This window comes from Triturus cristatus, chromosome 5_2 (assembly GCF_964204655.1).
Source record: "Triturus cristatus chromosome 5_2, aTriCri1.1, whole genome shotgun sequence".
Classification (NCBI taxonomy): Eukaryota; Metazoa; Chordata; class Amphibia; order Caudata; family Salamandridae; genus Triturus; species Triturus cristatus.
The window spans coordinates 944,396,514-944,468,602 of record NC_140588.1 but is presented as its reverse complement, the minus strand read 5'-3'; positions in this window follow the sequence as shown (position 1 = coordinate 944,468,602).

Sequence of the window (72,089 nt, the reverse complement as noted above, 5' to 3'; positions counted from 1 at the left end):
CACTCTGGTGGTCCTGGGTTCAAGGTATAGGTCCAGTCTTTCTATCTAAGGCAGCAGGGAAGTAGAGTAACAGGGCAGCAGTGCAGTCCTTCTGCAGCAGAGAAGCACAGCAGTCCCTCTTCTGGGTCTTCTACAGCTCCAGAAATGTACTGAAGAGGTCCAATATTTATACTCAGTGCAAGGGTTAAAGAGGGAGATTCTTCTTGAGATTTCCACCTCCAAGGGTGTCTGGAGTTTCCTTCCTTTCTGCCCTGGCATCAGCTTGTCTGTGGGCACAAAAGATTAGTCTGAAACCCTTTGTGAGTGTCCAAAGGCAGAGCCTTTGTGATGTGCAAGTGTGGTAAGTGAAAGTTCCTGCCCTCATCCTGACAGAGATGGCCCATCCTGCCAGCACCTACACCCCCTTTGTTACACTGTCTGGGAGCAATACGCATGTGACCGAGAAGACAGGCTGCAGACACCAAATTGTTAGGACAAGAAAATGCCAACTTTCTAAAAGTGACATTTTCAGAACTGTTCCTTAAAATCCCATGTTACCATTAAAGAGGGTCTTAAATTACAATCCTTTAGACACCAAACTCGACCTTCCTATCTGCTCTCAATTAAAATGCTAAAGATGTAATAAGGTAACCAAGCGTTATCCGAAGGGGGCGAGGCAGGTCTTCCAGTAGTGGAAAATGAATTTAAGAGTTTTTCACAACCAAGACATGTAAAACGTCAAAGTACATGTCCTACCTTTTAAATACATGGTGCCCTGTCCTCTAGGCTGTGTAGGGCCTATCAAAGGGGTAAATAACAGTTATGAACAAGTATATGCAATGCAATCGGTCTCGACTTTGGAACCTTTTAAGTATTTAACCAAGCAGCACAACTGTTATTATTTCACCTCAAACAAAAAAACAACAACCAAATACGTGATTAAAAACAACTTGATTTTAAAGTGCCTACAAATATTCCATGCTGCATGCTCTTCCAGGTACAATGCTTGATAATGGTCTTTATAGGTGACTCACAAGTGGTCATCATTTAAAACACAAAACCTGATATTAATCCCTCTATGTTCAAATGAATCACTAGCCACGTCTCACCCATGGACTTCATTGAAATGCTCATGATAAATATATGAAAACACACCAAAAATTGAACAACTGAATCCTAGTGCGTAAGTTTGAAGATAATGCACATACTAGTCATTCTCCTGTTTTCAATTCCTTAATCACGCGAAATCTGATCAATAGCAGCAGGCAGCATTTTGACTCCACCCAGAGGACACCATAATCTCTCAGCACAGGCAGCCCCACAGATTTCTCACTTTTAACAAGATCCTCTCAGAAAACAGCCACCCGAGTACAGATGCTCGGTGGACTTTATCAACCGCTTTTTTCCGCCAGCACCGGATTTATCCACTCAGCAGAGCCCCGTCTGTTCCTCAGGCCATTTACTTTGCCTACTCCCAGGACTCTAGTGCAATAGGTGATACAAGGAAACAGGAGACCAGGGACAAAGATTGTGACACAGAGGGATATAAGGACAGAATACACATGAACTAAGGGTGCAGAGAAGAATGGCAACAGAGCCAAGGTAAGGCAGATCTGTCCCAAGTATAGGGGGACAAGTCTTGGCACTATGGACCCCTAAGAGCATAGTGAAGGAACTAATATCAGCACACTCTAAGCACAAGACATCCTCTTAATTCAACTAGTACTGGTTACATGCGTTACTTTCTAGGTATCAAGGGAACACCCCAAGAGCAAGCAGGTCTGCAAGCTGTTCTACCAACGGATGCCAGAGGGACACCGCCTCAGCACAGATTCCAAACATTCATCAGTGAAAGAAACACACAGGCACACACACACACACATACACACAGGCACACATACACACACAGGAGCCCACACACACACAGAAGTGCACACACACACAGGCGCATGCACATACACACAGGACTACTCTCAAACAGGCACACACACAAAGGCACACATACAGGAACACAAACACAGGCACACATACCCCACTAAGTCCAGCAGGACAAGAAACTCATGAATCCAATACCACTTACTACAATGCCTTCAATAAATATCAATCTAAGATGCCTGGACGGGCGTGAGACCTTTTGACTGATGGACAACACAGCAGCAGACACCAGGGGTTAGCATGAGCTCCACCCCTAAAACGGATCACTCGGGGGTTACCTTATGATAACATTTTCTTTTACCCAAGTTGGGATGGAGTGTCACCTACTTCCCACCAACCCCGAACCTTTCATCAACTTCCAACATTGGACAAACTACTCAAGCCACGGGAATATCGAGTTCTCCGCCTCTTAACTGAAAAGGTCTGTCAGCTAAGTGCACCATTACAGACCATTTCTCCTGTCCTTAAAACCATCCTTTGCATCTCTCTAATCGCTCTGTGCCTTCTATATTTGAGCATTTGTGCATACTTGTTTTGTGTATTATTTTGAGGTTCCAAACAGAAATTGCTTACATGGGAGGCCCCCGATGTCCAATGATGACTTAGTACGGCTGAGTGCATCTGCCTCCTACCCATGCTGAATTCCTGCACGAAGGCCAGCGAGATAAGCAGGATTAGTAGCCCTACTGCCATAAAGCTGATGATCATGTCCAGGGCCAGCTCCTGCCGCAGCCCCTTGTATTTGTTTTCAGAGGCAGACTCCTTCAGCATCAAGTCCGAGAACACCTACTGGCTGTCAATGGTTGCGATGGCCATGGCTGCGCTGCCGGTCCCGGGTCGGAAGGGATACCTTTGAGCTGGATGGTTCAGGTTGTCTCCACCGGGGCACTGACAGAGCATGTCTGTCAAACACACGCTCCACGGCTCTTTAAAAGCTCGCCGCTTTCCACCCCTGCGCTTACACTTTAACCTCGTCCTGGCAAGCATTGCCGCTTCCCTGTGTCCCTCTCTTCTCTCGATCAGGTTCTGCCCTGGACTTCATTGCCAAGCCTGTTAACTAAGCACAAAGCGTGTCAATAATGCCAAAACTCCGCCAAAACACACCCCAAACAAGCTCCTCCCATCCGACGAGGTAGATGTTAGAGACAAGAAATCATTACCTCTACTTAACCGTATTCCAAACAGTAGCGAATTCGAAAGTTTGCATAATTTCCGTCCTCTTATCCCTAGTGCGTGGCACGTTCACATCAGGCCTTCTTGTATTTTTTTTTACGCCTATGGCTGCGTTCACCATCCCTCGGACGGGCGGTACACTCAGAACCAAGTAGTGCCACCAAACACCAAACAAGCATTTGCAATGCAATACGACTCGCATTTACGCGAGACCTATAGCATTGAAAACATTAGGGTGGGCGTGCAAGAAGGCACGAATGTGAGTGGGGGGTTGGGGGAAGCCCAGAAGTCATGGACTGCGGCAGAGGGGGGGAGACATGGAAGAAAATAGTGTTTGAGGTAAAGGGGCCAGTAGCCGTGGAAGGATACATGGCCCTCATGAGGCGGGACTAACAAGCCTAAAACCAATTGGGAGGCAGCATTTAGGACCTAAACCAATGGGCGGAGAGTGGGCGGTACTTCCACGAAGCTTCCACGCTATTGTTTATACTGCATGCCTCGCAAAGCGATGGTAGCGCATTTGCGCTGCATCTCTAGGCGAGACCTAAAAAGGAGGATTTAGGCCTGGCAAGATTTTTATTTTGCTAGGTGGAAATGGCACTTTAAAACTGCAAAAATGGCCTGCAATGGAAGGTCTGAGGTATGTTCAATTTTGCCCATCACATCAACCTGATTGTGTAGGACTTCCTCACAAGATACAGATCAACTTCTGCAGGATTTCCACACATTTTAGACATTACTTATAAACCTGGATCAGCTTGAGGATCATTCAGAGAGCGTATACAGTCCTGATAAAAGACTTTATATAGGAGCTGCCACCTCATTAGGACTCTGCTTTATAAATGAAGTAATCCCTTTTTGAAATAGAGTGCCTTATCAAACTACGTACTCCCTTTAGGATTTTGATATGTGAACTGAGCAAAGAAGATTGAGCCATGAGCTAAGCCTTCTCGTTATTGAGCTTGCTGCAGACCCAAATGTGCAAGGTGGAAGAAATATTTAGTAATGCTAATGATAAAGATGGTGATTTTGTCCTATGCTTAATCATTTGTCTAGAAACAAAAAACAGGATGCAATGGAAAATATTGTATCCATGCTACAAACATGTGCTGTCTATTTATGTTGCATTTACTACCTTGGATGTCTTAATTTCTAAGAGTTAGTTGTTGAAAAAATTGCTAAGCATATCACAATAGCAACACCTGCCATCTGTGAAAAAAAATCTCCTTTCCAAGTCACACAAACTGCTAAAAAATCAATCAACACCAGTACCATCGCTTTCAAGACTAACATCAAATTTACAGATGCCGGAAACTGGAGCAAAGATCAGTAATCACAATATAAAAAATGTTTCAAGAGTACTTGAATGACCAAACAAGACTCCCAATAGATCAAGAGCTGTTTATCTATTGACTTGGAAAAATGAAGTAGTGGTTGTAAGTCTGTAGATAATGTCTCTTCTGAGTCAGCTTTCAGTGCAGCTGACACATTTGTCATGGTCAGAAGGAGCAGTTACTCGCCTCAAAATATGAAGAAACTCCTAGTGATCAATATAAACAAGCATTTCATCCCAAAAGACACAACATTGGATGAGGATTTGTTATACTTTTCAAACAAAAAATATTAACACCTTCCAAGTCCAAGCATCATTTGATAAAACCTTACCAAAAAGGTAGTTTTTTTGTGACTGATGTTCTTTTTCAATCTTTTGATACTGAGAGGGTTGTGTGGTGTTTTTGTGCCCTGCATATTTATAATTTGAGCAGATGCCAGGAATTAGTCTCTCCTATTGAAATCTATTCCTCTCTCACACCTTGAACTTGCCCTACTTGCCTCCAGGGCACCCCCGCTCTGGAACTTACGGGCAGTATTTGTGCACATTAATTAAGTCAACATCTCTTAACCCCTTCCATGCTGCGCAGATTCCGCCGCTGTGCTGACGGAATCTTGCGCGGGCGGGGTCATGACGGAACGGTTCCGTCATGAGCACAGCTCAACCGTGGCTCATGACGGAACCGTTCCGTCATGAGCACCGAAGGGGTTAAATAGGCAATCTCAGCATCTTTTTGGTGTCCAGTGCAGCTCTCCTAATGATTTCTTATCCATTCTAGTTCATTATGGGCTTTTTCCTTACTCCACCTTTTACCTTGGAGCCATAGTTTTCTATCACTAGTATTCATTTTGAAATCATGAATAATACATAATCTATTCAAGTAATTATATTAGGATACTTGGGTCTTCCTATGGATACTTTCTTTTTTTGCCAAATTGACTTTAGTAACTACTCATTTCCTATTTTTGTGTCTCCTCACACTTCCAAGTTATCCTCTATCACTAACTAGATAAAGATTTGAGTCCAGGGCTTTTTTATGTTCTAACTCTCTGCTAGTCAATAAGTTGTGCACTCTAGATATTGCACTGCTTTACTTCTTCCAGCTCTTCTGTTTGAAACTCCTGCTGCTACTTGAACCTTTTTAAGATTTGTACTATCTGCATGTGACTTATTATTAGCTCCAAATTTGGTTCAAAATGGATTATCGTTGAATGGTGTCAGAAAACAAGGTGCTTCTAAAATAAATGGCCTCTAAGCATACAACTGTTAGCATTAAGATTTAATACAGAACTAAATGAATCTTTCAGACTGTAATTTAATCTTGTCTTTAAATGATCTGCACAATGTTGTATTTTTAATCTAAGAAAAGAAGGAGAGAACACTAACCTCGTGCTATATTCCAGGAACTGATCATACAACAAGATTTAAGGACAAATCAATGACTTTTCTTTTATAATAGATAGCTTCTCCTTTTATTATGTGATACCTGTTTGACAGACATGACAGTAGGTTTGGCCAATTGTAAATTGTTTTGTAATGCAAGCTATGTGAGGTACAAATTGAAGCTGAAATGTCTGAACTTGAAAAAAAGAGATCATATGTCAAATATCTTGAGGCATATGAAAGGTACTACAGGTTGCCTGCTTATCTGCTGATAAAACACCTATGATTTTAGACCAAAGTATTTGAACCTGAAGTTAAGCCTCACAAAAACATATATAAGGTAAAGCAGATGGTCCATACCTACTCTCACAGAATCTTTATGTCAAACATGTTCGAAACTCAAACACATGCTATGCTTTACTGTGAATACCGTAGTAAAATTCATAACATGAAATTGGAAATTCCACCTACACTGATAATAGGTCTACGATAGTATTAGTGTATAACATTTTGTAGAATTAAATTAACATTTAGCCACCATAATTCAATCGCTTGTTGTAAGAGTACTTTTTACTGAATTTTATTGCTGGTTTTTAGACTCTGCCCACTGTGGTGTTACAGTCTGGCTGTCCGGTTTCCAGTGTATGTACTCTAATCCTTTAAACTTGTGAAAAGTGGCTGAACCTTAATTCACTTTTTTACTATCCTCTAATACCATAGTATATGGTTTAGAAACTACACCGTGTGCATGGGAAGTTAAATATTTTTTGTGGACTGCAGCTATTGTGCCATCCACAAATGTTACCGGGCTTGGCTTCAGGCCTACCAATGTAGCTTGCCTGATGCTGTTTAACCCTGTAGTCTGACCTGTCAATACAGCCCTTTGACAGGTGATACACCTTCCTTTAAAATATTTTTAAGTAACCTCTAACTAAGCATTGTAGTCCACTAGACAGGGTGCCTAGTATTTAAAAGCGGGACATTTAGAAATGCTGGAATTTCCCAACAGTGACAAACCCCCAAAAGCTATTTCACTGTGGCTGTCCAATGAGAAACACTAGAGTGCAGATTAATCTATTTATAAGAATAATGCTCCTATCACAGGCTTGGGACAAGCCAGAGAAATGTTCCAAACACTGTTTTTTAGATTTACTAAAAAATCCAATTCAATAGTGAAGCTAGATTTTAAATAAATATTTAGGGAAATTAACTTTTAGAAAGATTCAATTTCCCTACTTGAACTTTCTAGAGTCTAATTTTATTTAGACTGCAAGCAGCTGCCTCTGCCATTGCTTGACCTTAATGATGATTGGACACTGCTTCTAAATCAGGATAAGGGTTTAGGCCTGTTTGGCAGGATGGGTTGAGTGTAACAGCCTAGGAAGAGCCCCTGGGAGTGTTTGGGACTTTAATTTGCTTCAAACGGGAGAGGAAGAGGCATTTATAAGGGGAGGCATGAGGGAGGAAGAACATTTGTTCTCTATGTCATCTCTAGCCAGTTGGGAACCAGCCAAGTAGAAGAGGGAACTGGTTTGGTGTAGCTGAGGAAGAAGGAACTGCTAATTCCCCAAAACACACCTCTGCTTGCCCATAGGCTCCCCATAGGCTCCCCTTAAGGCAGAAGGCTGTGCCTTCATTTAGATTTCCCATAGAATGGTGAAATGTGAGATAGTTTGCAGAAAGGCAAAAATAATATGCTGGAAAAGTGTGAAGGATTGCCCCTGATCATTTGCTTCTCATTGGCTAGGGTGTATCGAAGAGCCAACCCAACCCACTGGCTGGAAAATACTACAAAAATGGCACCTCACACACAACTCAACAGAATAATTTTTAGACCAGCAGAGATACAGGAGAGGACTGACCCTGCTGTCTGAAACCTGTGAGAAATTCTTACGGTCTGTATTTGCTCCCACTTATACTCAGGACAAAGAAGTAGACTCCAAGGTTCAGTTGGCTGACTGTCTTTGTGGCTACATGAACATAAAATGCTGCAAGAGTCCTGTTCTTAGAGTGATCAGTTGTGACTAGCAAAGGACTGGACCCAGTCTGGTGTGTCTGCTGGAATGAATCCTGACTCCTATGGGCTGTTGTGATGTCCTGGAAGTCTTAGTGATGTCCAGAAGTAGTCATTCTGAAATATTTGAAAAATATGGACTTTGAAACATTCTGGACATCCAGAACTTTGGAGGATAAGGAACAAAAACCCAGGTCAATCTGCACAAGGCGCAAACTCGATAGGCAAGAATTTCTGATTGGTCTTGGTCAGAGCTTTCTGCTATCTGAACATCCAGTTCAGAAGACCCACATGGCAAGCCTATCTGACTTTAGCGCAAGCTTCCCAGATACAGCCTGCTGCTGTGCCCCGCTGAAGGAATCTGAGCTCTGAAAAAGAGACAAAATCAAATGTAGAAATCTAGACTGGGTGACTGCACCAAAAGTATCTTGCAGACTTACCTGGGCATTAAGTTAGATTTTTTCCTGTCTGAGCTTTTGCCGCCAAAACCAATAGCTTCAGTGGGACCTCACCCAACGCCCATGAGACTGCAAAGGGACTTCGTTGGATATAGCCTGCTGCCTTGCTCCACTGTTGACTTCTATTCTATTCTATTTTGATGGTCTTGTAGAGCGTATGGCTACCAGATGGCCTCCTAGTGCTGGAACAGTCGTCATGTGGACATGATCATCAGAAGGTTATTTGCCAAAGAGTCAAGTTTTCAATGACTTGCAAAAATAAAGTGTGGATGATAGCTGGCAAAGGTCAAAGGGGAAAGGATTCCAAAGCCTATGCAAAATGCCAAAGGTTTTAAATTGGACCAGCTGATCAACTGGAAACCAATGGAGGTCCCTCAAGTATGCTTTAGCAGATTGATGTCAGAGATGATTCATCAGGAGCCAGGCAGTGGCATTCTGGATAGTCTGGAGCCTCTTAGTGAGGAGAGCCCAGATAAAGACTGTTGCCATAATCAAGCCGGGAAATGATGAGAGTCTGAACAATTAGTCTTCTGGCAAAGAAATGAAGGAGGTTTAGGACCTTTCTTAGCAGTTTCAAGACGCCAAAGCAGTTTGCTACAAGTGATTTGGCTTGGTGCTCCATCGTGAGACTAGAGTATATCTACATTCCAAGAGTCTTTGTCTAGGCAACTGATCTAAACAGTCGGGCACGGGGGAGTGGAACCTTTTGTTAAAGTTGTTACCCAGCAACATAATCTCATTCTTGTCCTCATTCAGCTTCAATTTGCAGAAAGCCATCCATCTGTCCACTTCCTGAAGACACTGGCCAAGACTGAGGTGAGTAGAGTAGGGATCAGGGGAGATAGAGATCACCAACTAGATGTCATCGGCATAAGACACCAATGACAACCCACATGAATGGATGATTTCAGCCAGTGGATTCATGTAAAGATTGAAAAGGGTGGGACTGAGGGAAGATCCCTGAGGCACCCCACAGCATAGGACTTCATTTCAGAGACTAAGTGCCTGATTTAAAGTTGTGTGATTGGCCCCTCATCTGCCAGGGTAATGGAGTAAATTGCACTGTTGCCTTGGCAGAGGTGCCAACTTTTGAAATGTACATTGGTCGGACAAACATTTCAAACATTTGACATGAACTGCTGTTGAGACAGTTCCTCTCGATGCATTGCAACTTTGCCGGGTGGCTCCATCAAACATGACGAAGCAGTACTGCAAAATTCAATTTTCTTTTTTCTTAAAAAAGAAAAAACAGTATTCTTTATAAAAATAAAACAAATGTCCCTCCCCCAGTGTTTCAGGGTTATCTCCATCTCGTGGCGTGCTGACTTTCAGGGGCTGTTCTCATTTGCCTGGCCTTTTGTAACAGGCTGAATTCATTGTGCCCAATCCTGGTCCATGAGCCCACTCAACAGTTATGCTTCTGCATGGCGTCAATGGGTCTGTTGGGATGATTCAAAAAGTATTGATCCAGTGGGTCGTACTTACAACATGTGATCTATTTTCTCTTCTTTTTGGTGGCTGATGGTCTAGTTTGTAGTTCTGTGAACAATTTGTGCTCAGCCATTTCTGCCATTCATATTTCTTTCAAAAGCAAACCTTTTGGCGTGCATCCCTTGGTCTGTAAGGTCATGAGAGATATTCACCTCTCTAGCCACCCTCTTTCTCGTTATTCCCAATTGTGGGATGTGAATCTGGTGCTTAGGACGAGCCAGAATTGACCTGATAATTTGTCCCTTTCTCGTTAACAATTGTTAATGAAATTGGCTCTGCTCCAGTGCCCCATTTCTTTTTGAAGAGTTTCGGATTTGAAAGCCCTAGACATTGCAGGTAGATCATTTACTTCAAATGGAGTGTCTTTTCAAATTACTAGATGAACAAAGACCTTTTCCAAATGCACTTCATACCTATGTTTTCCATATATTCATCAGTTGTGTGTGGTTCAATCCTTTAACATTTATGAGATGGTTACTCAGCAAAATAGACGTGATCCTGTAGGACAATTGTTGATAGCGTTACAAAAACCCTTTGGAACCATGGCATCTTCCCCCAAGGCCATTTGGATCGAACGATTGTGGACTGAGGCTAGTGTGGATGTAAATGTCTTTGGTGCCAACTCTCCCCGGGGTCTATAGCGTCAAAGTAATTTGCTTTGGGTTTGTGCTTAAAGGACATTATGAAGGCAGCAGACTGTACTTTCCATCCTACTTTGAACCATTTTTACCATTTTAGTCTTTTGCTAATGTAGCTTCTGTGGTGGGGGACATGTTTTTAACAAGCATAATCTGAGCCTCTGGTCCTGACATAGAACGAAAATTTTTCAAGCATTCACGTAAAAAATGTTCAATTCTTATAAGGACATGGAAGAGAGGATTAGCCCACCTTGATTGCTATTTCTGTATATGTGGACTTGCCAATATGTACTGTGTAGAAGATTGCTCTCTCCCTGTGTTTATTAATTGGTATTTTCTAGCAGAAGATACATTTATCTTAAATTATTATGCAATTCTAAACAGAAACCAGGATGAGCACCTTCCTGGCTGAGGTTTCATGGCCATGTAGTTGAAAAGTTGGCGTTGTCACCCAAGAGCTGTTCGACAGACTACACGTCATGTTTCCTGAAATTGTAAGACCAGTTTCTGGTTCCAGTGGAGCCATTGACCGGGTCAGGCCTGTTGCTCTGCTTCATGGACAATGCTACTCTAGGAACTTTGTTGCTGGTTCTTGCAAAGAAAAAGGAGGAGTCATTCTGGGCTGGCTCTAATATTAGAGTGTTGGGATCTGTATTGGATTGTTCCTTGGCTTATAAGAATGTTCTTGTGGCTGTGTTCCCTGCGTGGAACATGGAATGTAATGTTTTAGCAGTTGCTGCCTAGGAGTTGCCTTGACGGTACACAATAAATGAAGTACCTACTTGTAGCTGTTTCATACTTCTTTTCACTGATGACAGGTTGTCCTGCCTTCGGCCTCCCCATCCTGCCGTGAACCTGTTGCCTGTTGACCGATCCTGTGTGGCTCTGTTCCTGCTGTTTGCTGTGTGTCGCCACCGCGCCTTTGCTGTCGTGCTCCTGGTTGGCTGGTCATCATTGGAGATTCCTGTGTGGTCCAGCCGTGGTCCTGGTTCCGCCGACGGAAATCTCCCCAATTTCAAGGTACTTTTTGGCTGGTTTGGAAGTGCGTGCATTCGGTTGATGTGAGCCTCCCATTGCTCCTCGCTCCTCCCCTGTGATGTTGTCTCTGCCCGAGACATACTGCGCGTGACGCACATTCTCCTGAAGTTCTTGCCTGACTTGCCTGGCGCCGCACCACGCAACGTCGTCACATTGTGTGCGACCATTTTGGATTGCCGCATCTCTTGTTTACAGTGTGCTGTCATAGCAACACGTGTGTTGCTTTCACCGCTGACACGCACAGCTGTTGAACATCTTTCCTCATTCATTATTTAAGCGCACAATTTACAAAGCAACCGCTGATGCGCACAGCCCATTTCCTCATTGGTTCACTGCATGTTCCTTACTTCTTTGCTGACATGCACAGCCCAACATTTCATGACCTTGCTTACTTTAGATTTTGGATTTCCTCCTTCTGTGATACGCTCACAGTGCGCATCATAAGAACTTTAGCGTGTTCTATTTTTTTGTGTGAACGACGTGCTGGCAGATTTTTTTTTCTATGATACACTTACAGTGTGCATCATAAAATTCTTACAGTGTTCACGTGTATTTATTTCTGTACTTTGCAATTTATACACAGTCTAATTCATTTTAATTGTGTGGGCAACAACACACCCACGCGCAGCCTCATTATGGATTGAGTGTTAGCTCCGCCATCTTTTTTACAATCTTCTGGTTCTCCTCCGATTTTATGGCAACAATGGAAGGATACATTTGAGAGTTATTTGGAAGCCATCAATGGTGATACGTTCACTTCTAAGAAAAACAAAGCACTTCTTATTTATAATCTTGGTGCTGAGGGCAGAAACATTTTGAAAAGGTTACCTCTTGAAGTTGTCAGCACTCATGTAAGTGGCAGTGACAATGGTGATTCCCTAATTATTGATGATTATGCATCACTTATCAGAACTTCAGACAAAAGATTCAACCGCACAAAAAGTGTTGGCTTGAGCGCCTTAAGTTTCTACAATGTGCTCAAGTTCCTGGTGAATATATCGATGATTTTGTTGCTGCGCTTCCCATCATTTGCAATTACAGAGAATTTAGGGATGAAATCATAGGTGATCAACTCATCGAAAGCATGTGCAACAAAAAAATTCAAGAGAAACTCTTATCATCTGATGACACTGACCTTGAGACAGCTCTCACTCTTGCTAAAAGCATTGAGCATTCTCAGTTTGGCATGAAGGAGATGAGCAACTCTTCTCAACCTACTGAAGTCAAATCACTATCTGCAAAGCACAACTTTAAACCTATCAAAGTTCCCAATGAAAACACGACGCAAAACTCATCATCCTTACCGTCGCCCAAGTTTAAGTCTGAAAAGATACAACTCTTTTGTTTTCGTTGTGGGAGCAGATCTCATTTAGGAAATGCTAAATTCTGTTTTGCCTTGAATCAAACTTGTTTCAAATGCGGAAAAAAAGGTAATCTTGCACGGTTTTGTAAAGCTATTGGGTCCAACAAAGGAGGCACACAATTCGTCAGGTCTTTTGAAGAAGACTTTATTGACTCAAGTGATGAAAATGTTGTCTTCTTCATCCCTACAATCTGAGGGAAATTGCATCTATGGGTGGTTCACGCAAGAGGAAGTCTCCTGCATGTGATATATGTGTGAATGGAAAACATGTGAATTTCTTGGCTGATTCTGGTTCCCCATTTACCCGTATCAATTCTAATGATTTTGGTGTTGGTCAGATGACATTCAATTACACCAGTACAAAATAAGAATGTTTGCTTATGGGGGCAAAAGAGTGTAAGTTCTTGGTAAATTTGAAGCCAATATGGAATTCTGTGTGGATCTTACCTCAGGAACTGTGAACATTGTAGAGGATGGTGCAAATTTGTTGGGAGGGGAGGAGCAAGGAGAGCTGGGTATTATTCTCGATCCCAATCATCCTGACATGCTCTTATCTAGACGGGAGACACGCACATTTTACAATCCATCCTCATCTTCCAACCTGTCCGGTGCGGTGAAGGTGGGACACTTATCTGGTGAAGAGTGGATTCAGAAGTATCTTGAAGTTTTTTGCGACAAACTTGGAAAATGGAGTGGTTTTCAGCACCGCATCATCCTAAAAAATGTAGCAAAGTAAGTTGCACATAGGTGCGCAAGGTACCCGAGTTTGCGTGTTGAATTGAAGAATGAACTTGAACGTTTGTGTACTATGGATGTAATTGAGCCCATTGAAGGATCTGAATGGTTAGCCCCTATAGTTCTTGATTGCAAGGCTGATAAGTCCCTTAGGATGTGTGTGGACTTGCGCGATCTCAATGCCAACATTTGGGTTGATTGCCAGCCTTTGCCCAATATAAACGAAATGCTGGCGACATTAGATGGGGCCAAGTATTTTTCCTTGTTTGATATTTCCTCAGCTTATCATCAGGTTGAGCTAAGCAAAGACACCAGACATATTACCTCCTTCATGACACTGGAAGGAGCTTTCGGTTATAAACAAATGCCTTTTGATTTGGCATCCGCTTCCACAGGTGTTCAGCGTCTTATGGGCAATCTATTCAAAAACACAGCAGGAGTCATATTTTTCCAAGATGATATTCTGGTGTATGCACAAACTGAATTTGAGCATGATAGTAGAGTTAAGCATGTTCTTGATACTGTGAAACTACATGGCCTGACTTTAAGGAGGGCCAAGCGCAAATTTTTTCTGGAGGGTGTGGACTATTTGGGTCACCCTATTTCCTGTAATGGAGTTGAAACTAAAGTTAAAATTTTAGATGCCATTCAAAATGCTCCTGCACCCGCAAACAAAGATCAACTCTACTCTTTTCTAGGGCTAGTGGAGTACTATGCCAAGTTTGAGGGAAACTTTGCTGATAAGACCTCCTGACAAATACATTGTTTCCACCGATCCTAGCAACAGTGATGGTCGTGAAGAGATCATTGCATTTGCCTCCAGGACTCTTCGAGGTGCTGAGAACACTTACTCCACCATTGAGAAAGAGGTGTTAGCCTTATGGTGGGGTGTCTAATACTTTCGGAATTTTCTGTGGGGAATTGAGTTCATCCTTAGGACTGATCACAAACCTTTGGTCGACCTTTTCACCACCAAAGGTGGAGGTCGTGCCACACCACGGATTTCTAAATGGCAATATGGATTACAGGAATTTAATTATCGTTTGGCGTATGTGGCCGGTGCCGAAAGCAAGATTGCTGACAGTTTATCCCGCTTACCCCTTGTTGAAAGCATCAGCCAATTTCCTGTGGGGGATCACGACATCTTGTGTGCTGTTGGTGCTGTTGTTGACATTGTGAAGGGTGCACTTTCTGAGCGTGAGTGGTTGCAAGCTCTATCAGAGGACAATGAGATCAAGAGGGTTGTTGATTTGTTGGTTTATGGTTGGCCTATCGACAAGGATTTGTCTTCTGAATTAATTCCTTTCAAAAGGGTTTGCGATGAGTTGTCCATGATGGATGGAATCTTATGCAGGGGTGGTCTTTTGGTTGTTCCGGCATGCATGCGGAAAACAGTTTTAGATCGGGCTCAGGGGGGTCACCTTGGTCTTCGCGGTATGAAACACAGAGTCAGAAAGGACTTTTGGTGGCCCGGGTTAGACAGGTCCATCGAACATTATGTCAGGGATTGTTGTGCATGTGTTTTGAGCGACAAGACATGGGTAACTCGTCCCTCTCATATTCATCCTATTGCCGTGAAGAATTCACCCTGTTGCAAATTAGCTTTTGATGTTGCCGGTCCTTTTGGTATTGCGGGGAGTGCTCCTTTGTATGCACTGGTCTTGGTGGACTACATGTCCAAGTGGCCGGAGGTCAAGTTTGTGGAGTGTATTAATTCCTTGTCTGTCATTAACTTCCTCAAAGATGTGTTTCTCCATGAAGGGTTTCCTGAGGAAGTAGTGACTGATAATGGCACCCAGCTGGTGTCCTTGAAAGAACATGGCATTAAACATGTTTTAACTTCACTCTATCATCCCCGCAGCAATTGTCTTGTTGTACTCTTAAATCGTGTTATCAAAGATCAACTGCAATTGGCTTTGGTGAACGGTTTACACTGGAGAATGTCCATTGCTGACATATTGTGGGCAATCAGGACTACTCCTCATATCAGTACCGGGATGTCTCCCTTTACACTTCTCAGAGGTAGGGTTGCTGGTTCTAAGTTAAACAAAGATTGGATGTTTAGGAAAGAAGTCGATCTGGATAGACTCGGCAAGGTAGCGGATGTGAGAGCAGCTGTCCAATCAAAGTATGCCACTGTATCCAGGAGAGTTTCTCCTGTTTGTGTTGGTGATTGTGTGAGAATCATGAAGCCTGGCTTCATTCATAAGAGGACTTCTCAGTTTTCAGCTCCGGCTAAGGTGAGAGATGTGAAAGACCATGTGGTGGTGTTGGAGAATGAGAAGATCTGGAATAAATGTGCTATTTCTGTTGTTCCTCAATCCAAAATTGTGTACGTTGGAGGGAAAATGGGTGTTCATTTGGATCATTTTGCTCATTCTGGTCCCTATGATTATTCTGCTCACTCAAGTTCTTCTACCGCTGATGCAACTCGTGTTCATCCAGGTTGCTCTTCTGCTAATGTAATTCCTTCCAGTAAGGATGGGTGTCTGGACTGCACTTCTTTTAAAAGGATTTCTTGCAAGGCAAGATCTGCTCCTGTTAAGTTTCATTATTATGTTATGTATTGATGAATTGAGTTTCCTCTGTTGTTTAATCCATGTTTTATTTTATTTTATTAATTTGTTTTATTTTATTCTACTCATTTGTTTTTTCTTCCCTTTCTTTCCTCTTTCCCTTGTGAAGGAAGTGTGGTGTGTTGGGATCTATATTGGATTGTTCCTTGCCTTACAAGAATGTTCTTGTGGCTGTGTTTCCTACATGGAACATGGAATGTCCTGTTTTGGCAGTTGCTTCCCCGGAGCTGCCTTGACGGGACACAATAAATGAAGTAACTACTTGTACCTGTTTCGTACTTCTTTTCATAGTGGTTGTACCCTGATTGGTTGATGGGTTTATGGGAAATGTAGTTTATGTTGTTACTGTTTTGATTGGTTGCTGAAATTTGCAGTGAACATTGAGAAGCATAATACTCATCTCCGTGTCCGTGTGCCTCGGAGTGACCACACCAGTTGAGGGCGAAATATGCATCTCTAAATAAACACATGACAAGTTACACCACATGCTATGAATGTACTCCATATAGTTCTGAGCCACAGAGATTCTGCATGGTGATATTATTGGGCACGAAAAAATCAACAAAAAAAAAGATAAATGCATAAATACATAATGGCCTAAGCATTTCAAGCGTTGCAATATATATACTTTAGCTGAAAAATCAATTTTACTGGAAAAACAGCCTAGGTACCAGCAACCAGCGTGTCAGTGAAACCACTTCCTAATTAAGGAAAGTTTGCAAAGTTACGTTTTTAACCGCTGGATAAAATATCCTGCAAAAAATATTTTTAGCTCCTAGAAAAGTTAGGTATTTATCTTCCTGACATTGTGATTCGTTTAATATTTTAAGTCTACAGCAGAAGCTTAGCCTCAGTTTGCAGTTTAACCTTAATGACATTTGTGAAAACATGGTGCCTCAAGAGACACATTAGCTTAAACCTGCAGACATGCATCTGAGCTATTATATCGTTGAAGGAGGTAAGATTTCATTGGCTGAATTTAAAATAATCATTTATATAATCTATTCCGGCAATTTGAAATTTCCAGTAAATGCTTTTCCATTTAATAGTTTCAGAGGGCATTGGATATGGGACATGAAATACTGTAAGAGCTTCCCACAGATGCATATAATTGCCACAGAATTCATGTTGCTTATTCAATTTTAATGAATATTACAATTACACAACTAATGTTTAAATGATGATGTTTTCCGTTGCCATCTAGGCATCCTACAATGTGCGATTGTTTCATGATGAAGGGCAGCAAATAAAATATCAGTTTCACGAATTGCATTTGATTTCCAAGAGTCTCTAAAGGGAGTTAAAAATGATTGCAATAGATCTTTACCGGTAACTAAAACGTGAATTATAGAAACAGAAATGAGACAACATTTAATTTTTGTTACTTACTTTATCAAAATGGATTTACTTCAGCTGCTCTGATGTTCCTGTCAGCATGTTAGTAATAAACGATATGTATAATAAAAATGAGTTGCCAAATAGATTCCTTCCCACTTGCTGCAGGACACTTTGGGATTACATTCCACCTTCCTCTGGCTCCAGATCTCATCATGGGCTGTAATAGTTATGGTTTAGAGCCCCGGAGGTACTTGGCAGTGTTAACAGCTTTTACGCCCATGGCGAAAACCTTAAGCAGTGAGTTATACTTGCATTAATACAATGAGTTTAGAATGTGGATGCCTAACTACATTTACTCAAAAAGTGAGCTTACAGGATAACGGCGAATTCCATTTTAATTGCACTGCACCCGAAAGTATCTTGAAAGGTAATGACATTTACGCATGAGTGTTGTGACATTCAACAAGAGTGTCATCACTTTTTAACTTGTAGACTATTTCCAGAGTTAAGTGTTTTGTTCCCTTGTCATCGTGCTAACCAGTACAAAGTACTTCACAATTCATAACCTTACCATATAGTGATAGCAATATTTAGGGCTGCCTGCAACGCATTTACTTGCATTTCTATGTACTGAGGTGCAATAGCATGTATGCAATACACTCTACATACTAACAGATGGATGGTTACATGTAGCCATGAACCTGAAATTATGTTGGATGATGAGTGAGGACAATAAAGAGAATGGTACTATGTGTGTCTAGTACATACAACACTTGCAGGAGTCTGGCAAAGTGTGAGGGTGTACTAGCATAATATTGACATTTAAATATAGACCTTCCAAACTATTCTGCCCTTAATATCGATTACCAGAATATCAATACAGTAAGCAATATAGGTAATTGTATGTTTACTATACTTAACTCTATATAGTTCTACCTTGATGATGTATATCTCTTCAAGGTGCATAGCTGTGGAATTAAGAATGGCAATTCTATACTTGCCAATATATAAGTTTCTTCAAGATATTCTGAGAGTCAAAATTGTTATCATGATATTTTGGAATGTTGATATTTTTGTCTTAGATATTCTTACACATACCTGAACGGGTATGGTACAGTAGAGTCAGTACTTGAAATGTTCTGTCTCACAAACGAATGCCAAGTTTAAGGCTGGAGCAGGAACAGCCTTGAGATTCCACAAGAGGACATTCCAGTCAAGCAGTGTTAGATGTGAAGTAGCCCTGAAGAAGACCTATGCTGGGGTGTTGGAAACAGCATTGATAGCAGAGTGCAGAGGTCGGGTAGGTGTGAGGCAGGGTAGAATTTTGGTCAGGTAGAGGTAAAATATTCTGGATTAATTTACTAAATCAAGATCAGAGTTGTTTCTTGCAGAAAAGCAGCTTACTTGACATGGAATGGGACAGTTGAGCTACTGTCAAGAGTCCTGGATTGGCCCTTTCTGCAGGGTTATCCACAAACATTTTGTTTTCACCCTCCTGGTTTGTGAACCCGCTGTTGTTGGGTTTTAGGGCTCTGCTCACTTTACCAGTGCTAACCACTGCAAAAATGTTTGTGCTCTCTCTTTAAAGCATGGTAGAATTGACTTACATCCAATAGGCTTATAGGTCCCTAGTAAAGTAGCTTCCTGTGCCCAAGGCATGTAAATGAAATGATTTAAGTGAGTCTACAGCACTTATTGTGCCACCCACTTAAGTAGCCCCGTAAATATGTCTCAGTTTTGCAATTGGAGCCTGTGTGTACAGTTTTCAAACTACCATGTTGACCTAGCCAAGTAAAGCTTTTTCCCAGCCCTAAACCTTCCTTTGTAGGTCTCGCTGAGCCCAGCGCATGCGCTGGCTCGGAGAGACATTTTGGATGTGGCTTTTTTAAGTGCTGCTGGCTGGCCTAGCGCTTGCGTGCACGTGAGCATGCACGTGCGCTGCCGCCATGCGCTAGGCCAGCCAGCAGCACTCAGGAACGCCATTAGTGCGTCATCACGATCACTTTCACTTTCACAGCGATCGGGATGACTTTCGTAGCATTGGCCGCCCGCGCACACAACTCCCGCTTCTCCCCTTCCCCCACCACATATCGCGTCTCGCGGCCCCGCGCGTGGCCAATGCTTGTTTCTTTTCTTACATGTCTTAGCTTGTTTTATATTTCAATGCTACATAAGGTGAATAATTTTCTATTCATGACCATCTTACTCAAAGGCAATTTAACTGTTCCCAAAACTAATCAACTAAAAAACTTATACGGATCGGTCCCAAGCCACAGCACAGTAGTGACACCTCTCTTGATGGGAAAGTAATATGTCGAAATGTTTTGGAAGAAGACAACTCTGAAGAGTTCCATTTAAACAAAAGCCAAGATTGCCGAAGTAAAGGATTGGCTATGTCGGTCTGCTTCTAACAATGCCTGTATTTTTTTTAGTCGGAAAAAAAATGCAACAAAAAAAGCTCGGATTCCTAATTAATAAATGGAACGGAAAATAGCAGCTAGAATTTTTATTTCTATGATTTAAAATTTTAAACTGGTAAAGAAAACGCTAAAGACTGCGACAATCAACACTACTGCAATGTACACCTGTAGATCATTTGTAAAGACATATCCTCAGAGACACTGAACAGCTTAACTTTCACACAGCGCTTTTCAAAAACTCCCCATATCATTTAAAAACGAGCACTGGCAAAGCCAATGCGACTTGTTTCTATTTAAATGACAGTGCTTCGTGATTGTGGAATTTGTTTCTGTTATAGTTTGTTTTATTATATTAACTGATTTAGCAAACGGTAACCCTTCACCTCCGTCCCTACAGTCCACTCATTCCAATCACACACATGTATTCATGTAATGGATCCAGCGCACAAAAACTACAAAGTTCTCACAGAATCTCTACAAGTACTAGGCCGGCTTCAACCCAAAGCATAGCAGAGTCCTTCGTGCACTTGTAAGTCAGATTGTCACTCTCAGGCGTCCTACCAGTGAATTCAGTCCCTTCTACAGACAAATGAGCCGCAGTCTAGAACTGATCATGTAGGCACTGCGCCCTTCATTCCATCTCACAACTGTGGAACTTTCATTCCATCTCACAACTGTGGAACTACCCTAGAATGTCAACGCCTGCCACATACATGTATATAATTCCCTTTAATATCTGGTGTGTCCCCTTGTACGTGGAGGGAGAATGACTATCCCAAGAGCGAACTCATTTTTCTGTTACTAACCCGAGCTTTACTTTTTAAATGCTATTACTCCATCTCGGATTCCCCATCTCTCTCCTGTTCCTGTCTCCGCTTTCTCTCTTCTCAGGCCCACTGCTCCAGACTATGCTTTCGCCACACCTCTTCCTGAGGGTCCTACAAGAATGTTGCTCTCTCAAATTCCCCAGCCCTTCTCCTTCCCCTCTGTCCTGTGACTCTGGAGTGCTAATTCACATTTTAGGGTCTTGCCAAAACCTAAACTACCTAAGGGGGGATCCCTGGCATACAGGACATGGGTACCAAAGACAAGGAGGAGGTGGTCTCGAGGCAAATCTGCAAAACCAGCGAGTGGACACTGTTGGGGGCAGTATGGGGGAAACGTGTACTTTGGGACTCGACGAGCCGGCGTCCACAGCACCCTCCTCTGGGGTGCCTCCATGCAGCTTTCTCATTTCTGTCCATCATGAAATTGATAATGATCTCGCTCACCTTAAGAGTCTTTTATCTCTATCCCAACACATCCCTTCAACTTATCGATAGACACATTTTTCAGGCTTGCATATTCACATTTACTGTCTGCCATCCTTATGTGCTTGTGTGTCCAAGGGCTTAACCTTACTATTGAGCCCAAAATGAGCTCTAGGTTCACCCCTTTAGCACTTGACCCTCAGGGTAGAGCACTTAACCCTTGGGGTTAGACACAGAGAACTCAATAAATCAACCAATACAAATCTATAACTAAATATCCAGCGAGCACTTAATAGCTGAAAGAAGTATATTACTCACAACCTTCATAACTCAATACCACACATAATGATACATATGGCAGCAAAATTATATTGGGGCACGAATAACATACAGTGATTACAAGGAAAACAGCCACAGCTATTTCACTGGGACAAATTCATTGTATAACTCATTCAACAGTTTATAATCTTAGGGCTTCCCACGCAAGGGTTGGAATTTGGAAGTCTCTGGAGAAGGCAGACCTGGCTGAGCGCCAGTATTTCATGATAGTCGCTCCCCAATAAATGAGGACTTTGCCCTTCCACCATGTTCCATGCTCTCGTGGCAATTGAGTGTATTGCACAACAAAGCAACTCTCTACATCTGCAACGATATGCAAGATTGAAGGGCACTGTGCAAATGCCACTTCTATACACGCTGGCGACATAGAACATACCAATGTAACATCGCCTAGGTTGTGCAGGCCAGCAACTCTAAAACAAGCATTGGCATAGCCAATAGGTCTCGCCTTTGGGACCTTTTAAGTGTTTAGCTATGCAACGGTTAATATTGTTGCACCAAGGATTTTGTGCTGGATAACTAAACACTTACAAGGTCCCAAAGGCGAGACCTATTGGCTATGCCAATGCTTGTTAATACATATGTCATCCCTAGGGTAGGCCCTGGGCAACTCAGAGGGCAGGGTGCAATGTACTTGAAAGGTGGGACATATACTTTTTAGTTTTACGTACCCTGATACTGAAAGTCTCTTAAATTTGTTTTTCACTACTGCACGGGCTGCCTCTCCTATAGGATAACATTGGAGTTGCTTAATTACATTTTATAAGCTATAATTTCCTAATTGGAACATCTAACCAGTAAATGTTTTTTTGTCTTTGGAAGTGTAATGAAGAATCCCCTCTCATGGTGAAGTCGGATTTTGAATTACAATTTTGAAAATGCCACTTTGAGATAGTTATCATTTTCCTTCCATAACCATTTAGTGCCTGTAGACATTTTGTGGGTCATATGACTTGGTTTAGCCAACAGTTGAACCTCCTAGACAGCCACTCACAATAGAAAGCTTAGTTATGCCTGAATCGGACATCAGTGGCAGGATTGAAGGGCAGAATTGGGCAAAGCCCTACTTACATTTTAATAGGCTATGTCCTGCATCCACACAAAGGGCTGCATAGCCCCTGACGTTAGAATGGAGCCAGAACAGGGAAGGCAGAATGCCTGGGGCTTCAAACGGAGTTCTAGAAGCTTCTCTCCCCTTCCAAAGGAAAGAGACCAGGTATAAATATTGGGCCTCAGACACCAACTCTTCAGTTCATTTGGACCTGTTGGTACTCTGCCAGATAGAAGAAATGCTGTGCTGCTACAAGGACCACCACTCTGTTGTACTGCTGCTCTGAAGGACTTCTTCTCTGCTGTGCTGACCTGCTGCCCTCTTGACTGGGTGCGAAGACTGGACCTGCATCTACTGAACCCTGGACTCCAAAGTGAATTGAAGGGCTAGTTGGCAAGCCTCCTGACTAGATCTTCAGGGACTAAAGGCTCTAAGTACCTTTAACTGAGCACCTGGACTCTACCATCTGTGAGTCTACATTGCCAAGTGGTGCCACCGTAGCTCTGGACCCTTGGATGTGGGACTAAGGTTCTTTGCCAACCTCTGCAGACCCAGCAGAACAAATGCATCCCCTCTGCTGTGCGGTGCAATCCTGAGCAGAACGAACACATTGTCATTGCTGCGTGTACCTCCACCATCACAAAAGACCCACATCACATTGCAGCCTGCTGCCTTTTCAGACTCACCACTACGCAATGCATCCTTGGCATGGGCCCTCACACCCTTCATAGATGGCAGCCTTGACGACGACAACGGAATCTGGATCACAGCCTCGCAGCTCTTTGGACCGATACAGTGCCCGACTGTGCAATGCATCCTCAAAGCTGGATGTTTCATCGCAAGCCCTCATTGACGGGCCCCTCGACAACAGCCCAGGCCCTTGCACTGCAGCCTTGCTGCACCTTGGAACCAATGCATCCCTTCAGCTGCACGATGCATCTTCGATGCGCTTCCATGCAATGCACTACAAACCAGGATTTAAGGGAACTTTGTTCAGCGGGACTAACTGGGTCAGTCTAGCCGGCCTGTGCTCCATCACGGCCAGTCTGAACATGTGATATCCACAGGTGAGGCTTTGTGCTTCTTGGGGTAATTTTCACTAAAATCTTCAAAATTGAACATCTCTAGATCTACTGAGGATTTTTTGTTATTTTGGTCTGTTTTATTTATGAACAATTTCTAATCTAGTGAAAGATCTTTTTTTTTTTACTTTATTACTGTTGAAGTATTCCACAATTACTTTAAACTGTGCCACTAAGTTAAGTATGAGTACCTTGTGCTAAGCGACCAGTGGGAAGACCACAGATTAACTTAAGGTTGGCTTGTGTCTTACTCTGACAAGGATTGCAGTTGTTGCATAACTAGGACTCACACCCTGTGGAAATTAAACTGTTGTGTTGATCTATATCTGGGTCAGTTTTTCTTTTTTGATTGAAAATTGGAATAAATGTCGCAGTTGTTTCTTTTAGTTTTTTTCCCTTTCCATCTTTTCCATTTCTTGTTTTGCGTTCAAATCTTTTTCCATTTATTCTTTGAGATAGCATCATATTCCATAGGGGAATTTAATGCCATACTTTTATTAGGGGAATGGGTAGCTCCTTGAGTCTGAGGAATGTTAGTACCCGTTATCAGGGTTGCCGGTTTCTGGCTTTATATCAGTTTTTAACGCAGGAGTCTTGGCTTCTATGTACTTCCACTGTTATAATATGCATGTTTTGCTGATGTAGCACTATGGGGTTTGGGCATTAAGTGGCTATTTGTGTTAGATTCTTTGTTACAATGGGGGTGATACATGTGGCACCCACGATTACTGAAGATAAAATTATATTATGAGTGTTACATGAAGTAAAGCAAGAATTACCATCCATTCTTGTGTTACGGCAGTTTGAGAAGTAGTATGTTGGACTTTGGAGTGTAACAGTTATGTTTTGTGACTGAAAATAGCATCTTGTGCTATTTATGCATCATCGCTTTAACTTTGACTTTCTGATTGACATAGGATAAACACAATTTAGGAAGGGCGGGGTATACGAGTGAAACACTTACAATAGGGTTAAAGAAAATTAAGATATGTGTATGAGTAGACAAAAAAACAAGGGAACCCTGTAAGTCAAGAGGGACTGAGGGTAAAAAATACATTACAAGGAACAGTGGTCCCTACTATAGGAACATGAAGTCATGGACACAGAACTACAATTAGAGCTGTGTTGGTATACATTCAAATGGAACCTTGTTACCGCTGTGGTTGTATGAGGCCGGGATACACAAGAAGTCAGGATACGGGAGCCAGGGAACGTTCCTTGGCTCCTGTATCCTCATTTCTTGTGCATCCTGGCCTCTTACAACCACAGCAGTAACAAGGTTCCAATTGCTTCATCCAATTCGGAACCTGGGTTCCCAGGGCACAACGGGCATTATATCGATTCTTGACCTGTCTGCATTCTCCTATGTTTGCCAACACTTGATGGGTATTGAATACCACACAGAGGATTTTCTTACACAGAAACAAATCCTCCCCCATGTCATTTTCTCAGGCTATATCTCAGTCATATGCAAAAACAACAGTTGATGGACAGAATGCAGAACAATTTCATACATTCACCCCAGTACAGAGATCCGGGCCTAAATCCATCGTTTTTTTGCTCACCATAACCATCAAGTGTTGGTAAACTGTCCATCAACTGTTGTTTTTGCATGTATCTCAGTCATATACATCTCTTTGTCCTGATGATAATCCCCTTATTTTAGGATTGACTCTAATTGGGTTATTACGATCTATGTGGAGCACAAGATGTTCTTTACATTGTGACTGTTGTAAATATGTATTGTGCCTTGATAGTCACATTGGATGCAAATGCGTGAGGTCTGGAAATCTGCTGAATTCCATACCCCTCATTTTAACCAACTGCATTGTTTTTATTTTGTGTTCTTGTTTTTTTATTTGTTGTTTAATAAATGCATTGCTGTCCATTGGATGTATACCAACACAGCCCTAATTGTAGTTCTGTGTCTATGACTTCATGTTCCTTTAGTAGGGACCACTGTTTCTTGCAATATGTTGAAGTTTCCATAGCCTCCCTCAATAGCTCCTTTATTGTGGTATGCATGTTCTCGAATCGAGAGTCAACAGCTACAGTAAATTGTTCTAATGATTCTAATAATGTTGTTTGTATATCAAATTTGTTCGATTGATATTCTAGGGCCTTTGATGTGTTGTCTAGAGTCTAAAACAGACAAATCCAAATGTCTGGCTCCATGCATCTGCTGTCTTCCCATGGAGTTCGGCCAACCCCCTTTGCGTTGAATGGCGTACAATTGTTCCAACACTCTGTTTTGCTATTTTGTAGCAGCGTATAATGGTTCCAGCATTCAAGCTCATTGTCATTTTTTTGAAGTGTTGATGGATGCGCACTCAAAGTAGCCCCTGCTGATTTGGGGGATTAAATGATTGAGGTATTTATAGCTTATTTGGATGTTTTTGGCAGAGCCCAGGGAGAAGACAAATGAACATTTGTTTTTTGTTTTGTTTCTGGTGTAGACTGGAACCTGGTTTTGACAGGCCAAGTACTGAACAATGAAGAGAGGAGTGGAGGTTGTTCTACGTTCGCCAAAAGTTCTTTATTTTTTTCCGACCAAGCTCTAGTGCGTATATTTTAACAACTTGGTACAAGTTTTGTTCCTGTTGTTGCTGAGCTTCCTTCTGTATCTAGTTTATGTGATTTCTTTTGTTTCCCAATTTTATCGCCTCTAGGGAGAGGGATGTTTCCTTGTGGTTCATTTATTATTGTTAAGCTCTTGGTTACAAATTGCTCTGTTCTCTTGGTTACCATTTAGGTGATCTGGCTCCGCTCGGCTTTGTTTAGCTGCTTAGCTTTAACTGTAACTGGGTTTAGGTTTCTATTCCACCTTGTTTTAGGAGCGTTTAATGGCATAGCACATGGTCTGTTGATATTAGTTAGTTAGTTGTCAAAGAAAAGTGTTATAGGCTTGATTCTGTGTATTAAGTGGGCGACTTGCAACTCACTGACGTGGCGTGACAATGACTTCAGGTGCTTGCAGCTCAGCTCCGTTGTGGCACTGAGAGAGCATTAATTTTGTGCAGCAAGTGACAGAAAAGTCTTGCAACTGCCTTTTGCTGAATGGACAAACAACACTATGCATAACATTTGTATGCATGGGGCTAGAAGCTGGGCGGCCAGGCGGTAGCTACTGTCACTGTATGTGATCACGTGAACATAGAATCATACGCAATGAGTAAAACATCAGGCTGGTAACTGTGCCAATGCATGGTGACTGAATGAAATTGTCTGTTGCCAGCCAACTGCAAAGGTCTGTGTGTTCTGGGCAGTTCACCTGCCTCAGGCTTGTTTTGGAACTGCTAGAAACCACCTGCAAACCACTTGTTTCTGGTTTCAGAGGTACTAGAGCCTTACTTCATACTCCATACTGCACTTTGCTGTCTTACCTGCCTTGGCTCAAGTTGTGCTGGGGGTCCAGCCATAATCCAAAACCGCGTCCAGTGTCCGAGGTCCAGAAACGGAGACCACCGACCTGCGGCCGCTCTGCCACTCCATGGAGCTTGCTGAGAGATACGTGGCTTGCATAGCATGTGATCACGCTGTACGTGTTCCTTCACGAACAATGGCGGATTTAGAATATGCTCTGGGAACAGTATTTCACACCTCATCAAAGATTAGCACTGAGAGGGCCAGCTGCATGGACATCATTTGAAGTTAGTTAGGGGTTGCAGCTCTGACCTCTAGCTTGCTCCCTGCTACTCCTGGTGCGTCCTTTGCAACCCCTGGCCTCGGAGAGGGCAAATGTTTTGACCATCCCTGACTACCTTCAAAGGACGTGCATTGCCAGCTGCAGGTAGGCTGTAGCTTATAAGCCCATTAGACCTTTAGACAGAAAAAGTATACTTTTTTTAAAAGTTCCTTTTCCTGTGTGTATTTGAATAAGTATTTGAGATATTGGTTCAATGAATCTTGAAGAGGATTTAAGCCAAAGATACAAAATAGTTATTTAATTGTGCTTTAACTGTTCTTATAGCACAAGCAACAGTCATTCAATAAAAATACAGTTTCAGGGCCAGTCACTGGAGGAACATGACAATCTTCATTTCTTACTTGGGCCACTTTATACACAGGGCACCCTGCCTTGTGGGCTGCAAGGCTTATTTAGAGATGTCTTACTTAATGTTTAAAATTAAGGTTCCCTCATGTCAAAAAGCGTTATTTTGAGGGGTCTTCCTGCAGGCTGAAAAGCTTCAGAATCTAGCTACACATATTGTCATGAAGCCATGCTTTCACTGTCAGCATTGTGGATGGCACAATGTTTGCTTCTCTACTCAGATGGCATGGAACGTCCATGCCCTTGGTATATTTCCTGCAGCATATAGAATGTGCTTCTTTGGGATTAGACAATTTTATCATGATTTAGGGGTCATAGCATTTGCACAGGAGAATGGGCAGCAATGCCCTAGTGAGTAGAGTTAAAATACCAGCAGCTTTAGTCTAGAGAAAATGGGGGTGACAACACAAAAAAAGAGGCATTTTTTCACAGAAGACAACAGCAGCTGTAGATAAATAAAGATCTTTTTCATGTATTCCTTTCCAAAACTATCTGACATATTTTCAAGAGGCCAATCTTTACATTTAGTCTGATGGTCTTTGCATTTTATGTAGCAGGGACATGTGACTATTAGGATTGGTAGCAGCCTGGTTTTAAGAAGAAAAAGAAAGTATAGATTGTATGCTCTCTAAACACAGAGCACTTGAAAGGGTTTGAAACAAGCCACTGACCACCTCCTCTAACTAGATGGACTTCACACAGCAGACTGAATATGTTTTGTCATGGATATCTATGTACAATGGTAAAATATCTGCCTTTGGTGTCGATCAAAGTGTCAATCAATAGCATTGCGACTTGAATGAGAAATTGATCATCAATGCCTTTATGGAACGTCTCCCACACAACCTTATTTCATTACACGGTATTACCATGTTTATTTTAAGATTGTGTGTCTCTCGCAGATCGTATGTAATATTAGTAGCACTTTTATATCTGCAAACTTAGTGGACAGAGCAGGTAATTTGTAGAGCAATGCATACGCTAGTGTTAATGTTTATATTTAGGTTGCTTTCTGATGTTTGACTGGAATGTAGATAGCAACAGGGGAACAGAGAAATCTTCTAAATCTGCATGAAGTCTGACAGTTTCACATTAACATAACGGGATCCCTGGATTTATTTGGGTATTTGATCAAAAAGAATTTGCCTCCTTCCCATCCCCAGTTGTTATTTTTTTTTATTTTCTTGAAAGCACAATATCAGGGGTAACCTCTCCAGTCCGCATCTGCAGTGGAGCTCAGCATTCGAGTTATCTTAACTAGGCCTGAATCTCTGTCCCTAAGAAAGAACTTGAAAAGCAAATAGCTATGGCTTTAACATTGCATTGCAACCAACAGCTTCTCTGCATACTTAACTTTGCATGTGATAGCAAATTAAAGCAAGAGCTTGTTGCATAAGCTACGAGTTGGTGTAGCTCTACAAGGTGTGCTTTCCTACCCACAGATGACACAGGTGACAATGAATTTGGGTTACTAGAAATCCTGCGCAGGGATTAGTAACACCGTGGTAACAGTATCAGACCTATTTCATTATTCACAACATCACAAACACACTGCTTAAGTAAAAGTATTTCTTACTACAGGAAGAGTCTGTTTCTCAGTAAATCTAAAACAACCACAGAAAATATTACAAAAACAGCAAGAAGGCATTTTATAAATAATCAGAATGAACATTTCTAGCATGTTTAAAATGTAATCTAAAAGCTAACACCCTAATTACTGATTCTATGCTCAACACTTAAAAAGCATGGAAGGCAGGGCAAATGGCAGTCTAGAGTTTCTTAAGGAGAAGAGATGCTCTGCATACCTTGTTGACAGCTTTCTTTATCAGCAGAGGCGTGAACTTAGTGTTCCCCTCAAAGGGCAAACACAAGCTGCAGACTCCAGATCTCAGCTTTTTTGGCTTCAGGTAAAAGGCATCATATGCACCATATCAGAAGTGCTAATTGTGCTGGCAAAGGTGAAACCATCTCTGTGCGACAACTGGGTGAAGGACCTCTCCTGACAAGTTGTCAAGTGACAGTCCTTATATACTAAATCTTAGGAATGTCTGACATGAGTTTAGAAATGTCTGACATGGTGTGCGGCCTAGACTTTTCCTTATGAACATATAGGTGAAAGGATGTAATTATTTTGGCTATATGGCTGTATTTGTTCCTATTCAACCATGAGATGGTGAAGAGTACACATATGACCCAGAAGAATGCCACATCAGGTGTTACACCTGTGTAATTAGTTAAATGATTTGACGCTTTGATAGTTTTAAGAAATATAATGTCAGACGACATCTGAATCAATTGGCAGACATGACAATGATCCTGCATAATTCGTGAAAGATGATGCCTTCCATGGTTTACGGTTTTGAAGATAGTAATTTAAAACAAGATAGTAAATTAAAGCAAGAGCTTGTTGCATAAGCTACAACTTTGGCTTAGCTCTACAAGCTCTACATCTACAAAGATGGCAACTTTCCTTATCAAAGATGGAATCGGACATACATAAAATTGAGTCAGACCTTAGGGGCTTCACATCAATCCCAGCTTGTACGTCTGAATGTGACAGCATAGGGGCGTATCTAACCAATAGGGATTTATCTTCTGTTTAGGGAGATGTATGTTCTCATGATACTGAGGTTTAAAATACAAAGAACAAAATATACACTTAATCCAACTATGTGTAAAATACAATAAAACACTTAACATATCAAAAATTTTAATGAATCATACATCAAAGTTATAAAATGAAGGCAATCAATATATCAAAATGGCTATACTTATAGTGAGGAAGCATAGCAAAACTTGAATACTTGTAAGCCTTGCACTGTTTCAAATAATTTGAGGACAATATATATGCATTATAATCTTTCTAGAGGGTTGTACGTGTGTTGGCGATTAAACATACCAGTGACGATATGAAGAAGGCCAGATTAAAAATATGCAGTATAAAAAATAAAATCTAAAAGTAAAAAGAGTCGTATAAAAATAACAGTTTTCTTCAGTTCAAAGGTCATACAGGTTTTTGTGGTATTCATGGTGATTACAGGTCATTGGTCAACTTATATATTGAGTTCATTCCACATCAGAGGACAGTCAACATCGTTGGGTGCACACGCAGCATATGATCTTTACCAAACCCATACAGTGTTTGATCATTGTTGACAGTCTGTGTATTTGATGGCCCAGCAATAGGTTGCTCATCTGAAGCACTCAATGGTAATTATTGCTCCTTTCTAGTTGGCTTGATGGATAACAATGAGTCAAGCCACTCAACAAAAACTGCTTTGAAAAGTGCCACACGTGATATTGCTCTGTCGTAGGTAGCATTTTGTAGAAGGGACAGATGCATCGCTCTGCATTGTTTCTGGTGCTCATGTAGAGGTTGAACAATCATTACCATAGCAAGATAAGTCACTGGGGGCTGTCACAGCTTTAAGATCATTTCAGTCAGACCGTTAATGCAGCAGAATTCTGGTTTTATTTGTGTAGCATCCATTTTGGGAAATGTTAGCATACAGAGCTAGCTGAGTTTAAATTGCCAAGCACGTCCCACATAGCATGCTAGCATCTCTCTGCAGCTTTGCTCAGTTAGATACATGTACTCCTTATTGTCGATTTCCTTGTCAGAGCAGGAGAAAGATGATGGTATCACAGATGATTCGCAGCATGATGATTGGAAATCCTCCAAAAAGGCTTGTGAACAGAAAACACAAAATTGGCGGAATCAATCCAAATGCTGCTTTAAATCCAGTCACCAGACCAGATGTTCTTAAAAAGATGGCCAATGCCAGTTGTCAAAGACAAATTAAATATTCTTTATACAATATAAGCAAAATGTGTTGGGAATTGTGTTTGTAACAGTCTCTGAATCTCTGAAGCAGTTCTGGTTGTCTGCAGGTTATAAGTTTCAACTGCTAAAGTCAATGGAACTTCTTTATGTATTCAGACAGACAATAACTTGTTTAGATCATCAAAACACATAGATTTCATATTTGCTAGGCCAAGTGATCTTCCTAATGCTATTCGAGATGTGGGGTCCTTCCACAACACTTTATTGTTTCTGAAACTGTGATCAGGTTGAGCTGCTAGGGTTCCAACCCACAGCAAGTAACATTTGTTAGAAATAAATGACAATCATTATTCAGGAGTTCATGATGTGTGGAAATCAAAATAATAGGGGAAATTGATAAAATACAACCTAACCCAAGCATCAAAACACTACATATTCTATGTAAAGATATAGTATCACACAGAAGGGAATGTCCAAGGTGATTTCTACAATTTGCTGTTCTGATATACACGGGCCATCTTCATTTTCATTTAAACAGATGTGGGTAAAAGGAACTTTTCATGAACGAACAGTTGTGAATTGTACATAGTTTCATACCAGCCAATTTTTTAAAATATTTTGACAGTTGTGAAAATAAAAGGTTGTAATGGATAATGAAATAATAGGGTGTATTAACTAGGTAAGAGGTGAAGTGTCACTGACTGTAAATGGTGCATCCACCACTTTTTTATAATACGTAATAGTGTTAATGTAGATTCTTTCTTGCCCATTTTTTTGGAGTGAGTGTCAAATTTGATGGTTCAAACAGGGCTGTTTAATTGAGAAGTTGCAATGGCATGAAACCCGATCTTAATGTTTGTTTTGCTGAATTTCGTTTTTTGATTGTTCTTAACTGAGCCTGTCCATGTGGTAATAAATTCACATTCCGTTTCAGGAGGTCCAAGGCTGGGAACAAAATGTGATTTAATGAGTGCAGTTATTTAGAACGCATGTGCATTTCATTATTGATAACTTTAAAAACAATCTGTAAATGTTCTTGATCTTTTTGCCTAATTCTTTCCGCAGCTTCCTTCTTGTATATTTGTTTAATTAATTATAAAAAGTGCCATCATTGCTGCCTTGTGTGGAGGACTCCAAGTCCAAGGATTCCTTTAGGGACAGGACACTCTCACTCTAAGAAGCGCTGCCCTGTCTCCCGCTGCACAGGATGCTGTCATTGCTTCTTACGTGTGGGGGACTCCAAGTCCCAGGATTCTCAGTGTCTGGAAGAGCCATCAGCTGTTTTGGGGGCAGGACACTATCACGCTATAAAGCGCTGCCCCAACTCCTGCTGTGCGGGATGTGCACAGGCCATGCCCAGGCAGAGCCTGGGCCACGGGAGGGCCTGTCCCGCACCCATCATCACCAGGCATTGCTGGGGCAGGGCCGCCACCCTTTCATCTTTACTTTTCATCTCTCATAGCACATTGTTCAGCATCCATTGGGGTAAGAATTGTCGTTGTTACTTCTGAGGAGCTTTCTGATACTGTAGACATGCAAAACAAACTGGGCTTTAGAATATGTTTTTTTTTTTGACGTTACAATCTCTGCATCACATAAGGAGTCTCTGTTGATAGTTGTCTACCAAGTATCTATTTTTATAAAGACGCTTTGCAGTGCTTTTACTTTAGATGAGTGAAAACGGAAAGCGATAGACTTCCCACAGGGAAAGAAGGTGAAAAATCGTAAATCAGTTCTGCCAGCAGCTAAGAATGACTCAGCAAAAAATATAACATTAAATGACATTGATAATCTTATCGAGGAAGTTGAAGCTCGTTATGGGAGTGCAAAGGGCCCAGTATGCATTCAACCGTAGATTTGAAGAAAGTTCCCTCTATTTTTTTAAACTGGCAGAAAAGGAAAACTAAAATAAATTGTAACATTACAGTCTAATTTGATTTCTGCCTCAACTCAACTCAATACTGGCCTATTCGACCACAAAGCTGTTGATGCCCCCTCCCCTTTGAGCCCATACTTCCGATTCCACTGTACCCATTAGAAATACGCACTAAGAGATTTACAACATTGACTTCCCCTGTTCCTGAATTAGAACTACCTAGAATTCAGATTGAGGCTTGGGGCTCCTTAGAATTGCATTTTGGACTGCCCCCCTTGTATAGACACTAATATAATCATACATACTGGAAGCAATGACAGCCAAGTGCTTCATTTGGTTTGCAGACTGAGTTCTGTAGTTCTACAGACTTGTCAAATCAAAGAGTTTAGGCTGTTGGTGGCGGCATCCTGACAAAAGGTCCGCAAATAGTTCCAAATCTTGCTTCTTTATCACTTATTAATGAGAGGAACCAAAGTCGAGGCTTTGGCGGATGGCCTGATGAATTTGGAATTGCAGAATCGCCTTGCTGTTGAACCAAGGATTCGATTTATATTTAACCCTCCAACCTTTTGCTGTCCATTGCCCCAATTGAAGGGATACTGCCATGAACAGACTGAGCACTTGGACACATCAATGGTAGACTGACTGAATGAAGCATCTAAGTCTGCCACTGATTTTGATGAGGAACATTGTCCTACTTTGGTCTAGTTACTTTCCCTATGAACTCAATCATTCACACCTTTCCTTCTTTTAATACCCTTTCTTGGAATGTCACATTAATTAGGAGTAATTTGGATGATCCATTCTGGGGGACTTTTATTGACCAATTTGGCCTGTGTCATTTTCAAGAAACAGCTGCAATTGACCCCCACATTGATCAGGGTATGCATCTTATCACACACCTGCTACTAGAACAGGAAAGGGTCATCCATCTGGTGGCCTTCTTATTTGGGTTGAACTAGATATTAATGCCAAATTATGTGCTATTCCCTACATTTCACATGATATTATGGGCATTTTTTTTATCAGTAATGATAGCCATACCTATCACTTTTATATTGTCTATACTAGGATGTCTAGAGGAGGTGGGGAGATTGAGGTGATGCAGGACCTTGCCAAACATCAGGATCCCTTTGATTCTTATAATACCGCTATTTTTGCAGGTGACTTTAACTCTGGAAGAACATGTACGATTCTAAGATAATTACTTGGGATGACAGTGACCATAATGCCCTTTCATGCATACTGAATGATTTGTATTATCATATGACAGATGTCTCTATATCACTTGCTTCAAATCGTATGCCTTCCAATGACAAGCATAAAAGTAAATGAGGGTAATGTAGTCATTGATTCATGTGTAAGGAATACCATGGATGGGGCACTTAGAGAAGCGCGTTGGAGTTAGGTAAATTGAGCTACTGTCATAAAAGGAACTAATCTGGAACAAATAACATTACCAAGATAAATGATGTCCTGTTTCAAACTTTAGGGAAATGCTTTAGGCATGAACTATTTTTAAGCCTACAAGGGCTAGCCTTAAATCTAAATGCTCTTGGTACAATAAGACGTGCACTAATAAGAGAAATGAATTCCGACAGGCTCTTACACAGGACAATTCATCCCCAATTAGAATTCACAGGAAAGAGTATAAGCTGATGTGGTATCTCGTGTTCCTAGTCTGTGTCATGGTGGCATTGTAGCCATGACACCTGGAGCATGGTGACGTTTCACTATGACTATGGTAATGTTCTACACTGTGTTTCCTTGGTGTTGGAATGTCATTATTTGAATAGTTCTGACTCATACTGGCTGTTGCTCTTACTTTGGCTGGCTGTGGCTTGGATGGGTCCTCTTTCTTCTTTGGAATAAACCTGCTCAGCGTTTCTCACATTCCTGTGTGCAGCTTCATTTTTCTAGCTGAATTTAGAATCCTATAGCTGACCCTAGCTAAAGCACGTAAGAAATGGGAATCAAAGTTATGGGAATATATGTATGAGGCAGCTGCTTCAAAAGATGCTAAAACATCTTGGAAGCTGGTAGCAAATGGCAGCGAAGGTTCATCTAGATTATTACCAGATGCAATCCCACCAGGGGTCTGGAATGTCCATTTCTCTGATTTGTACAGGGTCCAGGAAAATGCTTTAGTAGCTGATGTCAGGCAACAATAAACTGCTTTTTATTCCTGTGCAGACCCTCTGGTGTTAGAACTGAGGGATACACTGGAAGCAATTAAAGCTATTACCCCTGGCAAAGCAGCCAGATCTGATGGGGTTCAGGTTGACCTATTTCTGGCTGATGTTGAGTCCTGGGCCTTCTATTTTAACAAGATGTCAAATTATATTTTGGAAGGGTTAATGTTCCAGCCAGTTGGAAGGTGGCTTATATTGTGCCTATTTATAAAAAGGGTCTGAGCGAATCTCCACTAAATGATAGGTCTATTAGTTTAATAGACATAGCCCAAAACATTTTTGCCAGACACATTTTAGAGATACTAAACTCTGAGATAGAAGACCTCCATGCCCTCTCCCCATTGCACGCTGGTTTCAGAACAGGGGTTAGTACCATTAATCAGATTTCTAGATTTCTAATAATATACTGGAAAAAACATTGTTATACAGAAGGAACGTCTTTATCTGGTCTTTGTTGACCTAAAGTCTGCATTGGACTTGTTCCCAGGACACATTTATGGGCTACCTTGACAAACAATGGGGTTCCATTAAACATTTTGGATATATTGGTTCACCTGCATCAGGACACCAATGCTCAGGTGAGAAGGGCCCAGGGTGGAGAGCTGCCTGAATGGATTGACATCAATAAATGGTGTTCGACAAGGCTGTGTCCTTGCACCCACCCCTTTCTCCCTATACCTTAATGATGTTATATCTTATGTAGAGGATGGCATAAATGATGCCTCTTGTCTGGGTGGTCGTCCAATTCTCTCCTACTTTTTGCTGATGAGAATCTCCTGATTTTGAAGCCCCCTAGTGGATTACAACATCTGGTGAACAAGTTTGAAAACTTTTGCACCGACAAAGGGCTTGTAATAAATCACTCTGAGACCACATTTATGACTCCAGGACTCCAAGAGGCTCATTCATGTTGGGGGGTTGTCCCTTAGAGAGGGTAAGTGAGTTTGACTATTTGGGGGTAAGGTTGACCAAATGTATGTCATGGCACTCCCAAGTTGAAAAGAGCAGCTTAAATTTAATTAATCAGACAATATAGAGCATCTCAAACTAGGATCATCTCACCTGCACTCAAGGTAAACAGAGTGAAAGCTGAAGGTAGTGGGCTTTTAGGAGCTGAAATATGGGGGCTTTTGAATCTTACTAGACTGGGCATAGTGGAGAGTAAATTTCAGAGAGCAATAACCAATCTCCCTTTAATGCCAATAAGACCAGATATGGTCCTTAATTCAATAATATATAAAGCCTAAATAAGACCACCACTCTATTGGAGAAGATTGAAGTACTCCGAAGGAATAGCGGATTATTGGTTTGCTAATGAGGTGGTGGCTTAATTGGATAGGTGCTCTAAAATAAAGTGTTTGCACTACATCAAAAAATGTTGACACAAATAGGTCTAGGAGAATATTGGTCCTTTTCGTCTCTTATGCCCCATTTAGCTAAATCCACACTCAAGGATGTATATTGGACATATTCATCTAACAGTGAATTCCAGAAAGCCACTCAGGGGTCACTTACCTCTCGTTTTATTTAGAATGTAAACCTATTAGCCAATTTGAACCTTTTTTGGATTTTATTAATCCAAAAAAGGTTCAAACTGGCTAATAGGTTATTAATCCATTACCTGCAAGGGTGCTTTTTCTTAAATTTTACTATGGTACCCTACCAATCATGTCTTTACTAGCAAATTGGAATCCATCAAAGATAACAAGCACTGTCTGCCCATTTTTACAACAGTCAGAGGAAACATTAATGCATCTTATTTTTTTCTGCATGTGTTATATTAGATCTAGGAAAACATGGATTATTCCTCTGTGCAACCAACTAGGTTGCCGTCAACTAGCGGTTGCTGTATCCCCTTCAGTAGAGATTTTTTGCAATTGTCTGTGCAGTACCTAAGTACCTTTACTGGAGCTGGATTATCAGATGTCAAGCGCTAGAATGATTATCAAGTATAGCTTTTCTATCAGGATCACCCCTTGTGTTAGCCCTATTGGTCTCATATATATGCTAGAACTATGATGTTTTTATTTTACATTTGTGTTAATTTTTTTATACATATTTATTTTAGACACTATCTTCTAGCTCTACTACTACGGGTAGGAGATATGATATCACTTTACATGTTAAAATACTATATCCCAATTTTATTATTGGGGGCTAGAATTATGATGCTTTTTTAACTTTATTTTAACTATGGTATATTAAATGTAGATAATTGTACTATTATTAGCTTGAATGAATTTAATGATGTAATTTAGGTTTAAATTACGTGTGTAGTTTTTTATGCACGTTTATGGGCAAATAGCCCGAAAAAAGTAATATGATGATAAATAGCGTATATTTCTGTTGGCAAGGAATCTTTTATTCCTTTTATGACGTGGTCCCAAAGAACATCAGAAAAATCTATGTTTTCATTGATTAAGGAAAAGTGCCTTTACAATTGAAAGACTAGTATGCCATTATTAACATAGCTTGCCTACACTATGTGCGATAACTTCTACATGTGTTTGTGTATTATAATGTGGGTCAGGACTATCAATCTTAGGTCCAGGAGTGTTGGGAAAGGAGACATTGCATACAAGTGTCGAAATCATAAAGCCATCAGGCTAAACCCTTGGGGGCTTATTTACCAGCCCACTGCACTGCTGGTGCATCACTTTTTTTGAAGCACCGGCAGCGCAATGTGCCTGCCCATATTTACAAGACCTAGTAAAGTCACCCTGTACGACTTTTCATGGCCTTGTAAATATGGGCCCCGTTCATGCATTACTCTGTGTGAAAGGGGTGTTCCATGAGTGTTACTGTGGGTGTTCCCACACAACATCATAGAATCTGACACATTCCCTGATTTACAAAGTGTTCTAAACCTGGGAATGCATCAGACACATACGCCTCTCAAGGGGAGGCGTAGGAGTGGTGCAACAAGGAGAAATACTTTTATTTCGCTTCTTTTTTTGCTCTTTTTATGTGTGCTGCATTGTCTGTTTCTCCTTAAGCCAGGAAGAGGAGGCAGTATAACTGTTTTGTTTCCCTTTATCCAAGGAATGATGAAGAGTGGTCTGCAAGATGGTACAAAAGCTTGCTTGTTGTGGATTTTCTCCCAACTAGGCCCCCAACTTTGGAATCCCACCAGTTGGCAGCAGTGAAAACCTTCTCTTTATAGGTGGAAGGTCAGAGTGGTTTCTGTTAGACAGCTTGTCTCTGACTTCTTTGATACTCTGTAAAACATTCAAATGTTTATCCAAGTTAAAGTTATCTTCATCCACCACCTTATCTAATTATCTAAGCAAGGCACATACATAGAATCTCTGATGAGATGAGTGCATCCCTGCTGAGATGTAATGCATCCTCCCAATACTTGTCTAGAAAACAGCTTATGGTACCAATTAATAACTGCAAGTAGCTCACTGGCAGTCAAAGCTTGAGTAATCGTACCATTAGCACACTCTACAACACTGTTCGAATCAGCTTTGATTGGGTTGTTGAATTTCAAACAAACTCCAAGAGCTGACATTGAATCAATGTAAGCATTAGAGGCAAACACAGGACTGTTATTGTAACAAAATGAATGAACTGCCCCCATCACTACCAGGCACTGCAAATCTTTTGCTACTGCTTAAGTGCTTGCATTTCTCTGTGGCCAAACCCGTAGGAATCAATCAATCAATCGCCACCACTATGTACTTATAATGGTTGGCTGAGTTGAGGGGACTGATGTCATCCAAGCAAATCACCCAGAAGGGGATATTTGAAACCATGAGGGTAGTTGGGGAGGGTCTTTTGACGGTAGAGTGTTTAATCTGCTGACAAATGTCACACTGTGTAACATAATCCCCAGTTTGTTTGTATAAATTAGGGCACCAGTACAATTGCTGTAGCATTGATAGACTTGTGTTTATTCCTTCATGTTCAGATGCAAATCCTTCTTGGCTTCCTTGATTAGATCTAATCTAAACAGACTACTACATATTATTCTGTCTCCTACTCCTGGCATCGTGACTTCAGGAATGTTTATCTCTATTAAGGCTGTAGGAGTATTTGGAAGGAAAGACTCTATGATGCCACATGCTTGGTTACATTTATGGCTGTTAAAATATCTGTGTCGATCTTTGTTAGAGATCTGGTTAGGACTGTTACTCTAACATTCTAAATTGCAGCTTTTGTTGCTAGGCCACCTGCACAGTTCCCTTTGGTGTGAATGCCTTCACTCCGATGACCCAAAGTGCACCTCACATGGACCAATGGAAGCTTATCTTGTAGGACAGCTATCTTTCCCCAAGCCTTTTTATTCCTTATATGTTTTCCCTTTGAATCCTTGAATCCATTCAACCACCAATGCTGTAGATTGACATTTTAACCTTGTACACAAAAGGATGATTCAGACACAATAAGTGGGGGAACTGACGAGTCAGCCTTTTGCAATGCAAGTCACAGGACATGTAATTCTGTATGTTGTGCAGTACTGTCACCTAGGATTTTAGTGTGGATGCGCTGTGGGATGAATTCAGCATCTTTCCCTACACGTGGTACTGCTGCGCAGGTTGTGGAGTATTTGCATTTTGTTTGTTTTGCAGGTTGGGCATAGCCATCCGTGTGGAATTTACTCAGTCAAAACTCAATGGGTAAAGTGGCTGGAGTCATATTGGAGAAAACCTTGTGTACAAAGAGAGGGATCATACTGAAACTTTAATTTCACTTCACTTAAAGAAGAGGCCTACTGTACCCATTAGGGTGTAAGATGCAAACTTTGGTAATGATTCTCTTGGTGGCCGTTTCTAGTACTGTTATTGGGGAAACAGTAATGACATGTTTTCCCTGCACCAAAGGGCGCTCGTTTAAAATAGTTGTTTGAACAGCCATCAGCATTTTTTCGATGGAAAAAAAAAAGTGCTTCACCGAAGGAGTACAAGTGAGACTGTCTGTCTCTTATTGTAGGACACATAGGTATAACCATACTGATTGGGTATGACTCTGTTAACTAGGTTGATTTTGTAATCCCTAATATGCAAATATCTAGTCTCAAGCATGCCTACTTGTAGAGCATGCACAATATCAGTATGGTCTGTCAGCCATTATTTAGTAGAAAATGTGGGAGAAATCAAGTTGTACAAGGGCTTCTCTCTATCAGACTAGTAAGGCAAATAAGTACATCCACAGTTAAGAAACCCCAGCAGGGGTTGAAACTTCTTCAGTGTATCAGGAGGTTGTAAGGTAGCATACTTCTGAAGGAAGTCCAGAGCTAGATCCTTGTCCCCGCAGGGTAACTTGCATCCCAAAAGGATCACCGTCAGGTAGGCAATCTTCAAGTTTTTTTTAAATAATTTTGTAAACAGATGATGCTAATATAGTCACTACTCTATCTACCCCGGGTGTTGATTCAAATCATCATTTGTAAAACCGATATAATCAATATATGGCAATAACTTGGGATCTGGTCAGAAGATATCCATGATTCACACTGAAAACAAGCCAAGACTGTTCCTATATCCCATGGGTAAACATTGGAATAAAAACATCACTCCGTTGAAACTGAAAGTGGTCAAATACTCATTCTCATGCGCTATGTTCCTAAATAACTGATTTGGAAATATCCAGGGTTAGTTTGTGGGCTTTCTGCACTAGGTTAGTCATTAAACCTGTGCTGTGGGCATTTCATACAGTGTGTTCGTGTGTGCAAATTTAAGTTTCGATGGGCCAGGGCTATTTAATAGGAACCATCTGCTTTGGAGACAGGAAAAAGGACGTGTTCATTGGTGAGATGCACAGTGCTATTATGCCCTGGTACTGCAACTGGTCTGATATTGCTTTTATACAACGTTCTGCTTCAGGCTTTAAGGGATATTGTGGTTGTGGCTGACCAGAGTGTTCATCCCACCCGCTTGGTTTCCATATAGGGCTGGAGCTTGTCTCACCGCCCATTCACTAGCATATATTTCTCTAATATCCTCAGGTACTATGGTAGAGAAGGCTTCCCTTATTAGTTCCTATCCTGGGATGCTTCCCTAATAAATCCTTTGGGGCAGATTTCTTCTGCTAAGGTGATGTCATAATCATCAGACAATTGTGACCAAAAGACTGCTTTAATAATACATAGTATGTTCCCTTCAATTTTTATGTTTAGATTGTAAACCCTGGCAGGAAGATTTAAATGTTTATCTGGACACAATAGTGCACTATTTTGACTTCTGCTGCTCTGTCTAGAAGCACTATCACCCAAGTCCTGTTTTGCTGTAGGACTTGTAGCTGTATCGGCACGTTTCTTTGAAAGTCCTGCCACATTCCTCTTCTTAATTGGGGTTTCCAATCCTTCCTCCATTATGCAAGTCTTGAATCCTGCTCCACTTTTCCCACTGAACTCCTCTTTTCTTCAGTACTCGGATAGAATCCCAATTTCTGTTAGTTTACCATCAGTATCTTTAAAAGAATGGGAAGAGCGGCTAACAGAATACTGACACCATTCAGGTTTTTACATATTTTCATGATCTCTTAAGTTATAAATCACCCATGCCGGGTTACTGAGAAGCGGGTGATCCAGTCCATCTTCTGTCTTTCTGTTTTTTCTTCCCATTCATACTTTCATTGCGGATTTCTCTTCAACTGAACCCTCAGTGTCATTTTAGTCTTCAAATGTGGCTTAACAAGTTCCCAAGATATCCCTTTCCACATAGGTGTAAACTTCCTCAATTATTGTTGGTATTTCCTATTCACGATCTTGAACTGGAACTGCTTCCAGCCTTTGACGCATAGCCAGAACTGAAGCCTCTCTCTGATATTACTTACTGTAGAAAGTTTCTCAGTAACTTCATTCCTACGTCCAGATCTGGTGGAGCCCAGTGCTCATTCTGTACCTGCTAAGTACCTTAGGGAGAACTGCCAATGAAGGTTTAGCATGCGTACTGGTGTAAACATGTGCCAAAATGCTTCCCCAGGTGTTACACTCCTCTATGGGTGGCACCATTCCAAGATGGCGACACATAGTTAGTATGCTATGTTTATCTTCTAGGGTAGTGTATGGATACACTGCTTCTAATTAAATGGTCCCACGAGCTATCTAGAAAGCTATTTCGTCACATTTTGTGGGCGCTATCCCCATGATAGCATTATTAGGCTGCGAGCTAATTGTACTTGTGTAGCAGCGGCAGGACCTGCTGCGACAGCAGAGATCTGGAGCTCTATGCACATTATACAAACTGCAGAAGGAGACTGTGTAATGTAATACCCTTCCCACATCAGCATTTGTTAAGTTATTTAGCCAGGAACTGGAGTGTAGCCAGCCAATACTGTCCACGTAGTCCCTTCATTAATCAGGGTTCCCAAATAGACATTTCTGTGGGTATGTGGCAATTGACCAGAAAACCAATTCTGGTGTTCCTGGTAAGTTAAAGAGATTTCTAAATCTTGGTAACCCATACAGTGTGCGGACTGGGCCTACAACTGTATAGGCACAAAACAGCCCTGAGGCAGCATAGAGAGGCTCAAACTCCACCCATGAGTAAAATGTCTCAAATGCATGTGCCACGTATGCAACTATTACAAAAGTAACTGTCCCCCCACATTGGGGACACTTCAAGCTTTGAGATGCTGAATGACTGCTTCCCTATATTTAGCCCCTATCACAATAGATGCTGCCATAAAGAACTGAATCAATTGAAAATTGGAATCAAAGAATTAGAAAACCCACAGAATGAGGGATAACCTTTTATGAGTCAAGTTTGACAAACATACATTATTTTTGTGATCCCTTATCTCAAGCAGGAGGTAACCATGGTTACTGCAGATGTCTCTGTAATGAAGTATGTTTCTATGAATAGTGAAAAAACCACTCAAGACATAACAGTTAGATACAAGACCCACATTGGGTGCCAACTGTTGCATAAGATACAACTTTGGTGTTAATCTATAAGGTGCGCTTTTCCACCCACGGGTGGCACAGGTGAACTTGGTTAATTGCACCAGATGAATATGGACAATAGGTTACTATAGCCCTGCAGAACACTAATCACTTTGTTATTGAAATAAAGTTATTGCTTTTGAGTAACTAACAATCCCTGTGAAAGGATTAGGGACACCATGGTTAACAGTAACAGATCCATTTTCCAATACACAAAAACACACACAGTACTAAAAAAAAATAATACTTTTATAAACAAGCATTTGCAATGCAATCGGTCTTGCCCTTGGGACCTTATATGTATTTAGCTATGCAACACATTAGCCTGGGTGCTTAAACATCTTCTGTTCTTTAAAATGGATGGAAAATAAGCATCAAACTGCATGTCATGCCTGTTATGGGAACATATGGAGAGAAATGTTACATTTCAGCTAGAAATGGTATAGTACAAAGCTCTGTTTTTAATATAATATCAGGGCCTTCAGTGGTCATATCACTGAAAATACAAGATTTGAAAAAATATTATTGTCCACGGGTGCTCTTGGAAGATAATTTCTATGGAATGGAATCTAGAGAATGCTAAAGTGATTCTGGTATTTTACTGACCTCTGCTGTTCGTTTTCTGTCAAGAAAGTTAAATAGAGGCTGTTGCCTGAAATATTAAAAAAAGGAAAGTCCCTCAGCAGAAAGCAATTCTGGTGTTTTACTGACCTCTGTTGGTTGTTTTTCATCAAGACAGCTTAATAGAGGCAGTTGAACAGAAAAAAGTCCCTAAGTTGAAGATGACAAGTCCTAGGGCTGATCTCCAGAGCCCACAAAGTACATACACATATAGGTATATACTAAAGTATATAAGTATATGCTAAAGGATATACAAGAGGTCTTGAATGCTCAACCTAAAAATTATCTTCATTATGTATAAGAAAGAATATATATCATGATTTAGAAACGGGCAAAAAACAAATAATTTTCATCAAGATGTATACCTGATGTGTTCGGTGACACAAACAATTCTGAAACAATACAAAATGTAATAATTGTTTGTAGGACCTAGTTTCCATACATTGAGCGTTTTTTGTTTTGCTAATAACGTTGGGGTCATTTGGTGAATCTTAACAACATTTTTAAAACTTGTTTTCCACTCACTTCAGCTGCTGTCTGCAACGTTTTGGGGTGAACCGTCAAGTGGGGAATGCGAAAAAATATTGCACTGACCAATCCTATCATAACACTTCTGGTTTTCTCTTTGCCAGTTGGGAGAGGAGAGTCATCTTCCCCTTGATCTTTTTTTGGCCCCGTTTTTCTATCTTTATGAAGGTCTCCCTACCCCTTGTGTTTGACATCATCCTTTCTGGAGCTTCCTGCTTTTATTTCCTGGCACTGAGTTCTGGTTGATCTCGGTCTCATTCTTCAGCCTCAGGTATATATTCTAGATTTTCTTTTGCCAATTTGCTCTTTACCCCTTTCAGGGACAACATTGTGAACCACATATATTGACTTCTGTAATGGGTCACATTTATTTCTGTACTCTTTGATAAAGGGTAATTGAATGACTGTTTTGTCCAGTATTGGACAGATTATAATTCCAATGTCTTTGTTATGCTCCACAAACACTGATCTCCATTATTCACTACTAAATACTGAATTGCCACGACCTCGTAATGAAAACACTTTATTAAGGCAACCCTCTGCTCTTCAGCATCCTATGACATGTGATTTGCTTAATGTGTGCACAAGCATGCTTCGCTTTAGATACCACCAAAGGGAAAAAGTCCCTAAATGCTCTGTGAAATAACATAGAAACTTCCTATGTATGCGACATTGTCTTCATATAGTAACTTGCATCACCAATATCAGCTCTCAAAACCTCACCTCCACCTGACAGGATATAATCTTTTCTGTGGGTATAGAATATGTTACTATATTTGGGATATATCAACTTTCTCACAGATGCCTTATGGTCTGAGGGAACAATGCACATATTTGAACTTTCTTGCTGTGGCAGGTAAGCAAACAAAGCTGCCCAGCAAGTGTGAACTGATCGCCACGACTGAGGGTCCATCTAGACTGGAGCGCCTGTCCCCTGCCGTGCAGAGGGGCTCCCCGGGTGTCACACCACATACTGCAAACTGACAGGCACGGTGCACAGCACCCAGCTCACAGGGGGCAGGCAGCACCGCCCCTCCCAGCACACACCCACAGCAGTCTCACCCTGCAACACTGCACTCACCGGGGCCAGCACAGCTCTCCCCCGTAACCTCTAGTTAAGGCACTGCACGGCACCCCAGGGACCCTCTAAAGTAGGTGCGAAGGGCTGAGCGTTGCATACACAGTGTGCTTCTACCTTCAGCCCCTATGTCTCGTACGTGCTTTGTGTGTACCAGCTTCCATGCCTGATTACTACCTTACTATCCGAAGAAGCCGCCTGTGTTTGCCTGCCCGTCTCCTGTGAAGCAGGCTCCCGCCATGCCTGTCAGCAACTTAGTCTATGCCTTTATGACTCACCCCAACCCCGTTTCTGCCTGTACAAGCCCCGTGTTTCAGCTGCAGACTCCCGGTGTCTTGTCTGTGCTGAGCCTGCTGTCCCACCACCTCTGCCCGCCGCTTGTGTGTCCTTCTCTGCTAGGTTAATGCACACACTTTGCTCGTGCATGCGGACTCCTAGTAGGGGCTCGGTTATATGTCGAATTGAGTTTTGCTGATTTTTTTTCCCAGTATGTGCTTGCTCCCTGTCCTGCCTGTGCTTGCCCTTCCTCTTCCCCGGGCAGAGGTATGTGTTTCCAGGAGTTTGTCCTTAGAGGTGAGTGTTTTCGGTTTGTTGTCCTGATGCTGTAGACGCCTCAGCCAGTTAGACGGCTCAGGTGTTTCAGATAGTGCCTGGAAGTGCTACGGCTTCGTTATAGTTATTCAATAGGAAGTGAATAAGCAACTCAACTCTCACTCATTGTGCGAAAATTTAGCAGCACAAAGCTCTCTCTCTCCTTTGTACACTATTCACTTTGCATCATGTTTGAAACTTGTTAACATTTATAATGAAACATAACTTTTTGGTCCGGAGCTCTGTTCCCGATCCCGTGCGGTAACTGACTATTGCATAACTTCAGCCCCTTTCCTTAAGAAACCACTGATATCAACAAGCATTGGCAATGCAATAGAACTCGCATTTACCTGAGACCTATTGCATTGCAAATGGCAATGCCTGCGATCGACGAGGCACGAATGGGGGGGGCGGGGCAGTTGCTGGCGAGAAGGCATCGGACTGCGGGAGGGGAGATTACGGGAAGAAAATAGTCTGTGACATAAAGGGGACAGTAGCCATGGAAGGACACGAATGATGACATGGCTGTCATAAGGAGGGACTAACAAGCCTACAACCAATCGGAAGGCAGCATTTAAGAGACAATCCAATGAAAAATATGGGCGGAGCTTCCACGCTATACCAAATACTGAATGCCTCGCAAAGCGAGCAGCGCATGCGCTGCAACGCTAGGTGAGACCTTAAATGTATTTATCACTACATAGACAATCTGTATCTCAGTACATCTAAAACAACCATACAGAATATTTGTAAAAAACAGCAAGAAGGCATGTTATAAATAACAAGAATAAAATCAACATTTCTTGAATGTTTAAAATGCCATCTAAAACATAACACCCTTTTAGAAATTGAGGTTTCTGGTTGAGAGAGTGTACACCCTGTCCAAGCAGGAGCCACAATCCTAGTCAGGCTAATTCAGATCCACAGCCTAAATTACCCTGTGCTCACCCTCTGGTAGCTTGGCACAGAGCAGTCAGGCTTAAATGAAGAGGTAACATGTAAAGTATTTGGGTACATTTTAATTACAGGAACAGAGTGAAAACAACACAAAAAGGCTCCAGACTAGCTTTGAAAAATAGAGAATATCTGAATAAACCAAGACCAAAACGACATAAATCCAAGTAGAACTTGAGAAATGTTTTTTTTAAGATGAAATGTGAAAACGGTGCTTAGAAATCACTGCCGGTAAAAAGGTTACTTCAGGTTGCAAGGGATCGGTACAAATCGAAAGTCCAGCTTGACCACGGTGTAGGGCATGCCGGCTACAGAAGCAAGGCAGGGCCCACTGAGGAAGTACCTTCTATGGAGCAAAGAATCAGCATCGAACACATCATGAGTTAGAATTTTCTCCGGAGTTGAGTAACTGCATCAGAGACGAGCCTTGCAGATGGCGTTGAAGATTTAGCGTTGCATTGTCAACGAGCCTCATAGACGGTGTAGAAGAATCGGCATGGGTCCAGCGTTGAGCTAAGCAGTCGGGACCCGTGCCGTCATTGATTTGGCACTACAGTGGAGCTGGGGAGTGATGCATCGATTTTTCTCACACATTCAGGTTGATGCGCCAGTTTTTGTTGAAAAACAGCTGCAGAACTCACTTTTGAGGCCCAGGACTGGAAGGGGCATCTCAGCCAATGGTAGGACTTACCGATGGCAGAGTCCAGCAGCACCAGCAGAGTTGCAAGGAGTCCTTTAAATCCCTGAGACTTCAGAAAACAGGAGACAAGTCCTTGGATAATCGTGGGTTCAAGCACATAGAGAGCAGGTCCAGTCCCTCTCACACCCAAGCAAGAAGCAGCAGGCGGAAGACCAACAGAGCAGAGCAAGTTGCAAAATGGCAGTACCTCCTGTAGCACAGCAATCAGCAGGTAGCAGGCCAACGGAGCAATGTTGGTAGCAAAGTGGCGGTTCCTCCTACCCAACAGCAGCTCTTCTTCCAGGTAGAATGTCCTTGGTCCCAGCAAATTTCTGATTTTGTGGTGTAAGGGGTCCAGTACTCATACCGAAATGTGCCTTTAAAGTGGGGGAGACATTAAAGAGACCTTTGAAGATCAACAGGTCCCTCGCTTTCCTGCCCTGGCTCCAGGCACACTACAGGAGGGTATGCAGCTCTTTGTGTGGGGACAGGCCCAGCCCTATTGCAGTGCAAGTGTCAGTTCCTCCCTTACAATCTACCTTAGGAAGGCCCATCAGCCTGGTGATAGGCCATCAGGATATAAAATGTCATACCCCTTCTCCATATGTGTGACTGTCTACAGAGAATGCACGAAGCCCAGCTGCCATCCAACCGAGACATGTATTAAGAGACAGACTGGGTACAGAAAGGTTTAAAGTAAGAATATGCCAACTTTCTAAAAAGTGGCATTTCTAGACTTACAATTTAAAACTACCATAAGTTGTGATTTTAAATTGGGAGTCCAGAGACCCCAAACTCCAAATTCCAATCTACTTCTAATTTCAACTTACATTTCAAAGGTCTTTCAGTCTATTCCAATGATAACATATGGGAGAGATAGGCCTTGTAATGGTGAAAAATTAAATTAGCAGTCTTTCACTACCAGGACATGTAAACCTCAAGCGTGCATGTCCTACCTTTTACATACATTGCACTCTGTCCATAGGCCAAATTATATGCAATGAAACAAATAAATAATAATAATACCAGATATATGTAAACAATATTAAGAAAGTGTAGCATTCTGGGGATAATAGATATACCATTTCCACTCTAGTTATGCAACAGTAGAGAAAGTGTAGTCTTTCAGAGGGGTAACATTTACTAATCCCATTCCAGTCTGTGCAACAGTAGAAAAAATGTTTGACTTCAGAGGGGAAATATTTACGACTCCCACTCCAGTCTGTGCAACAGAAGTAGTGTTGGACTTTGGAGGTGCTAAATGTACTATTCCCACTCCAGTTTGTACAACAGTAGGGAAAGTACTTCACTTCAAACACATAAGATAGTTGAATAGCTCGATTAATATACAGCAAATATAAAACTCAATAGGAACATTATTAATTAAACCCCCCCAAAAATATATACATAAAAATTAAAAATAAACAATGTTCATGATTATTGAACAATGTATTATTCAATGATTAATTTAATTGTCTTTTGTTCATTTATTACTTAATTAACTTCCCACGCTATACCCCCACACACCTTGCAGTCCACGCTTAAAATATAACAAAAATAAATAAGTATAACACAATTAACAATCAATTAAATCAATAAATAATTAATGATTATTTTTAAATTTATTATTACTAAACTTCCCACCCTATACCACTACAAATGCAGCTTGCATGTAATAGATAGCTCAGAAAATATAATTATTACACAATTAAAATAGTTAATAATCAATTAGATAATAAATAATAAATTATAATTAATTGTTAATTATTTATTTAACTTCCCACCAGATACCCCTATAAACCCAGCAGCCCGCACCTAATATATAACAAAAAATATATTTAGTACACAATCTATATAATTAGTAATCAAGTAAAAAACTGGTAATAAATTAATCATGAATTGTTAACTAATTGTACTTAATTATCGTCCCACCATTTCTCCCTACATACCAAGCAACCTACTACGGCACTATAAATTACTACTAGCATTTCCATTAAAAATTAAATCTCACTTAAAATTACAAACTATTTTAAAAAGATTATTAACAATTATACGAACAATGATAAGAAAATTAATATATAAACTAAAACCTAAAGATAATTAAAAAGCTATATTTTTCACAACTATGTTATTGAAAATTATATTAACAATAACGATATTCTTGACAACAAGATTAATTACCTGAAAAAATAGATATTCTTAAAACCAATATTTTTGTATCACATTATTTTTTTCTGATATTACTGTAACTCGATATTTAAAACACGATATATTGGCCAAATACCCATCACAGCATCCCCATCCAAGAGACTGTAAACATGGCAACAATTCTCCATTGTGCATTTTAGAAACTGCTCTCAAACTTTATCAACACAAAAACAACTTGTGGAAAAGGGGATACAGAAGACTGGTGAGTCATTTCAGTACCCTCAATTTGGGGAGACAGATGTATGTATTAGGGGCTAAGAACCCATATGCATTATTCACCAACCTTTTCTGTTGAATGAGCATTAAACACATAGGGGGATATTCTCAAGGACCGGCAGCAGTTTTTTTAATATCCGCCTAACCCTGAAAACTATTGCCATGTTAGTGGTGCATTAACAAGCCGTCGCTACATGGCGATAGTATTAGGGAACAGCCGTGAAAACTGCCCCTAACATCAGCGTGATGGCGATAGGAATTCCAGAGTTAGCGGATGAAAACTACCGATAGGCCCATTAAGGGCAAAAAACTCACGTTAGTCAGCCCAACGTGAGTTTTTTTTGCCTCTAATGCAAAAAATAGCCTATCAGTTAACCTCCAATATAAAATAGGCATAAAAACCGATTAAAATGCAGAATGGAGCAGCCAGGGTCAAGTGCAGCACACGTCAACAACCCCTGCAAGCCACCAAACATCCAGGACGACTAGGATGAGAGCCTTGATGCCTCGCTGGACCTGCGTCTGAAGCCTGGATGCCTTGCTTGACCTGCGTCTGGAGCTTTGATGCCTCGCTGGACCTACGTCTGGAGCCTGAATGGCTTGCTGGACTTTTAATTCTGAAGCCTGGATGCCTTGCTGGATCTGCGTCTGGAACATGAATGCCTGGCTAAACCTGTGCCTGGAGCCTGGATGCCTTGCTAGACCTGTGCCTGGAGCCTGGATGCTTCGCTGGAACTGCACCTGGAGCCTGGATGCCTCGCTGAACCTGCGCCTGGAGCCTGGATGCTTCACTAGACCTGCACCTGGAGCCTGGATGCCTTGCTGGGCCTGCGACTGGAGCCTGGATGCCTCGCTGGATCTGCATCTGGAGCCTGGATGCATCGCTAGACCTGCGTCTGGAGCATGGATGCCTTGCTGTACCAGCGTCTGGAGCCTGGAGTGGGATGTGGCGGAGCTGTGGAGTCGATGAGCCGTGGCGGTAGACATTGAGGCACGACGATCACCCGTACCTGGTGGTGAAGTTTGTCAGGTCGCATGGAGACATGTTGCTAACCTGTGTAAGAAGACCACCTTGCGACCCTTGGAGCTGTTAAGGGTAGAGGCACTTCTGCAAACCAATGTAGTGAGGTCCGCATCACATACTACGATCCACCACTACACCGGGGTGAACAAAGGGGATTACCAACGCTGTGTGCCATCTCCCTGCATCACAGGCCCGAAGATATTGGACTGTCTGTATGCTGTGAAGGGTGAGGCCCCTTTGCTACGCCGAACTTGTGTGGCGTGAGCGCTGCAACTTCATGCCTAAGGTGGCCCTGCTGCATCAACTGCATCCGGAGGTCCACCAGCTGACTAGGCGGCGACTGCTGTACCCTGCCTGGTGAAATCATACCTGGCTGAGGCTCCAAGTCATAGATTTGGAGAGAGTGCAGTGGATTGTGCCACGGTGTCAATGTCCAGGTAAGGAGAATGTGGGACGCGTAGCGCTGGAGGGCCAGGGGGCGGGTCGCTCAGTCCTATCACACGTAGACGAAGCAACGTTGTCCCACTGCCTCAAGCAGTGCAGAAGAGGAACAATCATCACATGAAGATAACGCAATCAATCAATCAATAAGGGGAATTGTAGGCGCGCTACTCACCCGTGCGGGTCCCAAGGCACAGGGGGGGCTGGGGGGTTCACAGATCTGTTAGCCGAAGAGCCATGTCTTGAGGGTCTTCCTGAAGGTGTTCACGGAGGGGGCACGTCTGATGTCTGCCAGTAGCTGGTTCCAGGTCTTGGCTGCAATGTGGGAGAAGGATCTTCCGCCTGCTCTGGCTCTGTGGATCGTGGGTTTCGGCCAGTGCGAGGTTGGAATATCGGAGGTTTCTTTTGGGTACGTGGAAGTTGAATCTGTCGTTAAGGTATTTGGGTCCATTGTGGTGTAGCCATTCGTCGACGGGAGGGAGGACTTAGAAGGTGACTCTTCTCTCCACGGGGCTCCAGTGGAGTCTTTGTAGGTGTTGGCTGATGTGTTCTTGCTGGGGGATGCCGAGGACAAGTCTGGCAGCTGTGTTCTGTAATGTCTGGAGTTTGCTGAGTAGGGACTTGTTAATGCCGGAGTAGAGTGCGTTTCCATAGTCCAGTCTGCTGGTGATGAGTGCATGGGTGACTGTCTTCCTTCACTCCCGGGGGATCCATTTGAAGGTCTTGTGGAGGATGCGGAGGGTGTTGAAGCAGCTGGAGGGGACGGCTTTGACCTGTCGGTTCATGGTGAGGGATGAGTCGAGTACGAAGCCGAGGTTTTTGGCATAGTCTGAGGCAGTAGGTGGGCTTCTGAAGGCAGTCGGCCACCAGGTGCTCTTCCATGCTGAAGGGGTGGTTCCAAGGACGAGGACTTCTGTCTTCTCGGTGTTGAGCTTCAGGCAGCTGTCGGCTGGATTGGAGGCCGGGGTTGTGGTTAAGGTCTGGCGACAGTAGAGGCAGGAGAACTGGCCATGGGCCGTGTTTGGCAAGGCCAGTTGGCAGTCTCTGCGTTTTCTGGGGATGAGTGCATGGAGGGTGGCTGTGCTGTAGCAGTGGGTGACTCAAGATCCAGGGTTCCTGGTGCTGGCCACGGTCGGGTTGCGGACTGTCGCAGACGGGCTTGCCTTAGGGGGACCCGCTGCACGTGACCGTGCATCGGCTGCCATTTAGTAGGGGAGGGGGAGGAAGGATCAGCTGGGAGGCGGGAACGGGTGAGGACAGGGGGCGGGGTTGCAGGGGCAGCTGCGCAAGGGTGGAAGCGCGGGCTCAGAGAAGCCAAAAAAACAGATTCAAAAGGGAAAAACAAGGGATAACTGACTAATGTAATCATGTTATTTATCTTCAGGGAGCGGGAGGGTGGGTAGGACTGCTCCAAATACAGAGGAGGGCATTGGCGAATTGGCATGCCCACTCAAGTGCGCAATGTCTGTTTGACCGGCCCACTCAGTCCACATAAAGCAGTCTTGCGCACTTCCCTGTTTGCAATGCAGGCTGCATTACAGCCTGCATGGAGAGCTTGCCCAGCCCCTCCGGGCCCTGGCTGCATGACTTGTCACGTTGCCAACTACCAATTCCACCACTGCATCGCAGCGTTGTGATTGACTCAGGGGAGGGAGCCTGGCTGCCTACTTCCTTTTCCTGGAAGCAGACGCAGGAGAGCAGGAGCTGCGAAGACACGGGACCAGCTTTGAGGTAAGACTTCCCTCATAAACATTTTACAACACCCGCTCACACACACATCCCTGCGTCCACACCCCATCCAGTGTTCTTTTCAGTGTTTACGACCTCACAGCTGTCCACTCCCCCCAGCACTTCTCAATGGCGGCTGCTGTGCGCCCATGTACAGCGGGCATACCACTTGTGTGCCAAAGGCACATACATAGATGCGATGTTATGGCATGCGTCGCATTCCATTCCAATGCATACTAATACTAGGCACATTGCAACAGTAGAGTAGGTGTTTGTTGGACTTGGCCATTTTTGGCAGGTTCACCCCTAAACTTTTTGCCTTTTTTGTGACCGGGTATTGGTGGTTTTAGGCCTCTGGGCACTTTAGCACTGTGGTCCAGTGTAAAGTGTGTGCGCTCTCTGTGTAAGTTTAGTAAGGTTGGCCTGTCCTCCCATAGGAATGCATGGGGGATTCCCTGATTAAGTGTGTCAGTGGTCATTCCTGGAATGTGAGGAGCAGGGTGGTCAAGTGTAGTATGTATGAAATAGTGAGAATAAATGCTGCGCAATGGTGTGCGCAGCTTATTATGACTGTTGGAGAAATGCCACTTTTAGAAGTTGGCATTTCTGTGTGCTATGTGTCTGCCTGCCTGATGTGAATTGCATGTCTGGCTTGTGAGTGACAGGGGCTGGGAGGTGTGTGTGGCTCCAGGAGGGGGAGGCTGAGTCAGCACTAGGCTGAATGGGACATCTGCCTTCAGAGTAGTGGGAGGGGTACTCCCCTGACTCTGAATAGGACTGTGCCCAACCTGGACAATGCTGCTTCTGCCCCCTGTGGTGTGTCTGATCACCTAGCCCCCACCTGACAAAGGGGAAGAGGAGCTTGGAAAACAAAGTGCTCCAAATCCCCCCTGAACCAGTTGCATCTGGTTCCCCCATGCCCTGTACTGAAGACAAAGAGAGTGTGTGATATAAATATAGGGGCTGTGACCCCATGAAGTTGTTCTTGTTCTGGTGTGCTGTTCTATGCTGGGGGCTTGCTGCTGCTGGGGCCCAGGAGGAACCGCCATGGGGGCTTACCTCCCTGCTGGAGGGCCCTGTGCGCTGGTCTCCCTAGGCCCAACTATTACCCATGGACCTGGAGGAACTTTGGATGGGATTTATTCCGTTTAAATGCAGGACTTGTTACTGCCTCTAGTGCCCTGTGAGTGCGTTATTTTAATTTCCCCAGGAAAAGGGAGAGCGTGGGCTTCGCAGCGCAGAGCTGCAGCCCTTTGAGGCGGAATTCCCATTGTAGAGATTCCCCCATGATGCCGGCGTAGTTGCGGGTGCCCACCCCGTGTTTTTCTTTAATCGCTGCTGCCCACCCTGCTCTCATTGAAGTACTGGGTATTTTAGACCCAGCGGTGCAGGGGCACACACCCTATGACTTCTGGGTTCACCCTGTTCCGGACCTCCAGAAACACAGAGTCTTCTGGGTGAAGTCAAAGATTCGTTTATTGGCTGCAGACCAATGACAGGTATCCTAGAAGTACAACAGCGTGTATGTTCTCAGGAGACTGCTGAAAATCATAGGAACGGACTTCTCCTTAAGTACAAAATATCATGCTCCAGGCACACATTCCTTGGTTTACGATATGGCCATTATAAGTATACATTACAAACGAAAAAGCAGAGTCATGATGACCATCCCACATTCCAGTTCGGCCAGCCCACAATGATTTACACAGTAAGGTTCAGATCCCACGTTTGATGTAAATAGACCCCCCAATAAACATGAGCATCTCCTGTTTTGGGAAACAAGTCATAAAGCAGGAACAAGCAGGTGTGGAAGAGATTAGCCGGGGGATTGTGTAGAATGAAAGGGTTTTATGACGGGTCAAGCCCTGATGCTAATCATAGGTGGACGGAGGAAGGGGAGCTCGTGAGACCGGTTTGACCCGGGGCAGCAGAGCCAGCTGCCCAGGTCACAGAGAAGTCAGAGGGAAAGCCCATGTACTGTGAGGCCCGTATTTACTCCATTATAGCCTATGTGAGGGCAATGACAAGATGGCCACTGCTTCCAAAATGGAACCCGCGTAGTGGAGCAGAATAACGTGTACACAGTGCATTCATAGCTAGAACGGTATATAAAGCATTTGTACATGCCGCATTTACCATTTGCGGTTCGCTAATACCAAGATAGACAGGGGTAGGGCCCTGTCCCCTACGCGGTCCCGAATATTAAAGTACGACAGACCCTCCTTTTGCCCTTACATAGGCAATCACTATACTCATCTTAATCCGAGTCTAGGTCAATGTTCACAAAGTCATGGAGATGTTGCTGTAGCATCATCCTACTACTTAGCTCGTCCCTCGATACAGGTTTCCTTACACATAAGGTAGTACAGAGACCACATATCGCGGGAGCACACTGTATACACAGACAGAACAGGAAAAGAATGGCTAAGATCATTCCAATGACCATCAGAACTTTCCAACCCCAGGCAGATATCAATTCCCAGAACCACCCCACCAGTGACCAATCTCCCTTATCCACGTGTATGGCTTCAGATATTTTATGGAGTTTGGAGATGGCTTGATACACTGTTGGAGCATTATCTGGTATGAAAATGCAGCAACTGGATTGGATGACCTTGCATACCCCACAGCGGTCTGCAAGAATAACGTCTAGAACCATGCGGTTCTGCAAACTCATAAGGCGATCTTCTTGGAGCTCAGCTGTCAGATTACTAAGGGCACCAGCCGTTACATTGACGGTGGATTCAACCACACGTGTCAGCTGTCTCAGGTTCCTACTATTGACCATAGGTCCCCAAAACGGCAGGAAACCCAAGAAGAAGTCTCCTGCTTCCTGACCGGCAGTATCCTCCTTACTAATCACACCTCTCACAACTCTGGTCTTGTGATAGTCAGAGGCAGCAGTAAATGTCGGCGGTAGCAAGTTCGCAGTATAACATGTGCCCGAGAAATCAGGGGGCAGCCATGTATATGCTCGGTCGTTACAGATGAAATATGTGCCCTTGGCAGCCAAAAACGCAGGGCAAAACTGTGACGGGAAAGTGTACGTTTCGGTACAGTCACTTCTTCCCAGTTGAGCTCTAGGATTCTGACCATTACCCTGTAAGCAGAACCGACCCATGTGGGGTACGACCCAGATTGGAGATGAGATTTTTCGCTGTCTTTCACCCAGACTAATACTATACCCCGTCGCGTTCCATCCTACATAAGGTCTCAACTCTTCTTTGGGAATGGATGAGTATGCATCGATATCCCTACTCATATCGGCAACTCCTTTCATCAAAGCCTTATTATTGGTGATAGGTCTGATGGAACGCGGTTGGCGAGGGGAGTATGTATCTAGAGCATAGAGAAACATGGTTTGGAATGCCCATGACGATTCATTGTAACTGTACGGCAGCACCAGGTAGGGAATACCCTTGTTAATGGTATGTGGCATTAACCCACACACCCAGCAATTGGTCGTATTCATTACCAGTTGGTGCTGGTGCAAGAGCTGGATAAACGAGTTATTTACGAACTCTGATCGTCTGGTCTGTTCGTGCTCAGGCAAAGGGTGAAAAGAGTGAGAGGAGGCAGTAGAAAGAGGTATAGGCTGTTGAGTGGGTGCAATGGGCTTTTGAGCGGAGAAAAACACAAATCCTACAATAAACATTATGATACTACACAGTATAAAAAGGCACAAAAAGACAAAACATTTACTTTTTACAATTCTACACATCCTTGCGTTAAAGTTCATTTCCTCAATTGGTCTCTCCATCTTAAAAAACTCCATCCTCTACTCGGGCCGCTCGCGGTGGATGAGTTTCTTCTGCTGAGGGGCACGCCTGTCAGTCCAGGGAAACGCCCTAGACCAACCAGAACCGTCGACCTAGCGTCTTCGGCCTGTACCCCAAAGTCTTGGCACCGCGACCCTGCGGCAGAACCCGGATGGTGGTTCGAAAAACAAAAATCAAGAAAGTCCTTCAGATGGGAGAGCAAAAATGTCAAAAGGGAAAATAGTGAGAAAATCTTTATTTGTCCATGGGCCTAGGTCTCAAATTATAGCGGAGACGGCCAGGTGCTGTTTGGTCTTGAAACAAAAGTTCAGGCTCAGTGGTGTCCAGTCGACTTGATGGCGGCACAGCTTCCTGCAGAATATTGTCACTCTCTTGGTCTGAAACTGTGCCTCTTAAGCGTGCGTCACTGAAGGGTACAAAGCGAGGTACAATGTCTGTCTCTGAGTCGGCGATACCCTCCTTGACCCACTGGTCATATGGCAGAGGCAAGGGGACTACCTTGCAGTGGGTACCATGAATCCAGTGCTTCTTCCCTTTCACTCGCACTGCTGATCTTGTCGAAAGAAGAACAAGATGAGGGCCGATCCAGCGGGGCTCGTCGTTGCTCTTGCGCTGGAAATTTCGGACTAGCACCCACGTACCAGGGTTGATAGGGTGTCCAGGAGGTTCAGAGGCTTGGGGAAGAGTATCATGTACCTGTTGGTGCAAAACACGCAGTTTAACAGTCAAATCATACAGGTAATCGAGCAGTACTGGATGTTCTATTTCACTAAATTTCGCCGGTCTTGGCACGCCCCATACATTAGCCGGGCGGCCAAAGACGACCTCATAAGGGCTAAGCCCCACTCGTGAGTGTATGGTCATTCTGGTGGACAGGAGTGCTAGAGGCAGAGCGTCAGGCCATTTAAGACCGGTGCTCGCCTGGATTTTAGCCAGCTTGAGCTTTAAGGCTCCATTGTAGCGTTCTACTAATCCAGCTGATTGGGGGTGATTTGCAGCATGGAACTTCTGCTTTATCCCTAGCCCTTCACATACATTCTTCATCACTTTACCCACAAACTCACTTCCGTTATCACACCACACCATTCTTGGCATCCCAAACCTAGGGAAGAATTCCTTCACAAGGGCTTTGGCTGTGGATAGGGCAGTGTTATCTTTCAGAGGATAAGCCTCTATCCATTTTGAGAAAGCACAAACAACCACCAGTACATATTTCAGGTTGTTGCATCTTTCCATGTGAATAAAGTCCAGCTGCAAAACTTCAAATGGACATGATGGGGGTGCAAAGTGACCAGCCGGAGTTGGGGTTCCCCTACCAGGGTTGTACTTCAAGCATACTATGCAATTCTTGACCACATTCTCTGCACACTTGGGAATCCCAGCATTCTGCCATACTGGAGCCAACAACTTACACATACCTTTCGTACTGATATGTGCCATTCCATGTGCCATAGTAACCACTGGAAGCACATATGCATCAGGCAACAACCATCGCCTATGTTCTGTCAGATCAATCCAACAACCATTCTCATCCAACTTACCCATACTTTCTCTCCACTTGCTTAACTCTTCCTCTGTGGCTTCAGCTTGAAGCGACTTCACACTCTCTATTGCGTTTTCACACATCCCAACATCATTAACCCATCTTGCAGGACCTGCAACATACATTCTGGTCTTCACATTCTGTGCCGTTTCTTTCGCGGTCTCATCAGCAAACGCATTCCCACGTCCAACATCATCTGTGACTTTCCTGTGCGCACTGCATTTCATGATCGCAACTTGCAACGGTAGGGTCAGTGACTCAAGGAGATCATTCACCAGCTTGCCATTCTGAATTTTAGCTCCATGTGACGTCAAGAACCCACGCTCCTTCCACAAACGCCCAAAATTATGAGCCACGCCAAAGGCGTACTGGCTATCTGTGTATATATTCACTCTCATTCCTTCAGACAACACACATGCTCTCGTGAGGGCGATTAATTCCGCTGCTTGGGCCGAATTATGTGGCACTCGTGCAGTTTCCACGACCGTGTGCAAAGTCGTAATAGCATATGCAGCAGTCGTGTCACCATTAGGGAGCTTGAAACATGAACCATCTACCCATAAAGTGCCATCACACTCAGTCAGGGGAGTATCTTTTAGATCTACTCTCCCTTTCGTCTCTTCTTCTGTCCTGAACAGACAATCATGTTGCTCAATCTCATCTGAGTCTGCTGGAATTGGCAACAATGTGGCTGGATTCAGCGTATTGCATCTCTTTATGTGTATGTGATTAGCTAACAGTGTAAGCTCGTAGCCCGATAATCGTGCACTAGTCAAGTGTTGTGTCTTAGTTCTATTTAATAATGTGTCTACAGCATGTGGAACCATAACAATCAATGTGTTGTCCATTACCAAACCAGCAGATTGTCGGATAGACATCGCTGCAGCAGCTGTCGCTCTCAGACAGCTTGGCAATGCCCTCGCTACAGGGTCCAAGGTAGATGAAAAATATGCGCATGGGCGCGGTCTGTCGCCAAAAGGCTGTGTTAACACTGACAACGCACATCCATCTTTCTCGTGAACATACAATGTAAAAGGCTTACTGTAGTCAGGAGTACCCAACACAGGTGCTGAACATAATGCATTACGCAATTCCACAAAACTTTTCTGGCACTCTTCAGACCATGGGATAGGATTCGGTGTGTCTTTGCATGTTAAGGCTAACAAAGGTTTTGCCAATAAAGAAAAACTAGGGATCCAATGCCTACAGTATGAAGTGATGCCCAAGAAAGCACGTACTTCTCTCTGTGTTTTTGGCACACTCAACTGTGCAATGGCTTGAATTCTTTCTGGGGTCAGTTTCCTTCCCTCCTTCGATAAGAGATGACCTAAGTAGGTCACTTCTTGTCGACAATATTGCAGCTTAGAGAGAGACACTTTGTGATGGAAAGCGGATAAATGGCGCAACAGTGATAATGTGGCTTCTTTACAAATCTTCTCGGTATCCGCGGCGATCAGTAAATCGTCCACGTACTGAATCAGGATAGCGCCACTAGGTAAAACAAGTGCATCAAGCTGCGCTTTCAGAGCCTGACTGTATATGGATGGACTCTCACAGTAGCCCTGGGGAGCGCGTTTGAAGCGGAAGCTTCAGCCTCCCAAACTAAAACCAAAAATATCTCTGCTCTCTTCTGCAATTGGGATACTAAAGAAAGCATTCTTTAAATCGATCACCGAAAACCATGCAGCAGAGGCTGGAATCATCGTTAACAAGGCAGTTATATCGGGGACAACCGGAAACTGTGGCACAACAATCTTATTAACCTCTCTGAGATCGATCACAAATCTGTAAACAGGTGGCTGTGAAGGATCCGTTCGTTTTAAGACAGGTAAAATCGGGCTATTGCAAACGTTGCCTCTTGTCTCTTCGATCACACCCTTATTAATCAAGTCGCTGACAATGTCTAACAATGCTTTCTGCCCTTCATTAGAGATCTTGTACTGGGGAATACGTGGCAGTCTGACATTAGCCTTTAAAGTCACCACATATGGCGGTATCTCCAAGAGGCCCACATCATTGGGACCAGTAGCCCAAAGGGCATCCGGAAGGGACGACAATTCAGGTGGCATCGTGTTTTTAGACAAATACATTGGGGAAACCACTTTCTTGCCTAATGTAAGTTGTACTCCTGAAGGAGAACAATACAGTGTAGCGTGCAATCTTTTCAACAAATCTAATCCCAGCAAATTCTCACCACAACCTGTTGTCAGGATCAGGGGTGCTTTCAGCTCGCAAGGTCCAACAGAAAGTGACATGGGACTAGAAATCGGGTTCCTAACCGGGGCGCCAGAAAAACCTACTGAAACATTTATATCGCCAGAGAAAGGTGCGCCAGGGAGTTTTGAATGCATGATTGAACTCTTTGCAGCACCAGTGTCTAGCAGAAAAGGCTCCGTTACATTTGCTGTAGTCACCTCAACATACGGTCCACTCTGATCCACTGGCACTGAAACAACTCCCTCTCTCTGTCTATGGCTGTCCTAGTAATCGTTACTTTCTGCATCACCGTCCTCTGCATAATAATCATTATTATAATACTGGGCTGTATTACTAGTCGCGTTAGCTTGCTGATCAAAGCTATTGATGGTACTTTGAGGCGGCAGAGGACGCGCGTTCTGGGGAGCATTTCCACGCCCTCTGCCTCTAGGAGCTTGCTGACCACCCCTACCTCTTGCGCCATACATATTACCGTTCCGCTGCATTAATTTAGGGCAACTATATTTAAAATGACCTTCCTCTTTACAGTATGAACATTGGTTGGGACCTACAGGGACACGTGGTTGGTAATACCCGTTCATTTGCTGATTGTTCTGAAACTGTTGGGGTTGGTGATAGACACCTTGGGGTTGCCTATAATTATTCTGACCTCCACGTGGCGGATAGGCCTGCTGTAAAAGGACCTTTGTCTTTAGTTCCTTCGTTTTCTTTTCTGTTCTATCTTTCTCGTCCTTATCTCTATTTTCATAATACTGTGCAGTAGCCAGTATTTGCGCGGAAGAGGAAACAGCCCAAGAACTTTCTGAATCTTTTAACTTTTTACACAGGTCAGGAAGTAAATTCTGCACGAACTTATCCACAAACAACCGTTGGCCACCCTCAGTACTCATATCTTGCCCACTGTGATCAATAAACGTTTCTTCAAACCTAGTAAAGAAGTCTGACACTGTCTCATCTTTCTTCTGCTTGCATGCAGATAACTTGTCCCAATTTACGCGCATCGCAGGCATTATTGTCTTCATGTACGTGATGATTCTACCAGGCAATTCAGCTACTAAAGGTTCTGGTTTCGCACCACCAGTTTGTCTAGCATCAGCAGCAACAATGTTAGCCCATGTATCCCCTAGTTCTGCATTGTGATCTACATTACGAATTGATCCCCATAGAGGCTGTGGAACAACATTACCGAACAACATGTCTATGTCGGCCAGATTCATAATGCATGACCCTGCCGTCTGTGACAACTCTTTATAATAACCTGCTGGGTTTTTACGGGGATCAGGCAAGGACTGCTTAAGCGCTAACACCTCAGAGCGCTTCCATGGAACATGCACCCAAACACGCTGGAAATGCGCTGCCACAGCGGGGTTACCACCGACAGCTGCAACCGCTTCCTTCCATACCGGGGGAACTTCTCTCATAGGGTATTGGCGCGCTTTTGCCTTTTTCCCCACAAGGACCTCTTGTTCAAACAATGACTGTTGGCAATCCTCATTCCTAAAGGACAATACAACCGCAACTGCTTTATCTACTTCGCGGTCCACAATTATACCAGTTCCAAAATCGAACCTCACTCTACACAACTCCTGCGGGTTCAGATTTTTACCACTATCCTCCAATTCTTCACAGAGAATTTCGCACATTTTCTCAAACACATATCTCTGTTTCGGGGCATCCCATTGATGGAAAATGTTGACAACTGATTCCACATCATACAGTGAAGGAAAAACGATCCATCTACGCGCCATGTTATCTATTACCTTTTTCTCATCGGGGTTAGGCAATTGGCTGCGCAACTGCTTACGCTGTAAACCAGGAGTCGCACCAGATGACTCAAAGAGAGGAGACATTAATGTGGTAACCACATTAGCTAAGCGCTGTCGCGCTGAAGGAGAAGCTGAGGCGAGAACAGGGGGAAAAACAGAGGGAAGAAAAGAGGATGTAGAGACAGGTACTGGAGTGGTGGAAGGAAGAGTGTTAGGGGAGGCAGTTACTGTATTAGGCAAAGTCGCAGGAAGTGCGGGGGCAGTGGGAAGCACAACTGGCGGCGCTTGAGAGGGCTGCGCTACAGGAATAGGAACTGGCTGCAAAGCAACTGGCGGTTGCGGCAAGGCTTGCAGTATATGCACTGGAGGCGGCATATTTACAAGCTGGGGAGGCGCCGTGGCAGTTTGAGCACACGGGGGTGGCGAACTCAACAAATGTGACATCAGAGGATCTTTCTCCTGTTCTTCTAACTCATTCTGCTTAGAATGTGGCAAAGCTGGGTAACATTTGTCAATCCCTAACTTACGCTGCCTGTGTAATTGCTCACTCATTTGCTCCTCTTCATTGTCTTTAAATTGTACAGCTGCTTGCCTTACTGACATACCTCTCTCTCTCTTATTCTTTTTCTCTAACTTAATTTCCTTTTGTTTGGCTTCCTTTCGCCATAAGCGGAAAGAGTCAAACATCGCCGGCCGGGCTTTCTTCTTAAACAATTTAATTTCCAAATTATCTAAAATATCGGTATCAAAACTACCATTTTGGGGCCATTTTAAAACACCATCTTTCCTGGTGTAGTGGATCCACACTTCGTTATATGCAATGGGGCCTACGCCATGTTTTACATAGAGCTCATAAGTTGGAGTTCCAACCGGAGGAACCGGACATGATTCCTCTAGCTGGAAATCTTTTCCACAACCCAAACAGGATAATCTACCAAATATTCCAGAACCAGGCATCTTCGCTCACTAGTCTAGATCCAAACGTCAAAGGATTATCGATTACGATAGCCTCGTGAATACACGAGTCCTCTGGTTTTGGCGTTTGCAAACTCCAAAGTATCAAATTACCAAATCAAACGATCCCGAAGGATACCAAAAACAAATCGGAGACGCTCCACTTATACTTAACTGAATATTGCTGATCGATGGCGTCACCAGAAGACTCTCTCGATTGTTTCGCTCTCTCAAACTCGTCAAGGGTCCAAAACAGGTCGATTAATCAGGGCAGCAGTCCTTCGTAGCCGTCGGGACGTGGAGAACCTCGCAGAAAAGACTTTCGGACCACGTCGACATGCAGGGGTCGATGAAGTGGCGGCCTTCCTCCGGAATTTCCACACGAAGCTCCTCATGAACCTCTGGCTTGGACTGGTACCGCTGAAATCGTCCCGAGTTGGGCGCCAAACTGAAGTACTGGGTATTTTAGACCCAGCGGTGCAGGGGCACACACCCTATGACTTCTGGGTTCACCCTGTTCCGGACCTACAGAAACACAGAGTCTTCTGGGTGAAGTCAAAGATTCGTTTATTGGCTGCAGACCAATGACAGGTATCCTAGAAGTACAACAGCGTGTATGTTCTCAGGAGACTGCTGAAAATCATAGGAACGGACTTCTCCTTAAGTACAAAATATCATGCTCCAGGCACACATTCCTTGGTTTACGATATGGCCATTATAAGTATACATTACAAACGAAAAAGCAGAGTCATGATGACCATCCCACATTCCAGTTCGGCCAGCCCACAATGATTTACACAGTAAGGTTCAGATCCCACGTTTGATGTAAATAGACCCCCCAATAAACATGAGCATCTCCTGTTTTGGGAAACAAGTCATAAAGCAGGAACAAGCAGGTGTGGAAGAGATTAGCCGGGGGATTGTGTAGAATGAAAGGGTTTTATGACGGGTCAAGCCCTGATGCTAATCATAGGTGGACGGAGGAAGGGGAGCTCGTGAGACCGGTTTGACCCGGGGCAGCAGAGCCAGCTGCCCAGGTCACAGAGAAGTCAGAGGGAAAGCCCATGTACTGTGAGGCCCGTATTTACTCCATTATAGCCTATGTGAGGGCAATGACAAGATGGCCACTGCTTCCAAAATGGAACCCGCGTAGTGGAGCAGAATAACGTGTACACAGTGCATTCATAGCTAGAACGGTATATAAAGCACTCGTACATGCCGCATTTACCATTTGCGGTTCGCTAATACCAAGATAGACAGGGGTAGGGCCCTGTCCCCTACGCGGTCCCGAATATTAAAGTACGCATCATGATTATCTAATTTGCGGGTGCCCACCCCGCTTATGCTTTATGTTATTAGTGGGTGCCTACCCCGCATGGTGCCGCCGAGTGAAAGAGAATCACCGCCACCGGCCCGAGCAGGAAGTCAGGTAGGGCTGTGCCTGTCTATGGGCAGGGCTTCCGGGAGGAAAGGGAAGTCTCCCTTGTGTGAAGTCCCGGAGCCTCGCAGGCTCCATGGTGAAGGAAGGTGAGGTGCGGCAGCCGGTCATCGGGGCTCCTGTGTGCTGAGGGAAGCCCCGCGTATGACGAGACAAGAGGTAGCGGAAGAGAGGATATCGGAGTCCTCACAGAGACCAGAGGAGTCCCGCCAGAAAGCCTGCAGACCCGGTGAGTGGAAGCACCTCCTCAGTGTTGTGATGCCATTCAAGGCACATGGTCGGTGCTTTGGTCTTCTGAGCGGCCCCGCCTGACAGTGGGCCGCTCCAACGTGGGTCACATTGTTTTAGGGCCCACGTGGGGGTCCAGAGGGCCCAGGGATTCCCATGTCCCTTTGTTTGGCTATGTTTTTACAGTTGCCCCGCTTGTCCGTGGGCAACTCTAATGATGGGGGCAATCCTATTTAGAGAGGCCCAGTGGGGCTGAAGAGGCACAGTTGTGCCAGGGCCCCTTTTACTTTGTTTGTCCTCAGCTGCGCCGCACCAGCGTGGGCAGCTGCAACGTTTTGGGCATATTTGTTCTCAGGGCACAGTCGGTGCCAGTGCCCCACATTTGAGTTTCACAGCTGCACAGCAATAAGCGTCAGCTGCTACGTTTAGGCCAACAGTTCCCTGGGGGCATTTTGAGTGAGACAGGAGTGAGATACACTCCTCTGCCCCAGCTCAGTGGCGGACTTTTGATTGTGCAGCATTGGCAGCCGCCCTGACATTATGGACTTAGGGCATTTGAGCCCTCTAAGATGGCCAGTTGGCCAGGGGGACGGTTGGAATGGTAGGGCGCCAGGCCCTAATGTGATTTATATGGTGCTAGGAAATGTGATTCATATACTATGATTTATGCACCCTAATTTATGTCTCTACTGCGGTTTATGTTATGAGGTTTTGCATACTGTTGTTTATGCTTGTGAGATTATTCTCCACTGTGATTTATGCCTAATGTGATTTATGATTAGGATGTTATTGTCTAATATGTTTAGGCTTATGAGGTTGGCGTATAATCTATTTTGCGCCTGATGTGATACTGTGCATAACATGGTTTGTGTTGCAAGATAATGCTGAGTACAGTGTTTGCCTGTAATTACTGGTTGCGCTCTACGTTTATTATAAGTTCTACATTTACTAGGTTCACTTTGTGATGGTTCTGACAGTGGTCCAATTGGCCCTGTCATGAGTATATAATCCCCTGTATATATATTGCCTAGTGCCAGTTGGCACAGTGTATAATGTGTGATTATGTTTCTACTGTGTTTATGATAATACATAGGCTATTTTTGATATAACCTTGTGTGGAGTTTCTTTTGTAGTGTGCCTAAGGTGTTGCTGCTGTGTGTGTGTTGCGCAAACGCTTTACACATTGCCTCTAGGATAAGCCTGACTGCTCGTGCCAAGCTACCAACGGGGTGAGCAGGGGTTATCTTCAGCGTGTAACTCCCTTGCCCAGACTAGAGTGGTGGTTTCTGCCTGGCTTTGGCGCAAGCCTTAGCCAACCAGAAATCCCATTTCAAACAGTGTTGCATAGCGGAGACATTAATATCACTATTTCCACTTCAGTGAGTTCAACCCAAAACTAACCTCTGCACCCCAAACCCAACCGTGAACCCTGCAATTACTTTTTGGGCCCCCATAACACACCCAAAAATCAAATTTTACCCAAATGCACACACCAATTTCCATATTTTACCCCAAAACACACCCCAATTTCAATATTTTACCCCAAAACACACCCCAATTTCCATATTTTACATCAGAAACCCATACCCACCCGAAAAACTTTAAATTACCCCTTGCGATGTAGCGGGACCTGCGTTGTCAGAGTTGCGTTGTTAACGATGTACTGCCTGTGTAGTAATGGTCGTCTCCCGTGCCAAAGGCAGCCCATAGGCTTCACCGTTTGCCTCGGTCTGCCTCTTGACCATGCTCTGCACCAAGGAGCCTTCCGCTTGGAGACTCCACCGCTACGACGCCAGCACCCTCCTCGCCATCAACCATGGACGCCACCTCGCCTGCTAGGACCAACCTATGCTCCAGACCGGACATCGCCATTGCCATCACTGACGGCTGCAGTAGCACCTGCAAGGAGCACCCCGAGCATCAAGGAGGAGCCATTGCTATCACATACAGAAGCTCACTTCAACTGACCACGCACTCTAATGACCCAAGGGTGACCATGGACCACTTCAACTCCCAGATCCGGACCAACCCCAAGCACATCTTCTGCGGCACCCTCATGTGCAGGCCCCCTGGGCCTTGGCCCCCCATTCTCCAATACCATTGTAGACCTCATTGCACCCCATGGTCTCCCATCCACCAACAACATCCTACTCGGTGAACTCATGTTCCACCTGGACAACCCCAGTGACCAGCACACCACCCCCTCCTGGGGAAGGTCCCCTACATCAGACGCAAGCAGCAAGTCCCCTCAACAAGCCACATAGCAGGACACACGGTTGAGCATGTCAACTCCGCCAGCGGAAACTTCAACTACAGCCACAACACCGGACTCTCCTGGACCCACCATTATTGGAAACATCACTGCTTCAAACTTGCCCACCGGATGCCACCGCCATCATCGCACCCCCTTGCAGCTGGATCAAGGCCACCGAAGAACATCGCGTCAACTCCCTCCGCACCAACACTCCACCTATGCTTCCAAACGATGACACCGCAGCACGCAACCACCACTGATGGATCTCCAACAGCGCTGACACTCGGGCACCCCTCATGAATGGCACTGTATCAGTACCTTCCACCTGCCTGATGGGAGGCGTGAGGGTGACACAGTGCCATAGGGATAGGCTGGCCCCATGCATTGATGGAGTTGCGTCATGGTTGTGTCACGACTGCAGCAATGCATGACTTTAGCGCAGACAGATACGTCAGGATTCCTGATGTATCTGTCATTACATATGTCATGGAGCGCTGTCCAGTGAATACAGCGCCTCCATGCTGTCGCAGGAAGGGCATAGTGAGTAGTGTTGCAACTGGGTTTTGTCACAGCACTGCAACACTTTTCATGACTAGGGCCCAAGAATGCGCACTATTATTGATGGTGCGCATTCCTGCACTGTAGTTTTGTCGCAGGGCAGCACTGCAGCATTGCTTGAAGTGCTGTCCAGCACCAAAACCTGCTGAGATGAGGCCTCAAGTGCTATCCCCATTTTTAAGATCAGCTACTTTCTGGTCTTAAGTAACAGGCACTAACTGCAGTTAGAGACCATTTTTTTGGTCTTCAGAACTTCGGAGATCCCCTTGTGAATATGGAGTAGTGGGGTTTGCGGACGTTTTTGCACAGGAACGCCTCTCCTGCATATAATTATCTCTAACAGAAGTGGCAATATTTACAACAGATGCTTTTGCCTAAAAACTGGTGCTGATGGCAGCTTGGTAATAGAGCGATAAAATTATCGCCGCATTAGTGGCAGAAAAGTGTCGCTAACGCGGCGATAACTCCTTTGTGAACATGCCCCATAGTTCAAAACTGTATCACCAAATTTTCTCCAAGATCGACTCACAGAGCTGTACCATAAAGAAAAACATGCCCATACAAATATATAATGTGTGGAGAACTGAATATTATGAGTATTCTCTACCAAACTGATGTGCCACTTTCCAAACATCAATTTGAAGCCCACTGTTCAACCTCTCTCAGTGCATCTTGGTGAAGGCACGATAGTTAATAGGTTTGCCCCTTCCATCTTTTCGTAGAGGTGCTCCCATGGCCTGATACGCTGTGTCTCCTGATGGGATGCAAAGTAAGCCTTGAGTATCATAAAACTGGTGCCTCTCTTTGGGATGCTCCAATCTTTGAACATTCCAGCTAATGAAGGTGTATCCCTTGGTTCTCGACTCGAGGTTGCATAAGACCAACAACTAATAGGAGCTCCAAGTGGGAGCTCCTCTGCACCAGATGATGCATATGTTAGCTGCTTCAAATACATCATATGTAAAAACAAAAATTGATGAACAGAATGCAGAACAATGTCATACATTCACCCCAGTACATAGATCTGGGCCAAATCCATTGTTTTTTTGCTCACCATGCTTTCCAGTTTTAACCCAGCCATATGCAAATCAGTCTTGACCCTGTGCCTCATGGGAACAGTCCAGCCCGAACTGCCAATCCAGATCCTCCCTGGACTGGAAACAAGCATCCTAGGACCGGTTTCAGGGTTTCACCCCTCTTCTGCCAGGATATCTTAATTCCAGTGGCGTGGAGAGCACGGGACACACCTCTGGGCATACCCTTCCAACTCGAGTGACAAATGCATTTGGCTTGGCAGTTCAGGCTGGACTGCTCCCATGAGGCACAGGGTCAAGACTGATTTGCATATGGCCAGGTCTAAACTGGGGTGGCATGGTGAGCAAAAGAATGATGGATTTAACCCAGATCTCTTGACTGGGGGTGAATGTTTTGATTTGTTCTGCATTGCGTTCATCAATTGTGTGTCTTTCAAATCCATCATAGACATTCTAAAAGAATTGTTCAGGATCCTGTTCTTGGCGGTGCACATCATTGAAAGACTGTGGTAGCAAAACTAAACTAACCCAACCTGTGTGTCCCTTCCCTGGGCTGAGACCCAAACTATCTTGGGCGCAACCAATAACAAACCATAAATGCTATTTGAGGAAGAAATCCAGCCTGCCACTAGCTAGCTTCAGACCCCTAGGTTACTTTCTATTGGGGGAAGAAACTGTGGCGCATCGAAGCTAACAATAATGACGCTTGCTTAGCACGACTTGCCTTGGTTGGGGAATCCGCTGCCCTAGAGTGAAACACTCAGCATTAATTCCACCGAGAGCTTACCCAATGCAATCTGGAGGCAATAACAGTTTCCTCGAAAAACAGGGCTTTTCCTCTGCAGCCCCTCCTCAAACACAGTAATACAAGGCTGGTGGCTCGTCAAAGGAAGACCTCTGCTGTCTGCGGACTGATTTTAGGCGATGCTTCCGCTCCGGAGTACACTTAGGAGGGATGGAGCCTGCGTCGTTAGCATCACTGTAGCTTGGAGCAAAGGTGCCACTCGCAACAGTAGCCGGTCTATCTTTTTCGCCTTCAGAGCAGGGCACAAGTCCTAAAAAAAGAAGTGGGGGGACGCTGTCACCGGAAGTGACGTCACAACAGGAATCTCATGAAAAGAAGTGGGGGGGACGCTGTCACCGGAAGTGACGTCACAACAGGAATCTCATGAAAAGAAGTGGGGGGACGCTGTCACCGGAAGTGACGTCACAACAGGAATCTCATGAGTATTCATACGATGTCCTTTGCAACCCCCCCTCCCCCGAGGGGGTGCCCCAGTTGCACAACGAAGTGCTCAAAAGTGCACAAGAATCGATACAGAAGGACACACATTCCAAGCGTTAACCGCCAACGCCTGCTCGCTCTGCCTCCCAATCACTCCAGCCTGCACACACCACCGGTGCCTCTTAAAGTCTCCAATTACAAATATTAGCATATCTTTGGCAATTTACGGGAAACTTCCCTCCCACCCGGGCTCTCTGCTCACACAATGCTGTCCAGCTTTTGGGCAGGGGGGACGGCGTCCACCCGGAAAAATCTGGTAAAATAAGTGGGGGGACGCCGTCCACCCGCGTGGTACCCCGACTCGAGCCCTGCTTCAGAGCCTGCTGGTGCGATTGGTGTTGAAGTCAGTCTAGCAGAGAGCGGAGCTCCGGGTCTCATGCTTCCTTCTTCACTTCTGTGTCTCCCGTCACTTAGGAACTATTAAGGCACAAGAAAGATACTTAAAGGGGCTTAGTTTCAAGCCCCTTGAGCCGCCGGTACGTCACTTTTAATATGGCAAAAAGTGACGTAGCGGCGGCGCAGGGGGCTTGTAAATAAGCCCCTTTTTGTTTATTACTATATGCTGTGCTCCGTTTAAAGGGACAGGGTGAGAGATACTGAAAAATGTTCCCATTCTATGATAGCTTTATTCAGAGGGGCAACTAGAGCCACATGTTGGGGGGGGGAGGCTACAAAAAAATTCTTGGGGGAGGGGGCTAATTCCTCCAGTGATAGAGTGGAGTTGCAGGGGCTCTAAGAAGTCAAACAACAAAGCCTCGTTAGCAAAGACCTCCGGAAAGCTGTCTCCGTCTGGGCCTGGGGTGGCAAACACGACGGGGGAGGGGGGTGGTGGGTGGGGAGAAGCCCATTAAGCCCAATGGGCGTTGCGCGCCTGGCTGCATGACCAAAACCGAGATACATTACATGTATTACCTTTCTCTGCTTGCAGTGGTATTAAAAAAAAGTGTTAGGTAGCCAATGCATTGTTATTGCTATTTTTGACCCATAAAGTCATTCTCGGCATTATGTTCTAACAAAGAAGAGAAGATAATCCCTCAAATGAGAAAGTTTCACTGACAGAACGCGTTCGGCTTGATGTTAAAAACTGTTATTGATTTTGTGTACATGCCAGTTTGCTTTGCTATTTTCAAACTATCTATTATCACTTCAGTCACCAAGGTCCCTTGATAGGTAATAAATCACAACAGTGGAAGCAAGGGGGGAGACAAAGGCAGACGCTGTCAGATATCTTGCAAACAAGTCTGCCTTTGATAGGACAAGTTCAGCAGAACGAGGCATCCTCCCCCCTTCTTCTTAACAAGTCTCTAGACGCATCATAAGATGCGGAGAGCCTTGGCTGGGAAGAAAGGCGAGAACTTCACAAAGATAGGATGAAGTCTTTGAAAGCTGCAGTTGACTCATCATAATACATTTTGAAGCATTTATTGTATTTACAACCGCAAAAAAAGAAGAAATGGCGTAAAGGAAAAATACGTGCATATTTTTACTGCCTCCATTTCTAAAAATAAAGCAACAAGGCAGGTATGAAGACATAGAAATATGTTTCTGTTACAAAAGAACAAATATTGAATTGTG